This window comes from Salarias fasciatus, unplaced genomic scaffold, assembly GCF_902148845.1.
Source record: "Salarias fasciatus unplaced genomic scaffold, fSalaFa1.1, whole genome shotgun sequence".
NCBI classification, from domain to species: Eukaryota; Metazoa; Chordata; class Actinopteri; order Blenniiformes; family Blenniidae; genus Salarias; species Salarias fasciatus.
The window spans coordinates 194,987-267,075 of record NW_021941389.1 but is presented as its reverse complement, the minus strand read 5'-3'; the positions used below and the strand labels follow the sequence as shown (position 1 = coordinate 267,075).

General features: G+C 49.0%; 1 protein-coding gene across 1 annotated transcript; it reads left to right on the top strand.

Moving 5' to 3' along the window:
• Window positions 1-24,662: 24,662 nt before the first annotated feature.
• On the top strand, window positions 24,663-67,030 carry c1ql3a (complement component 1, q subcomponent-like 3a). The gene is made up of 2 exons (XM_030087573.1): window positions 24,663-25,277; window positions 66,851-67,030. The coding sequence occupies exons 1-2, from the start codon at window positions 24,687-24,689 to the stop codon at window positions 67,028-67,030; spliced, it is 771 nt and encodes a 256-aa protein (XP_029943433.1). The 5' UTR covers window positions 24,663-24,686.
• Window positions 67,031-72,089: the final 5,059 nt, after the last annotated feature.

The window sequence follows — 72,089 nt, the reverse complement described above, 5'->3', positions numbered from 1 at the left end:
CTCTGGAACTCGGTCCCTCCAGAGGGACTGGACTCTGGAACTCGGTCTCTCCAGAGGGACTGGACTCTGGAACTCGGCCCCTCCAGAGGGACTGGACTCTGGAACCCATTATTTGCTGCTCATGATGCTGTCCAGGAATCCCAGGATTCAGTCCTGCAGAGCTGGTCTTTGGCCATACGCCTTGTTGTCCACTAAAGTAGTTAAACGAAAACTTCCTTTCCTCTGAAGCCTCGTGAGGATAATGTGCTCACTTTAGTGAGCAAAGTTCCAGGAGGGGTGGCACTGTGCAAATTCGCTCGCTAAAAAGTGTCTTCTATCCCCCCAAAAGGTGCTGAAGCACCGTCATGATCGTTCTGCTGTCCCTTGCCATTTCCACATAAGTGATAAAGTTTCAGTTTTATTACCTGTTCCAGGTACTCCTCTCTCTGCTGAGTTCGCCGGTCCTTATGAGGTCCGAAACTGTCTGGGCGACGCTGATTATATTGTTGCTACACCGGAGAGAAGAAACACGTGTTAGTCATATAAACATGCTCAAGCCTTGTTTGTCCCGTGAATCAAATCCAACTGCTGCCCCTCTGTGACTTCTTCTCAGACTGATGCCGTTGCTGTAAATGCACCGGTAGTTACTGGGCCTCCTGCTACCATCGACGATTCAACAATGCATCTCGTCCCTCAGCAGACTGCTGGCCTACCAGACACTGACATGCTCAAAGCACTGCCGTCCCAGTTAAATCCCTTAACCTGCATGCAGCAAAGTGAGTTAACTGAGTTCATAGGTCACTGTCATTGTCTCATTTGTTGATGTTCCAACTCAAACCACCGTTTTAAAGCACAATATCGATGTTAAAGACGCCAAGCCTATCCGACCGCCGCCGTGCTTTCCCCACCTGGCAGGAGGCGTTAACAGCCCAGGTGAATCTGAAGCTCTGACTCTCCATTGATGGGTGGGGTGCTCCATGTGTTTGGTTCTCCTAAAATCTACAATCAGTTCCTTGGTTTTGCTGGTGTTCAGGTCCAGATTGTTATTGAGGAGCTGGACCTCCTTCCTGTAGGCCGTCTCCTCGTTGTCTGCCATGATGAGTCCTACGACGGTGGTGTTGGTGGAGTGGATGGGGATGAGGGAGTACAGGGGGGGCTGAGGACACACCCCTGTGGTGTCCCGGTGTTTAGGATGAGGGTGGAGGACGTGCGGCCCCCCATCCTGACATCCTGTGGTACCCATGCTCTCAGTGAGCTGCCCAGGCCCAGGATGCTCAGGTTGTGGACCAGTTTTTAGGGCACAGCAGTTAAAGGCTGGGCTGAAGTCCACAACCAGCAGCCTTACAGACGGGCTCCTGTGGTCCAGATACGGGTTCCTGTGGTCCAGATACGGGTTCCTGTGGTCCAGATACGGGTTCCTGTGGTCCAGGTACGGGTTCCTGTGGTCCAGATACGGGTTCCTGTGGTCCAGATACGGGTTCCTGTGGTCCAGATACGGGTTCCTGTGGTCCAGATACGAGTTCCTGTGGTCCAGGTACGGGTTCCTGTGGTCCAGGTACGGGTTCCTGTGGTCCAGATACGGGTTCCTGTGGTCCAGATACGGGTTCCTGTGGTCCAGATACGGGTTCCTGTGGTCCAGATACGAGTTCCTGTAGTCCAGGTACGGGTTCCTGTGGTCCAGATACGGGTTCCTGTGGTCCAGATACGAGTTCCTGTGGTCCAGATACGGGTTCCTGTGGTCCAGATACGAGTTCCTGTAGTCCAGGTACGGGTTCCTGTGGTCCAGGTATGGGTTCCTGTGGTCCAGGTATGGGTTCCTGTGGTCCAGGGGAGTCGGGGCTGTGTGGAGAGTTGTGATCACAGTGTCTTCTGTTGACCGGTCTGCCTGGTCCAGGTCAGCAGGGACGGCAGATCTGATGAGAGAAATGATGAGTTTCTCAAATCACTTTGTGATGATGGGAGTGAGAGCAACAAGGTCATCAAGCAGCTGACTGTCTTCTTCTGTGGTACCGGGACGATGGTGGCTGTTTTCAGGATGTGGGAATTTTGGACTGCTGGAGCGAGAGGTTGAAGATGGAGGTGAAAACCACCGCGAGCTGATCCGCACAGTCCTTGAGGATTTTTCCTGGAACGCCGTCTGGACCAGGCGCTTTCCTCGTGTTGAACTCTGGTTCTGGTGCAGCTGTATGGGGTATGGGGGGTCCCCCACCGTCACTGCAGGCTGAAGGGTGTCTCCCGGGTCGCTGGTCCTCCTCTACTCTTGCCTGAGTCTGCAGTCCTGTCCGCTCTGAAGACGGCGCATCCCACTAGCTCTGGCGTCTGGGATGTTTTTATCCAGCCAGGAATCCATGATGATCCTCACACAGTATTCCAGCGTCAAGATGGTCAAGATGGTCAAGATGGTCAAGATTGTCATCATAGTGTCAAGATTGTGTTGATACTATTGGGACCATGAAATACGCCAGAAAGTTAGGCCTCCTAAAAGGATAAAGGCAAGTTCCATTAACTAAACGTGCATCCGAAATCTCTGCTTTTCTCTGCCTGACTGTAAAGCATACTTGGGCGATTTAATCATGTACACCATGAGGTGGGAGGAGCATCTCCAAATACTGAAGCAGGTGTTCACTCGTTTAGCTCGTGCCTCTTTAACAATAAATCTTGCCAAGTGTTACTTTGGCAAAGCCACAGTCACGTACCTGGGGAAACAGGTGGGCCAAGGCCAAGTCAGACCGCTCACAGCTAAGATATCTTCCATAGCTGAATGCTCGCCGCTGTTTGCTGGGCCTGGCAGGATGCTACAGGGGCTTCTGCCATAACGTCTCTTCAGTTGTTCAGCCTCTCACTTCACTGCTGAGTCCAACAGTCGACTTTGTTTGGTCCTCTTCCTGTCAGCATGCGTTTGACAGCGCTAAGTCCCTCCTTTAGCCATGCTCCCGTCCTCACTGCTCCCGACTTCTCCCGCCCCTTTAAACTAGAGGTAGATGCCTCCGCGGTGGAGTCCGGAGCTGTTCTATTGCAGGAGGATGGTGATGGAGCTGATCAGCCGGTATGCTATTTTGACAGTATTCCACCATAGAGGAAGAAACCCTTGCTTTGTTGTGGGCGCTCCGGTACTTTGAGGTCTACATGGACTCCAGTCCTCAGCCGGTGGTGGCCTTCACTGACCACAACCCACTAGTGTTTCTTAAACGCAGGTGCAACCACAGCCGGAGACTGATGGGGTGGCCACTGATCATGCAGGACGACAACCTGGAGATACACCACAAAAGGGGTCAGAAAATGTGGCTGCCGATGTGTGTCCAGAGCGTGGGGATGACTGAAGTGACTGCTTTTTAGTTGCTGGAGCAAACCATGTTGCTGGGTTGCATTTTAAGGGGACGGGCGTTACGGGCGTCGCTGTATTGTCCTGGATTTTCCTCCTGAAGCGTGTGAGAGTGACTGCAGCTGCAGCCGGACCTGAGCATTGCTTCATCTGCAGCTGTGGAGCCTGACTGGAAAGCAGCTTTTCAGTCCCGTCAGCCAATCCCACGAAGCCACCGAAGGGAATGAAAGTGACTGGCAGATCACCGACCGGCAGCTCGCTGCAGCCAGTGACGCTCAGCGCCTCTCGCAGTCTGTAACACTCTGGAAGGTTCTGAGGAACTCCGTTCAGGTGTTCAGCCTCTCACTTCACAACGGTTTGTTGCTTTCCAACTAGTCTGAGTTACCTTTTGGCCTTTGTGTTTTGTGTTGTGATACTCCGTGTTAGAATCTGAGTTTGTTCTCGTTAGATCTTATTTCTATTATTTTTGCCAACAAATAACTTTATTTGCCACTTTACACGGTGGCTGGTCGTAACAAGCACTGTGTGGTGTTAGTGTGGGCCTGTACAGAGCTTTACTGTGGCCTGTGACTGCACTTGAAAAGTCAAAAAAAGAACAAAGTCAAAGTAACTGTGGTTAGCATCAGTGAAATGCTGTTTCAGAGTGGAGGTAAAGCAGATTTCAGTGACACAACTGTAAAATTCAAATTGCAGTTATATGAATCAGTCCGGCCAGAAAATCATGATTATTCCACAAGTAGTCAGCCAGTCAGCCATGTTCATGAAAGAGGCCGCACTGCTGCCGCATGCACGGGGAAAGTCGTGAAATATTCAGGGCGAACTTGATTTTAGAATCCTCATATTTCCGTTACAAAAACTTCACACATATCTCCGCAGAAAGGTAAGAAATGTTGTGTCTATTTCCCAGGGGAGCAGCATTTTCCCTCATTGCCTCGGAGTCATGAAGTGACGTTAGCCGGAAAGCTGGAGCCCCGAAGAAGGAGCGATGAGCCAGAAATATGAAGACAACAGAGAAAAACAGATTTAAAAATAAGTTTATATAGTTTCTAAGTTTATAAATTTAAAACATTTAAATCAGACGCTGCTGTATTCTACTCTATTGTGAACCTTCTCCTGAAACATGGAGTCTTTCATTTTGTCCTCACTTTAAACTGTTCTGGAAACGTATTTTCATCTGAGGTGGCAGCGAGCATGTGAACTGAGTGACGGAAATACAAACACACTGCTCTACTGACTGTAATTCAGCTGAAAATACTCGGCAGTGTGTTTTCAGTGAAGACTACAGAAGAACTGATGTAGTTTTAGACTGAATCCTGTCTTCATAAAGACCTTTCGGAGGAGCAGAGATGATTTTAACTGAATGAGTACTGATGAGGCGGCCCAGCCTCTGCTCATCCTGCTTCCTTTTGGAGGATGTTGTTCTGTTTTGTTCTCACTTCATCTCAATTCATCTCACACTTTTCCAAGGACACAATGAGTCCCAGGCTAACTAAAGCCCATTGATTTTCACGAGGTGATTTATAGGTGGCGTGTGTGTTCGGCCGGCCTGATTGTCTCGGGGAGGCTGCAGAGTGCCACTCTAATGAGGGGAGTGACAGAGCAGAGCCGGCGTCCTGCCCACCTCAGGAGGAGCTCCAGTTACAACAACCGCCAGAGCCAGAGGGTTAGGGCCGGCGCTGTGGAGACATGAGAGGAGCTGACTGACGCAGCCCGAACTGGGTCTCCGCAGAGGTTGCTCATTGCCCACCACTGATTCCTCCCTGGGCCAGGATGGATTCTGAACAGCAGCATCAACAGTCTGCTCCCGTAGGGCCTGTTGCTTTGTGTCTAACAGCAGTGTCAATGATCTTGATTTTCTTTTCTTAATGGATAAATCATACTAGTGAACACAGAATTCAGACCACACAACAACAGTCGGGCACTTTGGACCCGGTCTAATGAGATCCAGCATAGTCCATCTTAATCCATCCTTCTCATGGTGCTCTCAGGCAAAGAGACCATGCCTTCAGTTTCTGCTCGTTTTGGAGGTGATTTATGAAGAGTTTCGTTTTAGGGGCGATGTGGGAACAGGAGTATTCCATTAAGAGTGTGCTTCATACCCACCCACACAGGAACCATCAGAAAACAGCACGTCCTCTTGGGGGCGCTGTGCGCTGCCCTGCTCTCTGTCTCTTCTTCTCTGGGGGCTGGGAAGGCTGTGGGACCGCCTCCTCGCTGGGATGGGTGTCAGCTGTGCTTCCTTCAGGCCCGCTCTGCCGTCCCGACCCGCCGCCTCCCGCCTCGGTCCCGGCTCTGGACCGACCGGCTCAGTCTCTGCTCTGCGCACGTTTCTGGACTCACTGCAGCCAGACTCTGGACATGAATAAACCTGCTTCTCACTCCGACCTCCGTCTCCGCTTGCCGTCTGCATCTGAGCCTCAGAACTGCACTCTAACACAGTAACTGGGTTAGCAGCTGAGTTACAATATTAAAAAGTAACTAATCACGAGGAAAAGGGACTATTACTGAAAAAACCGAGGTTCAATAGGTAAAAGAACTGGGATTCCTTTTCAATTAGAACTTTAAAATGCATGTTCAGTCATTTATTACGAAGCTAAACATATGATTAATGAAATAAATGGACACTTGACAGAATAAATTCCAGACAGGAAACACTACATTCATCAAAATTATTTAAATGTGTGAGAATATGAGACAAAACAAAAAATCAAATTTGGTTTGTGACTGTAGATAATATTTTTGCATTTGTAATAATAATAATAATAATAATAATAATAATAATAATAATAATAATAAAAATAATAATAATAATAATAATAATAATAATAATAATAATTTATTCAATTTAAAAAAGCGCCTTTCAAAACACCCAAGGGCACTGTACATTAAAAGACTGAGAAAAATTGAGAATAATAGTAACAACATAACAGAAATAAAAGGCAACAACACTGTTGTGGTGGATGTGACTATGACCCGCTGGTGAAGCAGGACTGTCTGAACAGCTGAGTTTTCAATCTGGCTTTGAAGAGCGGCAGGGAGTCCAGGTGGAGGTCTGGAGGGAGAGAGTTCCAGAGCTGGAGCAGAGCCACTGGAGGCTCTGGACCCCAGGGAGACCAGGCGGCAGGGGGAACAGGAAGCTGGAGGCTGGAGGGAGAGGAGTGACGGACAGGAGTGGCCATGTGGAGGAGGGCAGATATGTAAGGGGGGGGGGCAGGTCATGGAGTGCTTTAATGTAATGACAAGAGTCTTATAGTTAATTCTCTGTTTTATTGGGAGCCAGTGGAGCTGTTGTAAGATGGGGGTGACGTGGTGAATGGGGTGATGTGGTGAATGGGGTGATGAGAATGGGGTGATGTGGTGAATGGGGTGATGTGGTGAATGGGGTGACGTGTTGAATGGGGTGATGTGGTGAATGGGGTGATGTGGTGAATGGGGTGACGTGGTGAATGGGGTGACATGGTGAATGGGGTGACGTGGTGAATGGGGTGACGTGGTGAATGGGGTGACGTGGTGAATGGGGTGATGTGGTGAATGGGGTGACGTGGTGAATGGGGTGACGTGGTGAATGGGGTGACGTGGTGAATGGGGTGACGTGGTGAATGGGGTGACATGGTGAATGGGGTGATGTGGTGAATGGGGTGACGTGGTGAATGGGGTGACATGGTGAATGGGGTGATGTGGTGACGTGGTCAATGGGGTGACGTGGTGAATGGGGTGACGTCGTGAATGGGGTGATGTGGTGAATGTGACGTGGTGAATGGGGTGATGTGATGAATGGGGTGACATGGTGAATTGGGTGACGTGGTGAATGGGGTGATGTGGTGAATGGGGTGAAGTGGTGAATGGGGTGACATGGTGAATGGGGTGATGTGGTGAATGGGGTGACGTGGTCAATGGGGTGACGTGGTGAATGGGGTGATGTGGTGAATGGGGTGACGTGGTGAATGGGGTGACGTGGTGAATGGGGTGATGTGGTGAATGGGGTGACGTGGTGAATGGGGTGATGTGGTGAATGGGGTGACGTGGTGAATGGGGTGACATGGTGAATGGGGGGATGTGGTGAATGGGGTGACGTGGTGAATGGGGTGACGTGGTGAATGGGGTGACATGGTGAATGGGGTGATGTGGTGAATGGGGTGACATGGTGAATGGGGTGATGTGGTGAATGGGGTGACGTGGTGAATGGGGTGATGTGGTGAATGGGGTGATGTGGTGAATGGGGTGACGTGGTGAATGGGGTGACATGGTGAATGGGGTGATGTGGTGAATGGGGTGACGTGGTGAATGGGGTGACGTGGTGAATGGGGTGATGTGGTGAATGGGGTGACGTGGTGAATGGGGTGACGTGGTGAATGGGGTGATGTGGTGAATGGGGTGACGTGGTGAATGGGGTGACATGGTGAATGGGGTGATGTGGTGAATGGGGTGACGTGGTGAATGGGGTGACATGGTGAATGGGGTGATGTGGTGAATGTGGTGACGTGGTCAATGGGGTGACGTGGTGAATGGGGTGACGTCGTGAATGGGGTGATGTGGTGAATGTGACGTGGTGAATGGGGTGATGTGATGAATGGGGTGACATGGTGAATTGGGTGACGTGGTGAATGGGGTGAAGTGGTGAATGGGGTGACATGGTGAATGGGGTGATGTGGTGAATGGGGTGACGTGGTCAATGGGGTGACGTGGTGAATGGGGTGATGTGGTGAATGGGGTGACGTGGTGAATGGGGTGACATGGTGAATGGGGTGATGTGGTGAATGGGGTGACGTGGTGAATGGGGTGACGTGGTGAATGGGGTGATGTGGTGAATGGGGTGACGTGGTCAATGGGGTGACGTGGTGAATGGGGTGATGTGGTGAATGGGGTGACGTGGTGAATGGGGTGACATGGTGAATGGGGTGATGTGGTGAATGGGGTGACGTGGTGAATGGGGTGACATGGTGAATGGGGTGATGTGGTGAATGTGGTGACGTGGTCAATGGGGTGACGTGGTGAATGGGGTGACGTCGTGAATGGGGTGATGTGGTGAATGTGACGTGGTGAATGGGGTGATGTGATGAATGGGGTGACATGGTGAATTGGGTGACGTGGTGAATGGGGTGAAGTGGTGAATGGGGTGACATGGTGAATGGGGTGATGTGGTGAATGGGGTGACGTGGTCAATGGGGTGACGTGGTGAATGGGGTGATGAGAATGGGGTGATGTGGTGAATGGGGTGATGTGGTGAATGGGGTGACGTGTTGAATGGGGTGATGTGGTGAATGGGGTGATGTGGTGAATGGGGTGACGTGGTGAATGGGGTGACATGGTGAATGGGGTGACGTGGTGAATGGGGTGACGTGGTGAATGGGGTGACGTGGTGAATGGGGTGATGTGGTGAATGGGGTGACGTGGTCAATGGGGTGACGTGGTGAATGGGGTGACGTGGTGAATGGGGTGACGTGGTGAATGGGGTGACATGGTGAATGGGGTGATGTGGTGAATGGGGTGACGTGGTGAATGGGGTGACATGGTGAATGGGGTGATGTGGTGACGTGGTCAATGGGGTGACGTGGTGAATGGGGTGACGTCGTGAATGGGGTGATGTGGTGAATGTGACGTGGTGAATGGGGTGATGTGATGAATGGGGTGACATGGTGAATTGGGTGACGTGGTGAATGGGGTGATGTGGTGAATGGGGTGAAGTGGTGAATGGGGTGACATGGTGAATGGGGTGATGTGGTGAATGGGGTGACGTGGTCAATGGGGTGACGTGGTGAATGGGGTGATGTGGTGAATGGGGTGACGTGGTGAATGGGGTGACGTGGTGAATGGGGTGATGTGGTGAATGGGGTGACGTGGTGAATGGGGTGATGTGGTGAATGGGGTGACGTGGTGAATGGGGTGACATGGTGAATGGGGGGATGTGGTGAATGGGGTGACGTGGTGAATGGGGTGACGTGGTGAATGGGGTGACATGGTGAATGGGGTGATGTGGTGAATGGGGTGACATGGTGAATGGGGTGATGTGGTGAATGGGGTGACGTGGTGAATGGGGTGATGTGGTGAATGGGGTGATGTGGTGAATGGGGTGACGTGGTGAATGGGGTGACATGGTGAATGGGGTGATGTGGTGAATGGGGTGACGTGGTGAATGGGGTGACGTGGTGAATGGGGTGATGTGGTGAATGGGGTGACGTGGTGAATGGGGTGACGTGGTGAATGGGGTGATGTGGTGAATGGGGTGACGTGGTGAATGGGGTGACATGGTGAATGGGGTGATGTGGTGAATGGGGTGACGTGGTGAATGGGGTGACATGGTGAATGGGGTGATGTGGTGAATGTGGTGACGTGGTCAATGGGGTGACGTGGTGAATGGGGTGACGTCGTGAATGGGGTGATGTGGTGAATGTGACGTGGTGAATGGGGTGATGTGATGAATGGGGTGACATGGTGAATTGGGTGACGTGGTGAATGGGGTGAAGTGGTGAATGGGGTGACATGGTGAATGGGGTGATGTGGTGAATGGGGTGACGTGGTCAATGGGGTGACGTGGTGAATGGGGTGATGTGGTGAATGGGGTGACGTGGTGAATGGGGTGACATGGTGAATGGGGTGATGTGGTGAATGGGGTGACGTGGTGAATGGGGTGACGTGGTGAATGGGGTGACGTGGTCAATGGGGTGACGTGGTGAATGGGGTGATGTGGTGAATGGGGTGACGTGGTGAATGGGGTGACATGGTGAATGGGGTGATGTGGTGAATGGGGTGACGTGGTGAATGGGGTGACATGGTGAATGGGGTGATGTGGTGAATGTGGTGACGTGGTCAATGGGGTGACGTGGTGAATGGGGTGACGTCGTGAATGGGGTGATGTGGTGAATGTGACGTGGTGAATGGGGTGATGTGATGAATGGGGTGACATGGTGAATTGGGTGACGTGGTGAATGGGGTGAAGTGGTGAATGGGGTGACATGGTGAATGGGGTGATGTGGTGAATGGGGTGACGTGGTCAATGGGGTGACGTGGTGAATGGGGTGATGTGGTGAATGGGGTGACGTGGTGAATGGGGTGACATGGTGAATGGGGTGATGTGGTGAATGGGGTGACGTGGTCAATGGGGTGACGTGGTGAATGGGGTGATGTGGTGAATGGGTGACGTGGTGAATGGGGTGATGTGGTGAATGGGGTGACGTGGTGAATGGGGTGACATGGTGAATGGGGTGATGTGGTGAATGGGGTGACGTGGTCAATGGGGTGACGTGGTGAATGGGGTGATGTGGTGAATGGGTGACGTGGTGAATGGGGTGACGTGGTGAATGGGGTGATGTGGTGAATGGGGTGACGTGGTGAATGGGGTGATGTGGTGAATGGGGTGACGTGGTGAATGGGGTGACATGGTGAATGGGGGGATGTGGTGAATGGGGTGACGTGGTGAATGGGGTGACGTGGTGAATGGGGTGACATGGTGAATGGGGTGATGTGGTGAATGGGGTGACATGGTGAATGGGGTGATGTGGTGAATGGGGTGACGTGGTCAATGGGGTGATGTGGTGAATGGGGTGACGTGGTCAATGGGGTGACGTGGTGAATGGGGTGACGTGGTGAATGGGGTGATGTGGTGAATGTGACGTGGTGAATGGGGTGATGTGATGAATGGGGTGACATGGTGAATGGGGTGATGTGGTGAATGGGGTGACGTGGTGAATGGGGTGACGTGGTGAATGGGGTGACGTGGCGAATGGGGTGATGTGGTCAATGGGGTGATGTGGTGAATGGGGTGACGTGGTGAATGGGGTGATGTGGTGAATGGGGTGACATGGTGAATGGGGTGATGTGGTGAATGGGGTGACGTGGTGAATGGGGTGACGTGGTCAATGGGGTGACTTGGCGAATGGGGTGATGTGGTCAATGTGACGTGGTGAATGGGGTGATGTGGTGAATGGGGTGATGTCGTGAATGAGGTGACGTGGTGAATGGGGTGATGTGGTCAATGTGACGTGGTGAATGGGGTGATGTGGTGAATGGGGTGATGTGGTGAACGGGGTGATGCGGTGAATGGGGTGATGTGGTGAATGGGGTGACGTGGTGAATGGGGTGACGTGGTGAATGGGGTGATGTGGTCAATGGGGTGATGTGGTGAATGGGGTGATGTGGTGAATGTGACGTGGTGAATGGGGTGACGTGGTGAATGGGTGATGTGATGAATGGGGTGATGTGGTGAATGGGGTGATGTGGTGAATGGGGTGACATGGTGAATGGGGTGATGTGGTGAATGGGGTGACGTGGTGAATGGGGTGATGTGGTGAACGGGTTGACATGGTGAATTGGGTGACGTGGTGAATGGGGTGATGTGGTGAATGAATAGAGAGGAAGGGTAAGTTGGAAATAGGACGAAAGTTATTAAAATTGGATGGGTCCGGGCCGGGTTTTTTCAGGATAGGGGTCACAGTAGCGGTTTTGAATGAGTGAGGGACAGTGCCAGAAATAAGAGAGGAATGAATGATGAGGTTTTTACGAGAACTGTAGGGAGGGGGGGTCAAGCTGGCAGGTGGAGGGTTTGGCTTTAAGAATGAGTTCAGAAATGGCTTGGACTGAGGGGTCCATTCTTGTAAAAGAATAAGAAAACACAACAGATGTATGCCCATAGATGTCTGTACTTCCATTTAAGAGCTGCCTTTGGATGATCAGGCTCTATGGCTGTATCTCTATCTGCTCTATGACCAGGCTCTATGGCTGTATCTCTATCTGCTCTATGACCAGGCTCTATGGCTGTATCTCTATCTGCTCTATGGCTGTATCTCTACCTGCTCTATGGTCAGGCTCTATGGCTGTATCTCTACCTGCTCTATGGCTGTATCTCTACCTGCTCTATGGTCAGGCTCTATGGCTGTATCTCTACCTGCTCTATGACCAGGCTCTATGGCTGTATCTCTACCTGCTCTATGACCAGGCTCTATGGCTGTATCTCTACCTGCTCTATGACCAGGCTCTATGGCTGTATCTCTACCTGCTCTATGGCTGTATCTCTACCTGCTCTATGACCAGGCTCTATGGCTGTATCTCTACCTGCTCTATGATCAGGCTCTATGGCTGTATCTCTACCTGCTCTATGGCTGTATCTCTACCTGCTCTATGACCAGGCTCTATGGCTGTATCTCTATCTGCTCTATGACCAGGCTCTATGGCTCGTGAGGTGAGTCGTGGCTCGGTCGTCACATGACGCACTTTGCTCCAATACGCTCCTTGGTTTTGTGAACAAACCCCCTGCTCTGCCCTCAGGACTCCAGAGGAGATAAACCCAGCTGAAAGGGGTGAATTATGGTGCCGGAATCATTATTGCCTGTAAAGGTATTGTAATGCTGGGAAAAGTAATTAGATTATTCATTAATACTGTTTTTTTGAATGGCCTCAGCTTCTCTGCACCTTATTGAATACAAATGTTTTCACAGGTTTCACTCTTCATCTTCTACATTCATCAGTTCATACAAATCTGCAGTCATTAGCACAATGCGGAGACTCTGTTCATGAGCGTCAGCGTTCATGAAGAAAACACCGAATCCACCTCGCGTTCCTGAGTGGCGTGACTCAGTGTGTGCACACTCAATCACCTTCTAAACATTACACCCTTTTTCTGTTTTAAAGAACAGCTGCTATTAATGTCAACATTTCTTCGAGGAGAGCTGGTGTTTCTGCCAGATCCAGGTTGAGGACTTCTGGGACATCAGACCTGGCTGGTCTAAAACCCTGAGTAGGAGCAGACCTCCTCCACGCGTCTTCAGAAGGGCTCATGCTGCTGCAGTTTGTTCACCAGTCGTATTGGTGAAAGAAGTTCTTCTTCAGGACTGCTGAAGCTTCTCTCTGTATGTCCAAAAGGAACAAATCTTCCTGACCTCCGACCTCTACACTGACACCGTCTTCTTCCTCACTTTCCTTGTCATATGGATTCCTCACCTCACAAGAGAGTAACTGGAAGTAACTTGTATTCTTTTGAGAACATTGGAATTGTAATATTTCAAATGATGTCCATCCGTCTTCAATACCGCTCGTTCTTTTTCAGCGTAGCACTGGAGCCCGTCCCAGCTCACTGTGGGTGAGGACAGGTCCACCTGGACAGGTGAGGACAGGTCCACCTGGACAGGTGAGGACAGGTCCATCTGGACAGGTGAGGACAGGTCCATCTGGACAGGTGAGGACAGGTGAGGACAGGCCCACCTGGACAGGTGAGGACAGGTCCATCTGGACGGGTGAGGACAGGTGAGGACAGGTCCATCTGGACAGGTGAGGACAGGCCCACCTGGACAGATGAGGACAGGCCCACCTGGACAGGTGAGGACAGGTCCATCTGGACGGGTGAGGACAGGTGAGGACAGGTCCATCTGGACAGGTGAGGACAGGCCCACCTGGACAGGTGAGGACCGGTCCACCTGGACAGGTGAGGACAGGTCCATCTGAACGGGTGAGGACAGGTGAGGACAGGTCCATCTGGACAGTGAAGACAGGTGAGGACAGGTCCATCTGGACGGGTGAGGACAGGTCCACCTGGACAGGTGAGGACAGGTCCACCTGGACAGGTGAGGACAGGTGAGGACAGGCCCACCTGGACGGGTGAGGACAGGTGAGGACAGGCCCACCTGGACGGGTGAGGACAGGCCCACCTGGACAGGTGAGGACAGGTCCACCTGGACGGGTGAGGACAGGTGAGGACAGGCCCACCTGGACGGGTGAGGACAGGCCCACCTGGACGGGTGAGGACGGGTGAGGACAGGCCCACCTGGACAGGTGAGGACAGGTCCACCTGGACAGGTGAGGACAGGTGAGGACAGGCCCACCTGGACGGGTGAGGACAGGTGAGGACAGGCCCACCTGGACAGGTGAGGACAGGTCCACCTGGACGGGTGAGGACAGGTGAGGACAGGTCCACCTGGACAGGTGAGGACAGGTGAGGACAGGCCCACCTGGACGGGTGAGGACAGGCCCACCTGGACAGGTGAGGACAGGTCCACCTGGACGGGTGAGGACAGGCCCACCTGGACGGGTGAGGACAGGCCCACCTGGACAGGTGAGGACAGGCCCACCTGGACAGGTGAGGACAGGCCCACCTGGACAGGTGAGGACAGGTCCATCTGGACGGGTGAGGACAGGTCCACCTGGACAGGTGAGGACAGGTGAGGAAAGGTCCATCTGGACAGTGAAGACAGGTGAGGACAGGTCCACCTGGACAGGTGAGGACAGGCCCACCTGGACAGGTGAGGACAGGTCCATCTGGACAGGTGAGGACAGGTGAGGAAAGGTCCATCTGGACAGTGAAGACAGGTGAGGACAGGTCCACCTGGACAGGTGAGGACAGGTCCACCTGGACAGGTGTCTTGTCTGAGCCGTTGTGGACTCGTGTTGAGCCTGCAGGGGGCCTGGGGTGTTGACGTGATGAAGGGATGCTGGAGGAATAACTTTTGTTGCCCTGTGTTGCAGTTTTTCTTACATCTTGTTGAGAAACGTCTCGTTTGCATGAATCTGACTTGTTCAGCTTCTCTTCTGCCGTTTACAGCCCCGATCAGCCTCTTCCAGCCATTCATCATTCACCGTACTGATATTGAGTGAAATGCCGATCTAATGATTGTGCGTTACCTTCAGCTCATTCTCAGGGCCGGGCCAGAAGTGGCTGTTTGAGGACTAATGAAGACGAAGAAGGCCGGCTGGCTTTGATTTTACCGGCATTCATACACAGTCATGGCCGCTCTGTGCTGAGATCCAGCCGGGAGAAGGCTTTGTTCAAAACTCATTTCTGCGATCATTTTCTAAATATCCTGTAAGTTTAGAACTCTCAACAAGCAGACAATTCTTTTTCAGCCACACAATCTTTTTATTGTCACTTAGTAAACAAAGAAAAAAACTGAACTCTTTCGGTTATCCAGCTGGACTCAGTGAGGGGGGGGTCATGTTCCTGGTGCCCCCGTCTGGAGGGGGGTCATGTTCCTGGAGCCCCCGTCTGGAGGGGGGTCATGTTCCTGGTGCCCCCGTCTGAAGGGGGGTCATGTTCCTGGTGCCTCTGGGGGGGGGGGGGGGGGGGGGGGGGGGGGTCATGTTCCTGGTGCCCCCGTCTGAAGGGGGGTCATGTTCCTGGTGCCTCTGGGGGGGGGGGGGGGGGGGGGGGTCATGTTCCTGGTGCCCCCATCTGGAGGGGGGTCATGTTCCTGGTGCCTCTGGAGAGGGGTGGGGGGAGGTCATGTTCCTGGTGCCCCCGTCTGGAGGGGGGGGGTCATGTTCCTGGTGCCCCCGTCTGGAGGGGGGGGTCATGTTCCTGGAGCCCCCGTCTGGAGGGGGGGTCATGTTCCTGGTGCCTCTGGGGGGGGGGTCATGTTCCTGGCGTTCTAGCATTCTTTTATTTTTAAACAATGTCTTTATCACACCACGTTCTCCACCTCAACCTGCAGCTCCACAAGCCTCGTGTATTTTGGAAGCCAAGTTAAAGCCTGCTCACACCTGGACTGGGATACGTCCAGAGGATGAAAGGGAGGAAAGAGACAAACTGGATTACATCTGAACCCATCATACAACATAACAACCAGTAAAAACAATCGTCATCCGACTGTTAAAGCACAGAAACATGTCAAAGAGTATTTTGAGGTTCATTCATTTGATCTGATCTGTGCTAGAGGGCCCAAAAACACGAAATACTCTACCTTCCCCTTTTATTCATATTCAAGCAAACATGAATATTTGCATTAATTTGAAGAAGTTTGAGCAATGTCTCCTCATTATGTCTTTCAGCAAACTGTCCATTGATGTCATGTTATTTCACTCCTGGCTCTGCAGAAACAGTTTCCAGCCTGGAGCTCAGAGACTCAAGGCCTCAGTATGCTTCCCCGTCGCAGTGACGTCGTTTCTTCACCGGAAACCCTACGCCGCCACTGAACATATCTTGCTTCTGCGTCAAGGGAACACCCTCCTCTGCAATTTCACCGCAAAGCCACTAGGCGGCGTGGCGGTATCTTTGTTTCGCAATCGGCAGTCACAACAACAATGCGGCTTCCGTAGCTCCGGCTTTACCTAGACATAGATCTATAGACATAGATCTATAGACATAGATCTATAGACACGCTACACTTACCGAACATATATCTGCATATATGACATATCTGGCGACACCGGGCTGTGGTGGAGGAGAGGCTGAGCGGACCAATATGAAATATTGGTGAAACTAATGAATTTTTGGACGATTAAAGCCGTTTCAGGAGCGGCTCTACACATAGCCCCGTCTGCTAACAGTATAGGGATGTGCGCTGCTCAATTTTGGATCTAAATTTCTCCCGAAGTACTGTTCGGATCAGAAAAGCATTCAGGGTGAGTTCCACTTCATTCTATGTTCTATGTTCTATTCTATTCTACAATGCGAAAGCGGACCAATCACAGCCCTCGACGTTCACGTCACCACGCGTCGCCACGACGCGAAGTCAGGATTTTTGGGAGGTGCGCGTCAAGCACTAGCGAAGCCCCGAAATAGGGCGCAGCATAGACGTCGTAGGAACGACGTCAAGGTGATGGGGAAGCAAACTGAGGCCTTAAGTCTCTGTCCTCATGTCTGACCTCTGAGGGACACGGTGCCTCTTCCTCATCACGGCAGTGTTCTTCCATCTTCATGTCACCACCACTGTGGGGTTCTCCTCCTCCTGTGGGGTTCTCCCTCCCTGATCTGTGGTCGTAGTTGAGGGGGAATCAAGATTAGTTTATGTTCAGATGCATCATCTGGACCATGAAATGCAATGGACAAAAAAAACAAAACAAAACCTGAGCTGTGGAAATTCAGCTGATTCAGTTTCATGGATGTTGCATTTGGAACTGGAGTCTTTAGAGTCATTAGAGTTTAAGGAGTCGTTGGACTCTATGGAGTCGTTGGAGTTTATGGAGTCTTTGGAGTAGGGGTGTAACAATACATGTATTTGTATTGAACCCTGTCAGTACGGGCATTTCGGTTCGGTACAGGGCTGTGCACGGGTGAGTTCACGGGCCAAAGCTTTTTTTTTTTTTTTTTTTACCCCCGGCTCACGGGCGAATGTTGCGTGTGTTTACGTTCTGCGGCTAGCATGTGCAGCTACACCTGCAGCCATGGTTGCTACTGCTAGCAGCCTCATCCACACTTCAGGTGTCTGCGTGGCGCATTGGTCCCTGGGACGTAATGTCGTCTGCATGGAACGTACACAGCTGAGCCCAAATGTAGCAGGAGAGAAGAGCGTTGGCATCGGTGGTGTGCTGCACAGCGGACACAGACACACAGACATGGGAAGCATGGACAACAACAAGAAAATTTAGGTTTAGCATTTTGTTCCCGTACTGTATCGAAACCCAACCGAACCGTGACCTCAGAACCGACGTACGTATCGAACCGAGATTTTTGTGTCTTGTTACACCCCTACTTTGAAGTCTTTGGAGTCCATGGAGTTTTTGGAGTATATGGAGTCTTTGGAGAATTTGGAGTCTTTGGAGGTTATGGAGTTGTAGCAGCAAGTGCCACCGCGGGTTGGCTAGACACAGGCGACTCCACAGCCAGTGAGTTCAGATGTCCATTATTGCGCGTTAGTGGGCCCCAATACCCACACCTCAGTCCGGCGGGCTTCCCTAGCCACCGCCACACCGTGCGGTTCTTGTCCTGGTCGGTTCTTGTCCAGCCTTTCCAGGCTTGCGTGTGCTGGCTTCCTCCAGCTTCTGCTGCCGTCAACGCAGCTCTGCTCGTCCCCGCACGCGCCGCTCCAGCCCCTACTTCTAGCAGCCAACACAGTCATCAATCAATCACCCACACCTGCTGCACTCACTCCCTGAGCCGCTTCCCCACCTCCCTCTCTCCTGCAGCCTAGAGCAAACCACGGCCCCCTCCACACACCCCCACCGCCTGACTGAGGCCGGGGAGACACCCGGCCGAGCCTACTCCACCACCCCCCCCCCCACCCCCGGAGGGCGAGAGAGGAAATTGGCCACTGCCATCTGTGTCCCCAGCCTGTGGACCACCTCGAACTTAAAGGGCTGCAAAGCCAGATACCACCGAGTGATCTGGGCGTTGGTGTCCTTCATGCGGTGGAGCCACTGGAGCGGGGCATGGTCCGAACAGAGGGTGAAGGCCTGTCCCAGCAGGTAGTAGCGAAGCGCCCCGACCACCCACCGGATGGCCAGACACTCCTTTTCTATGGTGCTGTACCGCGACTCCCTCTCAGAGAGCTTCCGGCTGATGTAAAGGATCGGGCAGTCGAAGCCCCGTACCCGCTGGGACAGCGCCGCCCCCACACCCCTGTCGGAAGCATCGGTCTGCAGGATGAAAGAGAGAGAAAAGTCAGGCATGTAGAGAAGCGGCTTCCCACAGAGGGCCTGTTTCACCGGCTCAAACGCCATCTGGCACTGCTCCGTCCACTGGACCGGATCTGAGGCACTCTTTCGGGTCAGGTCAGTCAGGGGGCTGACCAAGTCCACGAAGCCAGGGACGAATCGCCAATAGTACCCAGCCAGCCCCAAGAACTGCCTCACTTCCTTTTTGGACTTGGGCCGTGGGCAAGCTGCAATTGCGACTGTCTTGTCTATCTGTGGACGCACCTGCCCACTGCCCAAGAGGTGCCCCAGGTACCGTACCTCTCTCCGTCCAACTGCACACTTCTTCGGGTTGGCCGTAAGCCCCGCCTGTCTCAGCGACCGGAGTACTGCAGACACCTGCCGCACATGCTCCGCCCAGCTATCACTGTGGATGATGACATCATCCAAATAGGCGGCAGCATATGCGGCATGCGGGCGTAGGACCCGGTCCATGAGACGTTGGAACGTGGCTGGGGCCCCGAACAACCCGAACCAAAGTGTGACAAATTGGTACAACCCGTACGGAGTGGAGAAAGCCGATTTCTCCCGGGACTCTGGCGACAAAGGAATCTGCCAGTAGCCTTTAGTCAAGTCCAGTGTCGTGAAAAAGCGAGCAGTGCCCAGCCGGTCCAGGAGTTCGTCGACCCGGGGCATTGGGTAGGCATCAAATCGTGACACATCATTCACCTTGCGGTAGTCCACACAGAAGCGTACAGTCCCATCCTTCTTCACCACCAGAACAATGGGACTACACCAGGCACTGTTGGACTCTTCTATTACTCCCATCTCCAACATAGCCTCTAATTCTCGCCGAACAACTTTTCTTTTATGTTCAGGCAGTCGGTACAGACGTGAACGTACAGTCGCACCGGGGAGAGTCTCGATGTGGTGTTCTATGAGGTTTGTACGTCCTGGGAGGGGAGAGAACACATCAGAAAATTGCTTTTGCAATGCGGCAACGTCCGCTCTCTGGGACGGCGAGAGATGGTCATCACAAGGGAGCGAGGCCGGAACGGTGGAATTTGGAACCTCAGGCCCCAGCTCATCTCTCTCATGAACCGCTGTCACCAGAGCCACGGACTCCACCTCCCTCCATGCCTTAAGGAGGTTGAGGTGGTAAATCTGTGTTGCTCCTCCCCTATCAGTGCGCTCCACTTCATAGTCAACCTCCCCCACTCGCCGTGTGACCACAAACGATCCTTGCCACCTGGCGAGTAACTTGGAGTTGGATGAGGGGAGTAATACAAGCACTTTGTCTCCCGGTGAAAATTGTCTCAGCTTAGCCCCTCTGTTGTACAGCCGTTGTTGACGCTCCTGGGCCTTGAGCAAATTCTCCCGTGACAACCGACCAAGTGTGTGGAGTTTTGCTCTCAGGTCCAGGACGTATTGAACTTCGCTCTTGCTGGGGCTCGGACCCTCCTCCCAGTTTTCCTTAACCAGGTCCAAGACTCCCCGAGGTTTCCTGCCAAACAGCAGTTCGAAGGGGGAAAATCCCGTGGAGGCCTGGGGCACCTCCCGCACTGCAAACAACAGAGGGTCAAGCCATTTATCCCAATTACGACAATCATCGTGGATGAACTTACGGATCATGGACTTCAGAGTCCTATTCAGACGCTCGACGAGGCCGTCGGTTTGCGGGTGGTACACGCTTGTCCAAACAGACTTGATGCCCAGTAATCCATACAGTTCCCTCAGTGTCCGTGACATGAAAGAAGTGCCCTGGTCAGTTAGAATCTCTTTCGGGATTCCAACTCGGGAGATGACCTGAAACAGGGCCTGCGCCACACTCTTTGCAGAGATGGTGCGCAACGGCACTGCTTCGGGATATCGCATTGCGTAGTCCACTAGAACCAGCACAAAGCGATATCCCCGAGTACTCCGGGGAAATGGCCCGATGAGGTCCATGCCAATCCATTCGAATGGGACCTCAATTAATGGAAAAGGGCACAAAGGTGCCTTTGGAATGGCGGGATGGTTAACGAACTGACATTCAGGGCAAGAGGCACACCAACGCTGTACATCACCCCGAATACCAGGCCAGTAGAAGCGGGCCATTATCCAGTTGAGTGTTTTGTCATACCCCATGTGACCAGCCATCGGATTGTAATGCGCCGCCTGGAAAAGGCTTTCCCGACGGCTCCTCGGCACCAACAACTGGGTGGTATCCTCACCCGTCCGAGTGTCACGACTCACTCTGTACAACCTATCTCTGATCAATGAAAAATAGGGATATGTTTGTGCCGCGTCAGGGCACACCATGTGACCATCAATCTTTATCACTTGGTCGAAGGCAGAGCGTAGAGTATCATCACAAGACTGTTCCAGTGGAAAATCTTCCATGGAGTGCAGCTCGGGAACCTGCGGGGCCTCAGAGGAAGGCCCTGCTGATTCCCCCTCCCTGTGAACAGCGTCGGACGACCTCGCGTCACCACTGAACACGGCACACATATGGCACATCTTAACTCGTCGTGAGCACACCCCAATTAACCTGTGAAACCCCAGCCAATCGGTACCCAGAATCATGGGGTGTGTGAGGCGGGAGCTAACCGCGGCCTTTACTCTATGCGTTTTACCCCTGTGTCTAATTTGCACTGGCACAACGGGGTACCTGTGAACATCCCTGTGCATGCACCGAATATCCACCCATGATGCCCCCACCAAAACCCCGGGACGAACCAGGTCCTGGTGGATCATGGACTGCTGACAGCCCGAATCCACAAGCGCCTGATGTATACCCCCCTGAATCCTTACCGGAATGCTGTATGTCGCCCCTGGACCGGGGGAGGGTGTTGGAGAGCCAGCGACCCGAATCACCTGACCGACCTCCATGAGCGGACACTTGTTACGGAGGTGTCCGGGTCGTCCGCACCTCCAACACTCCTGCCCCGGCGTCTGAGCGGCCCCCTGCAGGAGGGATCCCGCGCCTGTAGCAGCCGGGACCCGTGGCGCCTCCCCAGCCGGTGTGTTAATGCGATGGGGAGCAGGCGGGGGGTTTTTCCGGGGCGCAGGGGTTGGACGGGCGGGCGCTGGGGTCTGTTACTCGGCTGCCGGGGACCCTGAGTAGACAGCCAGATGATCCTCAGCCAGGGCGACAGCTGCCTTGATGTTCCATGGGCGGTGGCACTGCACCCACTCGGACGTCCTGGCAGGGAGCCCCTCCATGAACTGCTCCACCACGACCTGCTCCAGCATGCGCTTCTCCCCGGCGGACTCTCCTGGCTGCAGCCACCGAGAAGCCGCATCCTTCAGCTGCTGGGCATACGCGAAGGGCCGATCCCCCGGGCCCAGCTTAATGCTCTGGAATCTGCGTCGGTGGTCCTCCGGTGAATGGCCCATCCTATCCAGGATGGCCCTCCGCACCTCCGGATAACCTCTTGTGGATGCCGGTAGCCTGAGTGCTGCAGTCTGGGCTTCTCCTGACAGCAGGGGGAGCAGCCGCACAGCCCACTCCACCGCCAGCCAGCCGCACGTCCCTGCCGTCTCTTCAAACATATCCAAAAAGGCTAGTGGATCGTCTTCTGGACCCATCTTGTGCTGGGAAAGGTCAGTGAGGGGGAGCGGCGCTGGACCGCGCTGGGCCAGTACCTTCTCCAGCACCCGTGTCTGTCTGTCGGCGTGGTCATGGAGGGCCCCCAGCTGCTGCTGGTTGATGACCGCCTGCTCCCGCTGCATCATCGCTAATTTCTCCACCATCTGAGCCAGGAGGGCCACTGGTTGGACCGGCTGCAGGTCGGACATCTCACCTGATTTTGTCTAGCCCCACGTTGGGCGCCAATGTAGCAGCAAGTGCCACCGCGGGTTGGCTAGACAAAGGCGACTCCACAGCCAGTGAGTTCAGATGTCCATTATTGCGCGTTAGTGGGCCCAATACCCACAGCTCAGTCCGGTGGGCTTCCCTAGCCGCCACCACACCGTGCGGTTCTTGTCCTGGTCGGTTCTTGTCCAGCCTTTCCAGGCTTGCGTGTGCTGGCTTCCTCCAGCTTCTGCTGCCGTCAACGCAGCTCTGCTCCTCCCCGCACGCGCTGCTCCAGCCCCTACTTCTATCAGCCAAGACAGTCATCAATCAACCGTCCACACCTGCTGCACTCACTCCCTGAGCCGCTTCCCCACCTCCCTCTCTCTTGCAGCCTAGAGCAAACCACGCCCCCCTCCACAGGAGTCTTTGTAGTTTATGGAATCTATGGAGTCTTTAGAGTCTTTGGAGTCTATGGAGTCTTTGGAGTTTATGGAATCTATGGAGTCTTTAGAGTCTTTGGAGTTTATGGAGTCTTTGGGGTCTTTGGAGTTTATGGAGTGCATTGAGTCTTTGGAGTTTATGGAGTCTTTTGAGTCTTTGTATTTTATTGAGTCTTTGGATTCTTTGGAGTTTATGGAGTCTTTGGAGTTTATGGAGTCTTTGAAGTCTATGGAGTCTTTGGAGTTTATGTAGTCTTTGGAGCCTATATAATTTATTGAGTCTTTGGAGTCTATGGAGTCTTTGGAGTCTATGGAGTCTTTGGAGTCTTTGTAGTTTATTGAGTCTTTGGAGTCTATGGAGTCTTTGGAGTCTATGGAGTCTTTGGAGTCTATGGAGTCTTTGGAGTTTATGGAGTCTTTGGAGTCTATGGAGTCTTTGGAGCCTATGGAGTCTTCGTAGTTTATGGAGTGTTTGGAGTCGTAGTTTATGGAGTCTTTGGAGTCGTTGTAGTTTATGGAGTCTTTGGAGTCTTTGGAGTCTATGGAGTCTTTGGAGTTTAAGGAGTCTTTGTAGTTTATGGAATTTATGGAGTCTATGGAGTCTTTGGAGTCTTTGGAGTCTATGGAGGAGCACCTGGCGGACACTGGCACTCCGTGGTTTTACATGGGACTTTTAAACAACTGAAAACAACTGAAAACTTTATTCAGAATTAGGTTTAAATTTTCAAAGCTGCAGCATCAAAGTTGATCCAGAAAAAAAGATGAGAAAAACGGTGTTTACTTCCTGGAGACGTCAGTACATCACGGCCGCCCCATCCAATCTGAACGCTGCACAGACCCGGCTTTCTGTTTTTCCCATGTAAACACCAAGATCAGGAATATAAATCTGAATTACTTCATTCAGAATAAACCAATTCCGAATTGAAGCACCCTGAAACACACTCTCTGACAGATGTCTTCACTTTTGGAGCCATGGTTCCTCTTTTCATCTTCATCTTTTATATAGTCAGTGCTTCTTGCAGTGACGAAGAAAAAAACACAGCATTTTAATTTTAGGAATTTAAAACGAAAACAAAACACTACAACTGTTTTGTTTATGAATATTCATTTCTGAACAGAAAGTCCAATGAGAAAAACACACACTGAGCTTTGTGCTTATTTATGTGATTTGAAAAAACAAGGAAAAAGATCACAAACTGCCAGTGGACTGAAGAAAGATGGAATTCTTTCCTGAAATATAAATCAAATGCTCAACTCGAAATGCAGCTAAACAAAATACTGAATGAGTCCTTGTCTATCTATCTATCTATCTATCTATCTATCTATCTATCTATCCTCTCTCTCTCTCTCTCTCTCTCCCTCCTCTCTCTGATTCTCTCTCTCTCTCTCTATCCCTGCCTCTCTCTCTCCTCTCTCTCTCTGATTTTCTCTCTCTCTCTCTCTGATTCTCTCTCTCTCTCTCTCCCCCCCCAGCCGGGATGAGTTGCTCTTCACCCTCCTCTGTCTTCACTCGTCCTGCTTTCTTCTGGGAGGTCAGGATGTGGTGAGAAGCTTCAGACATGCTGAGTCCAGAGAGTCCAGATCACCTGACGAGTCCAGATCACCTGAAGAGTCCAGATCACCTGAAGAGTCCAGATCACCTGAAGAGTCCAGATCCTGTGGAGCGCAGAGGTTTTTGCTGAACCTGATCAGAGCCCAGAGAGACAGGGGGAGGGAGGGGCTGCTTCAAAAGTTGGTGAAACCGCCTGAAGTGTAGCTCTGCTACCGGTTTTCTCTGCGCGCGCCCCCCCCAAACATCAAGATTGCTCCTAAAGGCAGACCGGCGGATCGCCCCGCGCTCACGCGGCTGGTGGGCAGGAAGCGGCTAGTGGCCGCAGGGGTCCTGGGGGTCGTGATGGTCCTGGTTCTGGTCATCCTCATCCCGGTTCTGGTGAGCTCCGCGGGAACCTCCGCGCACTACGAGATGCTGGGCACCTGCAGGATGGTCTGCGACCCGTACGGCACCAAGTCCCCCACGAGCACCGCGTCCGCGGAGCCGGTCCGGGACAACAGCCTCGTGCAGTCTCTGCCCACTTTCATCCAGGGCGCCAAAGGCGAACCGGGCCGTCCGGGGAAGGCCGGGCCGAGGGGACCTCCGGGGGAACCGGGACCTCCCGGTCCGGCCGGGCCACCCGGAGAGAAAGGCGAACCCGGCAGACCAGGTTTACCGGGACCTCCGGGACCGAGCGCAGCCGCCGGCGCCATCAGCGCAGCGACGTACAGCACCGTGCCAAAGATCGCCTTTTACGCAGGGCTGAAGAAGCAGCACGAGGGCTACGAGATGCTCAAGTTCGACGACGTAGTGACGAATCTGGGAAACCACTACGACCCCACCACCGGGAAGTTCACCTGCTCCATCCCGGGGATCTACTTCTTCACCTACCACGTCCTGATGCGCGGAGGAGACGGCACGAGCATGTGGGCCGATCTGTGCAAGAACAACCAGGTGACACACACACACACACACACACACACACACACACACACACACACACACACACACACACACACACACACACACACACACACAGCAGGTTAAATGCGTCATGAGGATGATGAGGAGAGGACGGGTTGGCTCGTTCAGCTGTCAGACGTTAACAGAGGAAAACCTTCTCAGGACTCCTGCCGCTTAGAGGAGTGAAAGAGAAACCGTTTCAAACAGCAGCATTCAGCTGAACTGATTTTATCAGTGAGGTTAAAATTCTTTCCTCAAGGTGAAAAACGTGCAAAAGGAGAGATAATCACGTTGAAAGCTCGCTGTGTGACCTCTGCCCTTTCTGCTCTTTTGCTGACATTAAATATTCTTTATTGATGATTTTCTGGTTGAAAAAGTGAGATGAAGGTAGAAACTCTGAAGTTTCTCTGCAAAAAGCTCCGTTTTCTAAAGAAGAAAGAAAACAGCGGGGACCTCAGCAGTGATGCTCGCTGGCAGTCTGAGGACGTCCAGGTCCTCTGTCCCCCCGTGTCCCCCACCGTCCCTTCTGTGCTCCTCTGTGCCCCCCCAACTCCCCTGTCCCCCTCGAGCCGTCCCCCATACCCCCGTCCCCCTCCGTTCCCCCGACTCCCCCGTCCCCCCATGTCACTGTGAAGCAGTATTCGAGCCCCCCCCCCCCCCGCTGTGGAGCAGTGTGAGCCCTGCTCAGCCGAGCACGGCCCGCTGCTGTCATCTCCAGGATTAAACCTCAGTCCTCTCAGCGTGACAAATGGAATGCAGACAGAGATCTGGATCCAGACCGAGGCCCGTCCTCCGCTCAGCCTCTCAGGGAAACATCCAGAAGACGCATCCTGACAGCGTCTTGTTATCATTCGACTGACTGGTTCATGACCTCGCTTTCATTTGTCAGAAAAACGAACGAATCGAATTCAACCGATAAAATGAAATCCGTCGAACAATTTCACTGAATCTCTCTCAGTGAATTCTTCCTCCAGATATGAGTGTGATCATTGAAAGGGTCACTCTGGGTCAGGATGTCAGCGGTGCAGCACCGATCTAAGGGTTTTATTGTTTTATATATTGATGGGCGACGGGCTTCCTTTTTCATGCAGCTTTAAGTTTTAGATGCTGTGAAGCACTTTGTGTTGTTTTCATTCATCTGAAAAGTGCTCTAGAAATAACGTTTGACTTGATTTGAAAGCTGCACATGAGCAGTGATGGATTCTTTCTGGACCTGGTCCTGAGCTGACGGTGTGCTGCTTCATGGAACTGCAGGCTCATTGCCTGTAAATATGTTGTGCCTGAATTCATAAATGTCCAAGTGAGGAAAAGACATGCCTGTCGACAAACACCACAATATCCTGTTACATTTAACTTCTTAGAAAGATTATGTCTTTCAACAGTCAGAATCAACTCAATACATTTAAAAGGAAAATGTCAAATCAATAAGATCAGTTCACCCTTGTTTCCATTTCTTTAAAGGTGCAATAAGTAAGAAACTTACGATAAAAACTCTAAAAATCATTCCCATGAAGAAACCTTCCCTTTAAACAGTCCGTCGTCTCCATCAGTAAACGTCTCGGTCAAGTCTTTCCTTTCAAAATAAGAGTTCCGGGGTGGAACAACCTTGGTGGGTGGGGCCAGACGTCACACTTCCTGGTTCCAGAGCCAATCAGATGTGAGTTCCCGAGGTCGCCACTGAAGCAGCGCAGCATTCTGGATTTGATGAGCGCCCTGTCGGCCGTGCACGTGACCAGACTCCGAAACTATTCACAAGAGAATGAAAAACAAAACAGGGTCGTACTAATAGATACAGGTGTGTGTGTGTGTGTGTGTGTGTGTGTAAATGAGTAAATGAGAGAGTGACAGTGTGTTCCAGTCCTGGTCCTCGGTCCTCCCTGTCCAGCATGCTTTACATGTTTCCTTCTTCCATCACCTGATTCAAATCATCTGCTGGTCTTCGAGCTCTGAGAGCCTGCTGAAGGAGGACACATCTAGAACATGCAGGACAGGGGGGCCGGGGACCGGGACAGGGGGGCCGGGGACTGGGACAAGGGGGGCTGGGGACCTGGACAGGGGGCCTGGGACCCGGGACAGGGGGCTGGGGACGGGGACAGGGGGGCTGGGGACCGGGACAGAGGGCCTGGGCCTGGGACAGGGGGCTGGGGACGGGGACAGGGGGGCCGGGGACTGGGACAAGGGGGGCTGGGGACCTGGACAGGGGGCCTGTGACCCGGGACAGGGGGCTGGGGACGGGGACAGGGGGGCTGGGGACCGGGACAGAGGGCCTGGGACCGGGACAGGGGGCTGGGGACGGGGACAGGGGGGCTGGGGACCGGGACAGAGGGCCTGGGACCGGGACAGGGGGCCTGGGACCCGGGACAGGGGGCTGGGGACGGGGACAGGGGGGCCGGGGACTGGGACAAGGGGGGCTGGGGACCTGGACAGGGGGCCTGGGACCCGGGACAGGGGGCTGGGGACGGGGACAGGGGGGCTGGGGACCGGGACAGAGGGCCTGGGACCGGGACAGGGGGCTGGGGACGGGGACAGGGGGGCTGGGGACCGGGACAGAGGGCCTGGGACCGGGACAGGGGGCCTGGGGACGGGGACAGGGGGGCCGGGGACCGGGACAGGGGGCCTGGGACCTGGGACAGGGGGCTGGGGACCGGGACAGGGGGGCCGGGGACCGGGACAGAGGGCCTGGGACCGGGACAGAGGGGCTGGGGACCGGGACAGGGGGGCCGGGGCCGGGGACTGGGACAAGGGGGGCTGGGGACCGGGACAGGGGGCCTGGGACCCGGGACAGGGGGCCTTTGGGGACCAGGGGCCTCGTCCCGGTGTGTGTGGACGCCTGTGGGAGCAGGAGCTGACAGCAGGGTAGATGGATCCACCTGCTGGTTCATGGTGACCAAGAAAAGCCTCCAGTTAACCAGATAAACTCTCCTCTCTATGAAGACCGGGTCTGTCCTCTCCTCTCTATGAAGACCGGGTCTGTCCTCTCCTCTCTATGAAGACTGGGTCTGTCCTCTCCTCTCTATGAAGACTGGGTCTGTCCTCTCCTCTCAGAATCATGGCAACGAGCTGAAACAGAGGAACTGCATCTCAAACACCGGCCCAGTCTACATGGTGTTTTTTCAATCCGATTGAAAACAATCATGTTAAACGTGTGAATACATGAACAGCTGACAAAGCGATCCACGATGAATCCTGGTTCTCCAGAGTCCTGGTTCTTCAGGGTCCTGGTTCTCCAGGGTCCTGGTTCTCCAGTGTCCTGGTTCTTCAGGGTCCTGGTTCTCCAGAGTCCTGGTTCTCCAGAGTCCTGGTTCTCCAGGGTCCTGGTTCTCCAGAGTCCTGGTTCTTCAGGGTCCTGGTTCTCCAGAGTCCTGGTTCTCCAGAGTCCTGGTTCTCCAGGGTCCTGGTTCTCCAGAGTCCTGGTTCTTCAGGGTCCTGGTTCTCCAGAGTCCTGGTTCTCCAGAGTCCTGGTTCTCCAGGGTCCTGGTTCTCCAGAGTCCTGGTTCTTCAGAGTCCTGGTTCTCCAGAGTCCTGGTTCTCCAGGGTCCTGGTTCTCCAGAGTCCTGGTTCTTCAGGGTCCTGGTTCTCCAGGTTCCTGGTTCTTCAGGGTCCTGGTGAAGCGGATTATACAGCGTTGTGTGACATGAGGACAGAGTCTCTGGAGGACCTCCAGGTCTTCTCTCTGCAGCGGCCGTCCTCAGAGCCCAGCAGAGAGTTTATCTGATCAATAATGTCCCAACATCTCCATGAGACGCTGCTCAGAGAGCTCCTCCCGGCCGGAGCACCGTCCCGTTCAGCGCCGTGTCTCGGTGTCGAGCACCGGGGGTCTGCTCCGCATGCCGATGTTTCAAATTAACTGGTGTCCGTGTTAACTTGTGACCAGCAGATGACTGAAACCTGTAGTCGTTATAGCGAATGTCAGTTTTCTATAGTTAGAGTAAATTTTATGGGTGTAACGAGACACAGAAATCTGGGTTCAATACGTACCTCGGTTCTGAGGTCACGGTTCGGTTCGGTTTCGATACAGTAGGGAACAAAATGCAAAACCTAAATGTTCTTGTTGTTGTCCATTCTTCCCATGTCCGCCTGTCTGTGTCTTTGCGGCACATCACCGACGCCAACGCTCTTCTCTCCTGCTACATTTGGGCTCAGCTGTGTTCGTTCCATGCAAGCACACTGATCCACGCATCCTCGAGACGCTTTTCCGGCTCTCTAGACTGTTTATCTGCTCCTTTATTTCAGATTACTTATAGGAAATGAGGCTCATACATTGTCAGTACGTTATCATTTAGTATCAGAGTTTATTTAGCCTTTTTTGTTCAGTTCCTGAATCTCGGGGCGGCGCCGAGCGATTAGACCTTCTCCTCCTCCTGACAGAGTCTGCTCTCTCCGTCCTCCAGCTTTTCTCTGAGTTTCTTCAGACAGAGTTGCAGCCTGTTCGCTTCACAGACTCACTTTTCAAAGGTCAAAGGTTTCAAAGAACGTAAACACACGCAACATTTGCCCGTGAGCTGGGAAAAAAAACAAAAAACTTTGGCCCGTGAACTCACCCGTGCACAGCCCTGTGCCGAACCGAACGGCCCGGACCCTAATGGTTCAATACAAATACATGTATTGTTGCACCCCTAGTAAATTTATGTTTAAAGTGTTCTTGTGAGTCTTACTTTAAAAGTCTAATACACGATTTTCTCGAAAAGACGAAGCCCCACGTCTGTTACTCACTTTTTGAACAACGCCATGCTCCAGACCATCGCCCGGCTCTCCTGCTTCTCCCAGAAAACGCGGAAGTGTACGAGCGCGATCTCCTCTTCTCCGGCGTGCACGGCTCTGTTTACAGTTTCTGCGATCCGCCTCGCTCATAACTAAAGCTTTTTTTTCCAAAACAGTTACAGTTTCATTATATCAGACTGGCCATCGGTCAGTACTAGCTCAGAAGCTCACGGCTACATAAACACTCTGAATGCGCAAAAGGGAGAAGCTGATTGGGCGCAAGCACGGAGAACCGCCTTACGAAAGCAGCTCGTCAGAATGATTGACAAACAGACCCACCAGTTATTTAGGTGATCCACCCGGAAATCAAAATGTTGTATTACACCTTTAACATCTGCAGTTTCCAGCATGTATTTACACAGAATTCCGCCGTCATTCATTAACACGGGAACCAGTTAATCCATAACACCGGCCGGGCGGTCACTCATAGTCTGCTATGAGCGACCGCTCATCTTAGCTCTTTGAACAACTCGCTGCTGCACGATTTGCTTCCTTCTCTCCTCTCCAGTGTTTTTTCTCTCGGGATTTTTATTTAAAAAGTGTTTTTCAGCCACCGTCGAGTTCTTCTGCTTGTTTTTGTCTGTCCTGCTTCCCGTTTACTGTGCACGTCGTCACGTCAATACGTACGAGGGAACGCATGCACGGAACAAATATTCCCCGTTTAATCCGCTCCGCTGTCAGGCGGCGTTTATATGAGATACAGAGCGGATTGTGGATCGGTGTAGACCACCTCGTACAGTCGGATCCGAAATACAATCGGCTCCAAGTGAAGTGGATCCTGTCCTGTTTACATGACACATTTACAACCCGCTCCGCCTACAATCCGATCGTACGGAGCCATGGAAACGTGCCTCCTGTCAGCAGGTGAAAGCAGAAGGTGCTCTGGTACCCTGGATGTTGGGGAAACCAGGAGAAATGGAGCCTGACCAGGGAAGCAGCAGTTAATGCTGGGTCAGGACACAGCAACGGCGGACAAGTCCCGTAGTGGACAGCAGTGGGAGGAGCTCCTGAGCTTCGTGTCCTCTTGTCTCTGGTCCCACTGCAGTTCCAACAAGTGGCAGAAATCCATAAATAATTGCTTTTGCCAAATAATGAACATAGATAGATAGATAGATAGATAAAAATAGATAGATAAAAACTTTATTAATCTCCCAAGGGAGAAATTCCGGTGTCCAGCAGCACACAGATCATACACATGCAAATAAATAACAGTACAATAAATACAAGTGCTCAGATTGTACTTGGTTTGGCTCAGGCACATCTGTTATACAGCCTGATTGCTGAGGGGATGAACGACCTCTTGAAGCCTCAGTTCTGCAGCGCAGTGACAGGAGCCTGTTGCTCCGCTCACTTTTTTGAGCTGCAACTGTGTCGTGCAGTGGATGTTTGGAGTTCCTCAAGATACTCTGCATTAGAGCCTCATCCTCCTCTCCAAGACTGCTCCAACAGAGTCCACCTTCCTCCCCATCACAGACACACACCTCCTGATCAGTCTGTCCAGCCGACTGCTGTCTCTTTTTGTCATACTGCCGCCCCAACAGACAACCCCAAAGAAAACAGCACTTGCCACAACAGACTGGTAGAAAATGTACAGCATGTCACCACACACGTCAAAGGATTTAAGTCTCCTCAGGAAAAACAGCCTGCTCTGTCCTTTCTTATACAGGGCCCGAGCTGCTCCGACCAGTCCAGTTTGTGGTCAAGGTGCACACCCAAGTATTTATAGGTGTGAACACCCAAGTATTTATATGAATATATAACATGAATATATCCCAGTTAGGAACGGAACCTCAATCTCCTCATCAATTCTGCCACTGGACTAACAATTACTATGTCCATCTGAAATTCTTATAAGGCTTTTATCCATGTTTCAGTCAAATCCTGGAACAGATCAATCAATGGATGAGCTCCTGTTGCTCCTGAGCAGCCGCTCGGTGCTCCCAGCTGACAGATCAGCTGCTCTGAAAACTCTTCCCTGCAGAGCTCAGTGTTCCTCAGAACGTCTGAGGATTTAACAAACATTTTAACCAGCTGTCACCTGCTTTCACAGCCTTCCACCACACATACTAAACATCTGTTTCTGTCCAGATGAAATTATTAATGGATCATTTTTAATTAAAGCAATCAGAGGACAGATGCTGCGTTTGACCTGCTGTGACTCCATGTTTCTGTTTGTAGTTTCACTGTTCTACCTCCACATTTTGTGTGTGCTCCAGCCTGCAGTTAAATGTTCACATGTTGCAGTGTTCAAGTCCAAGCTGATGAATCCCACAGCTTGCCTGGAAAAGCTGCTACACAATTATATGTGTGTACACATGGTTGGTGAATGATTGGAAACACTGCAGTAAAAGAAGAAAAGCTACAACATGGACTGTCAGAGGACTGTCATCTTAACAAGCATCCCACAAGAAAAAGGGGTCAAAGAAAGGTTGTAATGCCTGTCTCTGTTGTAAGCCGATCTGTGTTTGAGTCTGAGTGATCTGCAGTCATTCAGATGGTGTTTACTGTCCACGGTCTGATGGGTTAGGATTGTAAGTTACAGGCTACTAAAGTCAGTATGAGCATGCAGAAGCTTGTGTTGGGAACAGCTAACATTAGTTTGCAGACTGTCAACTATCCTCACATCATCACCAGTAAACTCAGTCATTCTCCAGCGTGGCGCGGCGTCACTTCCTGGACGGCCATCTTTCCAAACAAAACAAGGGACCATGGACACTTTAGGCTCCGATTAACATGGCAAAAACAGGTTTGCTGCATGTTTAAAGCTGGTGTCCGGAGTTTCCGTTCGTTTCCAACGTATGTATCATTTTTCAACAGAGCTTAAATGTGTCAGTCTGGTTCCATACTACAATATAATATTAGCATAAAGCAATATAAAAATTTATTTATCAATTTCAATCAATCAATGTATTTTTGTATAGCCCAGTATCACAACAACAGCTGCCTCAGAGGCTTCAAGATGTTACATTGGTCGGTAAAAGTAAAAACAGTGAATAAGCATAATGTTAATATGTCAAATTTACAGTAACGAGACAAAACGAAGCAACCACCACCTTAGACCCTCACATCCAGCAAGAAAAACTCCAAAAACCCAGTGGGAAAAGAAGAAATCTTGGGGAGAACCACAGTATGGAGGGATCCCTCTCCCAGGGACGGACAGCTTTGGCAACAGCTAGCATGAGACAACAAGAAGTAAAGCCTAGGACAATGTTGAGGACAGTCCGTTGGACGGTCCAGCACAGGAACCACGGATCCCAGCAGTAGAACCGAAGCCAGTCCACGGGCAGGACCGACAGGAGTGTCCTCCCGGTCCGGACGGAGCTTGTTCATAGGCCTTCGTAATAGTGGAGTCAGCAACTGAAACTGGAGAAGACTCCCCCTCGAAGGGGGGGACAGCAGGGGAAAAGCAATGAACGGACTAAAGGGAATAACATTCAGACATTAGAGGATAGGGCTCAGTGCACCGTACTTCCCACAGCATTCTAGCTCCTAGGGCAGCTTAGTGAATAGTTTAGTATTTAAACTAGTATTTAGTTAGTATAGTTTAGATAGTTTAGTTTAGTTTAATTTAGTTTGGTTTAGTTTAGTTTAGTTTAGTTTAGTTTAGTTTAGTTTAGTTTAGTTTGGTTTGGTTTGGTTTGGTTTAGTTTAGTTTAGTTTAGTTTAATTTAGTCTGGTTTAGTTTGGTTTGGTTAGGTTTACTGTAGTTTAGTTTGGTTTACTTTAGTTTGGTTTGGTTTGGTTTGGTTTAGTTTAGTTTAGTTTAGTTTAGAGTCCCTAGCTGACCTGATCATAGGCTGCATCGAAGAGAAACGTCTTGAGCCTAACCTTAAATGTGGAGACTGTGTCTGCCTCTTTGACACCACTTGGAAGCTGGTTCCATAAAAACGGTGCCTGATAGCTAAAGGCTCTTCCACCTAGTGTCCATTTAGAGACTCTAGGAGTCACCAGTAACCCTGCATTTTGAGAGCGGAGTGCTCTGATTGGTTGATAATGCGTTAAAGCATCTTGGAGATAGGTTGGAGCCATCCCATTTAGGATGTTGTAAGTGAGGAGAAGGATTTTAAATCTAACTCTAAACTCGACAGGAAGCCAGTGAAGAGATTTTAGAACGGGAGTAATGTGTTCACGTCTTCTAGTTCCAGTTAATAATCTGGCGGCCGCATTTTGAACCAACTGAAAGTTTTTTAATGCACTTTTTGGGCAGGCTGCAAGAAGGGAGTTGCAGTAGTCCAGTCTAGTAGAAACAAATGCATGGATGAGTTTTTCTGCATCGCTTCTAGGTAGAATGTTTCTTATTTTAGCTATGTTGCGCAAGTGGAAATATGCTGTTTTACAAGCCAGGTTGATGTGTGCTTTAAAGGAGATATCCTGATCAAATAAGACCCCGAGGTTCCTCACAGTAGAGGAGGAGGATACACTGACGTTATCTAAGGTAATAATCTGTTTGGATAGACACTCTCTCAGTTTATGGGGGCCTAGTATAATGACCTCTGTTTTGCCAGGATTCAGACGGAGATAGTTCGTAGTCATCCAGGTTTTAATTTCTCTGATACAGTCACTGAGTCTGTCTATTTGATTCGTTTGATCAGGTTTCATAGATAAATACAGTTGTGTGTCATCTGCATAGCAATGAAAATTGATATCGTGACTTCTAATTATGTTCCCTAAAGGAAGCATATATAACAGAAATAAAATTGGCCCGAGCACGGACCCTTGAGGAACCCCATAACTGACCTGGGAGCACGGTGAGGACTGTTGGTTAACGTGAACAAATTGGTACCTATTAGATAAATAGGATTTGAACCAGCAGAGGGCTTTTCCTCTGATGCCGACCTCACATTCTAACCTCTGCAGGAGAATATTGTGGTCGATTGTATCAAAAGCTGCACTGAGGTCTAGGAGAACAAGGACTGAGACTAGACCTGCGTCAGCCGCCAATAGCAAGTCATTAGTGACTTTAACTAACGCAGTCTCAGTGCTGTGATAAGCTCTATATCCTGACTGAAATTTCTCAAATAAACTATTGTCCTGTAGGTGGCGGTAAAGCTGTTTAACCACGACTTTTTCCAGGACTTTTGAAATAAAAGGCAGATTTGATATCGGTCTGTAGTTAGCTAGAATATCAGGATCGAGATTAGGTTTTTTCAGCAGTGGTTTGATTACTGCGAATTTAAATGACTGTGGCACATAGCCATTTTCTAGAGAGGTATTTATTATAGTTATGATTAGGGGTGTGCCAAAATATCGATATTACGACATATCGCGAGATTTCGCCTAACGCCACGTCATCGATACACAAGCGCCAGGTATCGATATTTAAATACTGTATTTTCACTTATGTGTAGTAAACGTGAACACATTCTAAACTGATTATTTTACAAAACCCTGCTGCTTTTTTTTCAAACTTCAAAATAATGCCGCTTGAATGAGAAGTGTTTTGTATTCTGGCGGGTGACGCTACCGGAAATCAGACTCTGAAGAGGACGAAGAAGAAGAAGGAGGAGACGATGAAAATGGCGCAAAGCGGGGGAAATTCAAGCGGCAGAGAAAAGTGCGTGAAAGATGCACCATCAAACTTCAAATCTAAAGTGTGGACCCACTTTGGCTTTTACCAAAGCGACACAGGAACAACACTTGATAAAGAGTTCGCCATCTGCAAGAACTGCTTTGCGAAAGTAAAATATACAGGCAACACAACGAACATGCAAAGCCACCTGGTTCGTCATCATCCCGATCTCGTTGTGGTGGAGAAGACGGCTAACAGTGAGAATGCTAACACTTCTACAAGCCAGCCTACGATCAGTGCCATCCTCAAAGCAAAGCTTATGTCCTCGTCACCGCGGGCTGCAAGTATTACCAAGTCCATTGCTTATTTTATTTGTAAAGACCTCAGACCATACAGCGTAGTCGAAAATGAAGGTTTCCGTCAGATGCTGCAAACACTGGAACCGAGATATGACATTCCTTCTCGGAAATACTTCACTGAGAAAGCTATTCCTGCATTATATGCTGAAACAAGAGCAAAAGTGGAAGATGCACTTCAGTCTGCTCAAAGGGTCGCACTTACGTGCGACGGCTGGACTTCCAGAGCCACAGAGTCCTTCGTGACAATCACTGCTCATTTTATTCACGAGTGGAAACTGCAGTCCTACGTTCTCCAGACCCGGGTGATGCCTGAGTCTCACACCGGTGCTAACATTGCCGAAGTCATACGGAAGGCCACGGTGGAGTGGAAGCTTACCGGGAAAGATCCAGTGGTTGTTACAGACAACGCATCCAACATGACTGTTGCTGTTGAGCTGACTGGATATCAACATGTTCGGTGCTTCGCACATGTACTGAATCTCGCCTCACAGCATGCCTTGAAAGTCACGGCTGTTTCTCGACTTGTTGCGAGGGTCCGCAGGATTTCTACATTCTTCCATAGAAGCACCACAGCTGCCGACGCACTGAAGAAAAACCAAAGGTTGCTTGAACTACCGCAACATAAACTGATTACAGATGTTGCGGTGCGGTGGAACAGCGCCTACGAGATGCTGGTCAGGTTTCTGGAGCAGCAGCCGGCACCGCCCTCTTATCTCCTGAGGTAAGTTGCTTTTCCAAATATACATATATATACAACTGATGAAGCCAAAACTGTTTTAAAATATTTGTGTGTTCATCTGTTTTGTGTGTATGCCAGATTATATCAAAGGATAAGTTCGGTTTAAATAGTTTTCACGTTGTTTATGGAATGAAGAACAACAATATACTCACTCAGAAGGCTTTTCTGATCCAAACAGTGCTTCGGAAGAAAGTTAGATCCAAAATCGAGCGGCGCACATCCATATACTGTGAGCAGACTGGCTATGCTAGCACCGCTAGCAAAACGGCTTTAATCGTCCAAAAACTCATTAGTTTCACCAATATTTCATCATGGTCCGCTCAGCCTCTCCTCCATGACAGCTACGGAAGCCGAAGTGTTTCTGCTTCTGCGAGTCGCGTTGGTAAACATCAAAAACTAGCTGATTTAATCCAAAATGGTTCGTGTTCTATCCTCAAAACGATTTAGGCCCAATCCCAATTCTCTGCTTAATCCTCACTCCTCAACCTTGATCCTCAATCTCAAATTAAGTGCCTCCTAAAAACAAGTGTTAAGGAATGTAATGTCACTTGGAAATGGGACAACCCTTAAAGACAGTTACGTCCTTGGACCACAGGGGGCAGCACTGCGCAAGAGGGTAGAAGAAAGCTGGAAGTGCAGTGTTTCCTGCAGGAAAAAAGCTTTGGGGGGGGGGGGTTCGGACCGTCGGGAGGGTGCTAGGGGCTAGCGCGACGCTTCTTTGGACCGTCCGAAGGAGAGAGAGAGCGCACACGCGTGGAGCGTTGTTTTTTTTTTTTTCTCTCTCTCCGCAATAATTTTGTAATAATTAGGTCAATGATCCATAACAACGTCCTTTATAACTGTAAGTAATGCGCCCTGCATTAGAAATGTTTAACATTTTGCATGTGTGACCTTGTTAATAAATGCATTCAAATGAATTTTCTTGATTTCTTTCTAACAGCCTTTGTAAATATTATCTGTGATAGAAACTTAATACAATTACTCCCAAAGTAATATACAAGATTTTTTATTAACAAAATAACAGCAAAACGAACTATTTAACAAGCATTCTGGATTATCCTTAACTCCAAGGTAGGTCTGGTAGAATCTCAAAATTAAGGGAGATAACGCTCCTTAGTCTCGCTCCTTTCCTCAACTTGTTTAGGAATGGGACAACACTTAACTTCACGGGAGCGCGCATTTTGAGGAATGAGGAGTAAGATTGAGGATTAAGCAGAGAATTGGGATTCGCCCTTACTGTCCAAACGGTGGCACTGCGGTGCTTCTGTTTAATGAAGCAGCCACGAACAACATGCTTCATCATTCTGGGAGATTCCATTCATACACATTGTTTTTCCACTTTCTTCACACTGCACTATACATCTAACAGTAACACTGCGCCCTCTGCTGGACTGAAGGAGGTACTGCTGGACTTATGCGCTGCTGTGAACTCCATATAAACAACAAATACTTGAAGAACATAAGAATATTATTAACTGTAAGCAATCTAATAATTTTTCAGTAATGTTTCTTTAGTTTTTCATTCAAAAAGTATACGAGGTCACACAGTCCAACCTCTTCAGCCTCTGAGTGCCCTGTGTTTACACCTTGATCGTGTTTGCACTTTTTTTTTTATTTCTGTTAATTTATTTTACCTTTTAATGTGAACAGCAAAGGCTTGTTTTAAGATTCACTAGGATTTAACTTAATTGAAAACATTGATATTTATTTTAATTTTATTTTTTGTGTTTGTTAAAACTTTATTTTAAGATTGTGGCTTTCTGTAAGACTCTGCATTTAAGTAATGTTAATAAATGCTGACAATAACACAAAGTAGTCATAATTTCAAAATTTCTGTCAACTTGTAACTTTTTTTTTTTTTTTCATAAACACGGTGGGCTTCTCAGTCCAACCACCAGGCTTAGCAAGTTTTCTGGGGGAAACCCTGCTAAAGAGAAAATCATTCAAAGTTCTCGTACACAAAATCTTCATCCGACAGATATTTGTCCATTTTACACTACACTGGCAAAAAAAAGCACCGTATAGCCTCAGGTTGCCCCGGAAACAATGAGCCGTATTGTGCATGCGCGCGGCAGCCGTGAACAAAGCTTTCAGTCCAGAGGCGTCTGGCAGTGTGAGGATGTTTATTCCAAGAGCAGATATCAGAAACATGCGTTAGGATCGGCAGTCGAAAAAACACACACACAAAACAACACTGCGGCTTCCGTAGCTCTCGTCACACTACCGCCTAGACATATAGACATAGATATCCAGATGTAGGTGTCTAGATACGCGTAGATGCCAGAACTTATCCTTTAAATGAAATTTAGATTAGGTTGTAGAATAACAAATGTGATTGTGAATAAATGACATTTTGAAATTTGATCATTGTCTATTATTTCAAGCTTTATGATCTGTTTTTGTAGAGAAGGTGAGTTTTAGTAGATTTAGGTTACAATCAAATTGTATAATGTCTAATAAAGATTCAAAGTGTACGTCAAATTCATGTTTTTTAATGAAAATTCCACTCTGTCTTGTGTTCTTTTATCAAGGTAAGAAAGGGCACAACTGACGTCTGCACCCTGAATGAAACCGACATCTCAAATGCTGAACAGATTGTGCAAGCCCTCAAGTCAATGCTGGTGGCAACGAAGATAATGTGTGAAGAAAAGAGCCCAACAATTTCCATCATTGCTCCGCTCCATGCCCAGCTTTTGAGCGACACAACCAGCATCACAGAAGACTCCCCACTCATCAGAGAGATTAAGACCACCATCCACCAAGACCTGCTGAAGCATTATGACTCCACAGAGGAGAAACACATTTTGCACATCTCATCAGGTTTAAGTCTCTGCAGTTCCTGTCGCCAGAAGATGTTCATGCCACACATGCCAAACTGATGACAATGGCTGCTGCTCTGAAGGTATTGTTAAAAAGATTTTAATGGAAACAGTTTATTTTCTCTTAGCTTCATTCTATTCTTTTGTAATATAAGTACTGCCACATTGCCATTATCTAATCAATAAATGCACAATAAGGCTTGCATAAAAATGTAAACTTAATCATAATAGTTTATTTGATATGACCTAAAACATGTTTTGAAATTATAATAGTCATTGTTCATTTTCTTACAGAAAGATGCAACAATGGATGAATCTCAGGCGAGCTCTCTTTCTACCCATGACGAGGAGGGAAGCACTGAGCAGCAGCAGACTCAAGACACCAATGCACACACATCAAAGAGGAGGAAGTCTGCACTTGAAGATCTCCTTGGGCAGACGTTCAAGACCACCCACCATCAACTTTCAGCTACTTCCATAGCTGAAACAGAGGTCAAGCAATACCTAGACGCCCCACCTCTACCACTGACTGATGACCCATTGGACTGGTGGAAACATCATGCTCAGGCCTACCCACTCCTTGCCAAGCTGGCCCAAAGACATCTGTGTGTCCCAGGGACCAGCGTACCCGCAGAGCGGGTCTTTTCGACTGCTGGTGACAGAATCAGCTCTCAGAGAAGCTGTCTCAGCTCTGAGCATGCTGACCAGTTGCTCTTCCTGAAAAAGAACATGCAGTTTTGAAATATATGTGCAGTACATGATTAGGTTAAACTCAAAACAAGTTCAAGCACAAGTTCAATGTTTTCAGGTTTTGAAGTTTACATAGAACAAATTGATATCAGTGTTAGCACTGAAATTTATGTGCAGTCTGCAGAGCAGCTTTAGGTTAAACTTACAGTGATAAGTACAAGTTGAAATGTGTGTCCAGATTTTCATAGACCACCCAGCTGATTGAAGTTCTAATGCACTGACAGTGACCACAATGTTTATTTTTCACATGCATGGATATACGCTTTTGCAAGCTCCTAAGAAGAGCTACTGTGCACTTTGTTTTACTGTTTTCACTCATTTCACATGTATTTTTTTTATGTGAAATTGACAGCATTTTGTAATTCATTTGAAATGTTTTCTGGTCAATAAATTCTAAATATCTTCAGTGACATATTGTGGTGTATCGTGAATGACATCTATTGCAATGTATCGATTATCGCAGAATCGCTGTACCGTGATATTATCATTATCGTGGGCAAAATATCATGATAGTATCGTATCGTGAGGTACCTGGTGATTCCCAGCCCTAGTATCTAGATATAGATCGTATTTAAGATAACTGGAAGAATATCTTCGAAAAGCTTAGTTGGAATTGGATCTAGGAGACAGGTCGAAGTTTTAGAAGACATTACAATCGAAGTAATCTCAGCCCCATTTACTGATGAGAAACTATCTAGTATTTCAGGTATTTCAGGTGGAGGCAGTGGCTGGTTTCCCTGAGCTTGATCTGAGGAAAGCGCTTCACTGATTTTACCTCTGATGGTTATGATTTTATCATTAAAGAATTTAAGAAAGTCATGGCAGTTTAAAGATTCTGGGATTACTGGTTCCACTACAGTATGACTGCTTGTCAGTCTGGCTACAGTGTTGAACAGAAACCGAGGGTTATTTTTGTTTATTTCTATTAAACGAGAGTAATATAATGTCTTGGCTTTAAGAAGAGTTTGTTTATAGCTTAGCAAGCTACATTTCCAGGCCTTCAGAGATTGTTCCGATTTAGATTTACGCCACAGTCTTTCTAATTGCAGAGTTTTTTGTTTGAGAACACGGGTTTCAGAATTAAACCATGGAGCAACGCGCCTGGGTCGATTGGTTTTCAGCTGCAACGGGGCCACTACGTCAAGGGCAGATTTTAGTGAGTGCATAGCACTGTCAACAAACTGATCACTATTATCACCACTGGTCAATAAGCTCATTTCTGTGAGTTCACAAGATAATGCAGCAAATGCAGGCTGGATCAATTCTTTGTACCGAGCCACAGATTTTTCAGATAATGTCCGTATCAGCTGAATTTTATCTTTTTGAGCAGAGTAGTCTTCAATCAAAACCTGAAAAGTAATTAAAAAATGGTCTGAGAGTATGGGGTTCTGAGGGAGAACATTTAGGTCACTGACCTCTATCCCATATGTTAAGACCAGATCCAGGGTGTGCTTGTGACTATGAGTGGATTCATCAACATTCAACATTTTGAGAGAAACCGATACTATCTAATACTGCAATAAACGCATTACTCAAACTATCACCAGAATCATCCACATGGATGTTAAAGTCACCTATTATAAGGATCTTGTTATGGTTGTTATTGTTATTTATGAGCCCCGCCTTCGTCTCATAGACCCCCATGTTATCCGAAAAAGCGCCGGTCAGCGTCAGCCAATAGATTTCGAGCTTCCGCATTCTCGCGCTGTCAATCAAAATGTGCACGCAGCCAGAGAGCACGGCCGCCCGCCCAGCAGAGGAGAGTTAGCTCTGCAGCAGCCGCCGCGCTCACCTCGGATATATCCACTGTCTGCTGAACATCCACCGGAAACAGCTCAACATGGAGGATGCTGTAGGACTCAGAGGCTCTCATTTTCACCCGACGGATAACAGCGTGCACAATTAAAGGGGCGTGGCTTGGTCGCTCATGAAAGCAGAGGGAGGTGGAACCTCCAGACAATGGATTAAAAAAAACCTCTCTCTTTCAAAACTCCGGACACGAGCTTTAAGCCACAGAAATACGAGGAACACAGCAAAAGAAATGAACTCTGTGATTTCTTTGCCCTCCGGTGCAGCTCCCAGACAGTCCCAGATGTCTGTTCTCCAGAATGTCACTGACTCAACACATCCTGAAAATCTAATTATTTATTTATTATTTATTAAATTATTATTTATTATTTATTAAATTATTATTTATTATTTATTATTTATTATTTATTATTTATTATTTATTAGACGTATCGTGTATTGTTATGTATGAGTCACATTTACCAGTTCATGCCGCTCTGTTACATCGTGCAGGTTATGGGAATTCCTTCTCCAAGATGGCGGCCGTCTGTACTCGTGTTTGGGTGGGTTTGGCTGATGACGATGTCCGCTCTGCTGTTAACTATCTTCACATAAGGTCATTAAAGCCGTTGTGCTAAGTACAGAACAGTAACATTATCCATTATGCATTTTACATAGCGCTTAGCATCTCCGTGCTAACTCTGGTTGTGGTTCCTCCGTTAGCTGTTAGCATCTCCGTGCTAACTCTGGTTGTGGTTCCTCCGTTAGCTGTTAGCATCTCCGTGCTAACTCTGGTTGTGGTTCCTCCATTAGCTGTTAGCATCTCCGTGCTAACTCTGGTTGTGGTTCCTCCATTAGCTCAATCAATCAATCAATCAATGTATTTTTGTATCGCCCAGTATCACAACAACAGCTGCCTCAGAGGCTTCAAAGTGTTACATTGGTTGGTAAAAATAGAAACAGTGAATAAGCATAATATTAATATGTCAAATTCACAGAAACGAGATAAAATGAAGCAACCACCACCTTAGACCCTCACATCCGGCAAGAAAAAACTCCAGAAACCCAGTGGGAAAAGAAGAGATCTTGGGGAGAACCACAGTATGGAGGGATCCCTCTCCCAGGGACGGACAGCTTTGGCAACAGCTAGCATGAGACAATGAGAAGTAAAGCCTAGGACTATGTTGAGGACAGTCCGTTGGTCGGTCCAGCACAGGAACTACAGATCCCAGAGGTAGAACTGAAGCCAGTCCGTGGGCAGGACCGACAGTAGACAGGAGTGTCCTCCCGGTCCGGCCGGAGCTTGTTCGTAGGCCCTCGTAATAGTGGAGTCAGCAACTGAAACTGGAGAAGACTCCCCCTCGAAGGGGGGGACAGCAGGTGAAAAGCAATGAACGGACTAAAGGGAATAACATTCAGACATTAGAGGACAGGGCTCAGTGCACCGTACTTCCCACAGCATTCTAGCTCCTAGGGCAGCTTTGTGGATAGTTTAGTATTTAAACTAGTATTTAGTTAGTATAGTTTAGATAGTTTAGTTTAATTTAGTTTAATTTAGTTTGGTTTAGTTTAGTTTAGTTTAGTTTAATTTAATTTAGTTTGGTTTAGTTTGGTTAGCTGTTAGCATCTCCGTGCTAACTCTGGTTGTGGTTCCTCCATTAGCTGTTAGCATCTCCGTGCTAACTCTGGTTGTGGTTCCTCCATTAGCTGTTAGCAGCTCTGTGCTAACGCTGGTTATGTTGTTTGTGCAGGAGAAACTGAATAAATTGTGGATCAGGAACGTTCTTGCTGGTTCTCCAGTGCAGTGTCTGTTCTGTCCGTCTGCGTGGAGAACGCTGATCCCGGATTCAGACGCAGGGTGCTGACTCTCTGGGGAAGCTGTGGCTGGTCTGGCTGGTGGATGTTAGCTGTAAGCAGCTCAGTGCTAACATGCTAACAGTCCATTGATTGGAGCCGATAGCATCCTGCAGGGGGCTGTCGCTGTCCAGGCTGACCAATGAGCTTTTACAACCACATGCGCATGCACATGCGCGTGCACACACACACACACACACACACACAAAGTAATCAGATCAGAATGTGATTTAACTGAGGAAAGACAGATCTCACTGCAGCACCTACATGTCAACTCACTGCACGTTTTTATCATGACATAAATGAGCTGGAGTATTTTTTGCAAAGCAAATGTTTTTTTTTCTTGTGATCACAGTTTAAATCGGTAGGTTAAGTCGATACAGATTGGCGCTTGTTGAAAGTTGCGTAGTCTTGCTGACAGTTTGCTCTCTGCTCATTAGCTCCTCCAGAAATCCTCTGGATCTTCCTGAGCTTCTTGCTACAGAGAGGTTTGCCTTGAACAAACACCATCCTGGTCTCCTGGCAGAGTAGCGGTACCAGAGTTGACATCTCACATCGTATTTCGTATCTGCCTCTCTGTAAGTGAGCAATGCAACAACCATCAACCGAAAACATGCACAACCTGTTTTTGCCACTTTATATAACAAGTAGTTGCTGGAGCTACTTAGGCGTGCTCAAAATCACTTCTAAAGGACAATTTGCTTTAGTGCTCCCCCTCCTGTTTTTCCGCTCGTCAGACGAAGGTTTTTTTCTGTCTTTTTGGTTCTGCCATCCGTGATCACCTCAGGGTGGCGTTGCTAATGCTAGCGAGGGTTTCGTGTTTGTTTTACGCGCTTTTATCCTTGTCCTCCCGTCTGAGCGCCGTAAAGCAGGTTTGTTCTCTCAGATGTAGTCGGGTCGCTCCTCTGAAAGTTGCAAGCGCTGTTTTCAGGACAGATGCCGGGGGAGTGGAGGGACCGGCCAGTCACCGTGACAACTCTTTGTTAACCCCCGCAGGGATTCTGAAACACATTTATTGAGGTAAAAAAGTTGCATAGTTCTGCTTTAATCGATGTATTTTCGTAAATCTACGTGTTATACATTTTGTGGTCATTTATAAAAACTATTTAGCTAATTTTAATTACTTGAATCTTGAGAAGTTTAGTCAAAGACGACAATGAGATCACATAAATTTAACACTCGTTTTTTTCCCAACTTTATTGATCGAGCATTTTAAACATTTTTGACATGTAGTGTGATGGAGTGCACAATGCGTAAAAGTATAGAACAAACAACGATTATCATAACCAAGTGTCAGTCCCTTCCTCCCCACCCAGAACCAGGCCAATCACTGTTGTCCACAAAAAAAAAAAAAAAAAAGTAGACAAATAAAGGAAAAAATAATGAGTAAAACAATATTAATTCTAAATGACATGTTTCAATCCTCCAGGACAGAAGGAAAGTCTCAGGAATGTAAATACTTCAAAAAAGGGTCCCGATCACAATGTAATGATTAGTTGTGCTCTTAAAGCTAACCTTCGTGGCTCCAGCCTCGGGTCATAGAGAACCTCACGGACCCTGGGGGATGTGGAGGGGAACTGGGGAGCTTCCACCTGAGGAGAATCAGCCAATGGGCCAGTGGAGTGGAGAACAACATGAACGCTTCAGTTCTTTAGGGGCACCTGTGAGGGGAGTAATTCCAAAAACTGCAGATAAACTATTTGGTGTAACAGCCCATGTTGATATGTAGTTGATCAAATGCGTACGACCAAAATGACACCGGTTTCACTCAGGACAAAAACATGTGCGCATGATTTGCATGATAGGTTGAATCTGCCACAGGCGTCGTTATTGGGTGGATGTATTTTTAACTTGCATTTGTATAGTGAGTTCCTAATAAGATCAGCCTGAATCAGGACAGATGAGAAATGAACAAGAGACAAAGAGGATTTGTCTCTGAAACTGCTGTCATGCTTATGGTGGTTCCTCACTTATAGCTTCATTGAGTGACCTGTTTTATCTTGCAGGGCAGATCATGGCTTCCTGATGTGTTGTGAAAGCAGCAACAGTCCAACCTAGGGTGACCAGATGTCCCGCTTTGTGTGGGACAGTCCCGCATATTAAATACTTTTCACGCATCCCGCAAATTGAGGTAATGTCCCGCATTGACAGCAGCCCTTGATTTTTTTTTTTAAACGCAGTCTCACCGAGGCTGCATTTCATCTGGCGCTGATCAAACAGCTGTGTGTCTGTGGTCGGGACAGAGCCGTCCTCAGGGGGCGGGGCTAGCTCTGGGATGATCTGTCAGTCAAGCCAGACGCGGGTGTGCGCCCGCTGTCCGACCCCGCCCCGCTGTCCGACCCCGCCCCGCTGCCTGACCCCGCCCCGCTGCCTGACCACGCCCCGCTGTCCGACCCTGCCCCACTGCCTGACCCCGCCCCGCTGTCCGACCCCGCCCCGCTGCCTGACCCCGCCTCGCTGCCTGACCCCGCCCCGCTGCCTGACCACGCCCCGCTGCCTGACCCCGCCCCACTGCCTGACCCCGCCCCGCTGTCCGACCCCGCCCCGCTGCCTGACCCCTCCCCGCTGTCTGACCCCTCCCCGCTGTCTGACCCCGCCTCGCTGCCTGACCCCGCCCCGCTGCCTGACCCCGCCTCGCTGCCTGACCCCGCCCCGCTGTCTGACCCCTCCCCGCTGTCTGACCCCGCCTCGCTGCCTGACCCCGCCCCGCTGCCTGACCCCGCCTCGCTGCCTGACCCCGCCCCACTGCCTGACCCCGCCTCGCTGCCTGACCCCGCCCTGCTGCCTGACCCCGCCTCGCTGCCTGACCCCGCCCTGCTGCCTGACCCCGCCTCGCTGCCTGACCCCGCCCTGCTGCCTGACCCCACCCCGCTGCCTGACCCCGCCTCGCTGCTTGACCCCGCCTCGCTGCCTGACCCCGCCCTGCTGCCTGACCCCGCCCTGCTGCCTGACCCCGCCTCGCTGCCTGACCCCGCCTCGCTGCCTGACCCCGCCCTGCTGCCTGACCCCGCCTCGCTGTCTGACCCCGCCCTGCTGCCTGACCCCGCCCCGCTGCCTGACCCCGCCCTGCTGCCTGACCCCGCCCCGCTGCCTGACCCCGCCCTGCTGCCTGACCCCGCCTCGCTGCCTGACCCCGCCTCGCTGCCTGACCCCGCCCCGCTGCCTGACCCCGCTACGCTGCCTGACCCCACCCTGCTGCCTGACCCCACCCCGCTGCCTGACCCCGCCCTGCTGCCTGACCCCGCCTCGCTGCCTGACCCCGCCCTGCTGCCTGACCTCGCCCCGCTGCCTGACCCCGCCTCGCTGCCTGACCCCGCCTCGCTGTCTGACCCCGCCCCACTGCCTGACCCCGCCTCGCTGCCTGACCCCGCCCTGCTGCCTGACCCCGCCTCGCTGCCTGACCCCACCCTGCTGCCTGACCCCGCCCCGCCTCAAACAACAACAGCGTTGCTTCGGCTGCAGCAGCAGACATGGAGGAAAAAGATAGAGACACGACTCGCGAAAAAAAACAAAAAAAAAACAAAAGAAAAAGCAGCAGAGTGGGACGCCGTTTCCTCCTCCTGGTCAGACCGGTGCAGGGCCACTGCACCAGAGTGTTCTGTGATGTTCGTCGGAGCAGTTTTTGCGTTTCACATGGAGGTGAATATGATGTGAGTCACCAACAGTCCCAGACTCTCAGAAAACGTGTGTCTCAAAAGAGCAGTTCCCGTTCCACGAAGACGTTCCTGCTGAAACCCAAACTACTGAACACAGATAAAGTGACAGCAGCTGAACTAAGGAGCGTCTGACAGGATGTCCAACACTCCGTCCATACAGGGCAGAACACTGGCAGTGAGCTGCAGGACGTCTTATCTGAATATGAGCTTCAGGATTGTTCTGTCAGAGCAAAGACTCTAATAGTGTGGTGTTTGTGTTTTATATCTTTTTGTGCCTTCAGTACCACAATATTTATTTATTTAACATTTTATTTATAGAGGAGTAGCCTCTTGACTTGCACCATCTTGTTTTCAAGGGGTTCCTCTGAAATAAATGACAATTATCATAAAGAACATGGCATAAAATGTGACGATGCACCGTAAATAACAGGTTAATACATCATTTAAAATCCATTTGGTTGAGGTGTAATTACTCTGCTATTTTGAACTGCATGAGTGAGGTCCTTGCAACATTTTTTAATTCAGATTGTTGGGTTTGATTTGTTGAGCCTAGAGGTGAATGGAGCTTCTTCAGGAGCCTCATCTTGGACTTGAATATGTGGTTCATTACTGTTCAGAACAAACTCTTTAATGTTGTGGTGTTTGGAGATGAGCGAAGGTTTCTTTGTTATCTTACATGAACCTGGGAAAGTTGCATTAAAATGAAATATCATATACTTGAGCAGAATACCGGTAAATTTTTTGAAATTAATTATTGAAGACAACCACAACATCTTGGTGTCCCACGTTGTCCCACTCAGATATAGTCTCTGTCCCACATGTGGTAAACTGGGATCTGGTCACCCTAGTTTTGACTGTTTCGCCTGTGATTTCGGAGTGACCGTGCAGAGATGCCGTGTATTTTGGTCTCCCGCTGCATATGGCGGTTCGTTCCCAGATTGTCCACGTTTAATCCCGCACCATCCACGCCGCCACAGTCCGCAACAAAATATCATACATGCTTCAAAATTTGAAACATGGCTTCAGACGGCTTCGGAGTGTGGCGTTTTGATTTTCCGTCATCTTGCAGTGCATTTCATGAAGCCACAATTAGCCTTCTCCGTTGTACTGAATGGGGCAAAGGTAAAAGTACGCGCCTCGGTGGAACGACTTCATCAGAAAGGGGTTTTCGTGAAGGGGAAGCTGTCCAGTTGTATTTGCCACAGGCGCAACACAGGTTGCTAACCGTCTGCTGCACTTGCACCAAGATGGGTGTGGCCATGCACCAGGGGGAGGGGTCAACAGATTCAGCCGGGCGCGGTGCTAATTTTGTGTGCACGGTGTGCACGGGCTGGAACCGTGTCTATTCTCTGCAGGGAGCGACCGGTCGGTGATAATTTGTCTGAGAAAAACTCACAGGCTGGTTTCCAGCATGTCAGTTCCATCAAAGATGCACAAAATCACTCATGAAATAAATACTTTTTATTCAAATTATTATTTGTAATAATTACGGAGGATGTTTATGTTTTAATTCCTCTCCGGTGCGTCATGTTAGTCCAGTCTGAATCTGCCCCTCAGTGATTAGGGGTGTGTAGTAGGATTTGTTTAAAATGAATGAATACCTCTTTTTCCCAGTTGAATTGATGGCCACACACCGAACCATTTTAACAAAGTGAGTGAATGTGAAGCCGGGCAGGGCGGAGGACATGGAGCTGGGAGCAGGGTTCTGAGCGGGGTGGGGGGTGAGGGGCGGGGGAGCGGAACGACCAAGATACCAACACCATTCTTTCATAATTGTTTTTCTTTTTTCTGGGAGGCTGGATTGTGATGTGTTTGATAGGAATGCTTTCAGAGGATATTGATCTGGGTGAAACCAGCAGGTTCAGCTGCTCCGCTGTGCAGCTGTACTCAGTGACCGGCCCGCAGACAGCGGTGACCAGTTCCTATCTGGGATTCTTTGTGCTTTAGCATATTTCTGTTCATCAGTTATGATGCATATAAATCGAAACCACTCTGTCCTGCGCCTTGGAAGTTTTTATTTAGCCCCTAAATTAAATGCAGGGTGTCTGCAGTTGTGTCATTTTTTTTAAGCCGTTTGTCTGCTCCTTTGTTGTTGATTATTTATATAGAAAAAAGCACATATATTGATTGTTTGTGGCAGAGCAGCCAGGAAATAAAATGTCTTTAATCATATTAATTTAGCAGTATGCTTCGCTGCAGTGCATTTGTAAATGAGAAGAGGCATTCATTTGGTTGGTCAAGACTACGTTCAGCTGGGTTAAACCCACTTTCTCTCCTCCCTCTTTGACACTTGCTCCGGCGGCGGGATGGAGGCACCGTTCACGAAATTGCAAAGTTGTCTGGACACGCCCCGCTGATGGGCCGCGCTCGCCGTCTGCTTGCACTGTGCTTAGACGAGGCACAGTTTACCAAAATAGAGGCCCCTGTGTTGGATGAGGCAAGGCTAACGGTTTACAAACTGTCCTCAGTCCTCAGTCCGTCAGTCAGGAAAACAACCATGTAACGAACTCGACGCATCATGAGAATCAAACAGGTCTGTGCTGAACGTGGCTGGGGAGTGGGTCCTGGGGCTTATGCATGCAGCTCTGTTGTGACGTTCAATGAATGAATCGTTCATTGGAAGAGCTCTTAAGTGAACAACGAGAGCTGCTTCACAGCTGTCTGAGAGCCGTTCCTGTCTGCAACCTGCCTGATGAGTCCAGCTGTCCCCGCCGCCTTCATGTGAACGACTGACCGCATCTCCGAGTTTCAGTTTCCCGCAGCAGCTCCAGTCACCTGAATGCAGCAGCTAGCTAGCGGAGGAGGAGTGTCTGGAAACCGGAGCGGAGCCGGTGTTCTGGAGTGACTGGTTTCCCTGTTCACGCAGCGGTTAACCAATACAATCGTTCAATTTGTGATACAAGCATGAAAATTTGTACACATACAGCCAAATGCATTCCAAAAAGAACTGGATATGGAGGCATCATACATTTTCAACATGGCGCCCATGGCAGCCATTTTTCAAAATGGCCGGTAGCAGCAACAGTTTTCTTATGAGTAATGGATATAATGTGATATTTACCATTCATAGTACTTGGTAAATGTCTTATGGATAATTGAAAAGTTGTCATGAATATTCAAGATGGCTGCCATTTTCAAGAGGGCAGTCACTTGTATGATTGTCTGATATAGGTGATATCGGTGTCAAATCAGTCATTTTTTATGATGCAGAATTCAAATTCCCTTCAAATGCCCTTCTGGACCTGCCTACCAGATGCAGGCCAGTCCAGTTATGAACTCATCACCTGCAGATGTAAGAAGGGCTGCGTCAGGGTGCAAAAAATGTCAGTTCCAGTGCACTGCCCTCTGTTTCTGTGAAGGCGAGTGTGAAGAGTCTTCCTTGTGATGGACCTAAAGCTGGGTTCAAACCTCTATTGTCTTCTATTCTAGTGGCTTCTATTGCTTCACTTTGGTCACGCCGGTCTGTGTTGGTAATCAAGGCGAAACACCCAGAAAAAAGGCAGTTCCAACTCCAAACACCAGAATCCTGACTGTGTCTCCAGACAACATCAACGCTGATTGGCTGTCAGGACACCATGGGTGGAGTTCACGTCGATTGGCCACCCCGGACCCCTTTCGGATCGTTTGCGCCGCCCCCGTTCGCGCTGCGCTCAGTCATGTGTTGTCTCTCCTTTGAATTCACTTTGAATGTAATGACGTCGCTCGAACCATCCAGGTTTGGACGCGGCTTTAGGTTTGGCCTCACTTAAAGGTGCTGTAGGCAGGATTCGGCATCTCCGCCATCTTGCTTAGGGTTACCTAAGCAAGATGGCGATTTGACCCATCTAAGATGGCGATTTGAAACCCAGCACAGCCAATCCTGTCCTGTTTCTCTGACATCACACCCTTACGCAAGCCCTCCCACAAAGCCCCTCCCACAAGAACGTGCGACTAACGCCCCTCGACCAATCACGGTTAGAGCCTCAGGGGCTCTTCTGATTGGTCAAAGATACCTGGAGCTGTCGAGATTCCTTTTCAGCTCAGAACAGAGACAGATGGAAACGCTGCGCCTTTGCGGTAGAGCAGTGATGCTACACTCCTAAAGGATTATCAATGGATACTATAACATGTAATCCAAAGAAAACGCAGAAACATTAGCACTGACTAGCAAAATCCTGCCTACAGCAGCTTTGAGACTTGTGAACTAAAATGTTTGTAATTCAAATTCTGCATTTAGAAGTAAAAAAAAAGAAAAAGCAAAAAAAAAAAAACCTAAAAAAAAACTTACAAAAAACTAAAAAAAAAAAACAATTTAAAAAATCTGCATCAAGAAAAATGTATAATTCGACAAAGAGATCATCCATATGTAACCCGTCTGAAGAAATGGTGGCCATTTTGAATTTTCAATGAAATGTTCAATTATCAAAAAAAAAAAAACATTACCAAGTAAATATGCTAAATAAATTAAACAATCGCCTTGTCTGCAATAACATTTCGTACCCATCACTCTAGAAAACAGTTGTTGCTGGCGGCCATTTTGAAAAACAGCTGCCATGGGCGTCATGCTGAACATCCATGATGCCTCCATATCTAAATCTTTTTGGAATGCCTTTGGCCAGGGGTTTTCAAAGTGTGCAATAGCGAGCCTCCCCAAAGAGAAGTTAAAAGCACGGTGGCCCCCGTTTAATGTTTAATCGGGGGGGTCACCAAGAAGCGGTGCTCGCTCGTACCGTCAGAACGGTGGGTGGTACAATTCCTTATCAATTCTCTTATCAATTCTCATTGAGTGAGAAATGAAACAATACAAATGGGGTGTTTGCATGAACTCTTTCATATCTTCATCCTGAACAGAAGAAAAAAATATCCATATCATGAAAACTAAAAAAACCAGATTTGCATTTAAAAAAACACGTCACAAACACATAGCCATGCCATCAACCCACCTCGGGTTCAAAAGAAGCTTGATTGTGCAGAAACCCGTCCAATCTGGCAACACAGCCGCTCCGGTCATCAGAGCCAGATTCAGACCCCGACGTGCCCCTGGGCAAGTTCTTTCAAAGCTAAAATTCTGACGCCTACAAAATCCTAAAGCACTTATTGCCCCCCAAAGCACACATTTAGTGTCAGAACAGGAGCAAGTACCCTGGTCTCAGCTGGTCTATGAGCCTCCGGCTGCAGAGAAAGTAACACACTTTATGACTCAAAGAAAGCAGCCACTCTGAAAACTTCAAATACCGTACTTGTAAAAATCTTGAATTTGGGTAAACATATAAAGGAGGCTGAATAACAGGGACAGTGATACTGAAAGCACTTCAAAACTTTTTGCTTTAATTATTTCATTGCAGTCACAGTTCATGGACAAAAAAAAAAGATAAAATCTGAAATAATCAGCAGTTTGCCTGAAAATGCTCAAAGCATTTTCATGACACAACATAAAGTCATCCTCACAACAAGAAAAAGGACGAGTTCAGAATTCTAAGAGCGACAATTATTTTTACATGTCCATGTTTCTTAAGTGCAATTTTGCAGTACATAATAAAAAAAAAAAAAAAAAAAAAAGAAAATCTAATCACGAGTTAACAAATTTATGGGAAACGCTCATAAGTGCAAACATAAAGCCCGTGCCATGTGGACCATTATTGTTTACAACCACTTTTTATCGGTTCAACCCGGTTACAAGAGGAACAAGTTCACTTCTTCTCTTTTACTGAAAAAACGGTGCATCGCATCATTGAACATATCACCACGTCCTGCCGGCTTTTTCTCACAACATGCAGAGAGAGGCTGCACTTCAGGCGCCCTTCTTCTTCTGTGGTGTCTGTGTAAAATAAGGTTGAACATGCAAACAGCACACCTAGTGGCATGAACTGCAAATGCAGTCATGGCGTCGTACTATTGAATGTCGGATATTGACTGCATGTAAAGCATCACGTTGATGCAAGCCGGGTAGTCGTGGGGCCCCTTTAGGTAGGTTCCAGACCTGTCTGTGGTGTCGGTCACATGGTGGTGACGTCAGCACGGGTCAGGTATTTGTAGGCGCTGTTCGCGCCCTGGGATCATGGGAAATGTATGCAAGAATAAAGCCTCATTAATTTGAAGTCATGCCGCTGTCTGGACCATCTTTTGGGATATAATATTGGCGACGAGGATGGAGCTTCCACTTACCCCTCTTTCTCAGGGTTAGTCTGGTGGCCAGGCATCGACAGAGACATTGAGGATCCAGTCCGGGACTGTGCAGCGGTAAAACCGGCCCACCTCCCTCCCCACCTCTGCAGCCTGTGCCGTGGCCTCAGACACCGTGGACCCACATTCAGGTAGACATCTGTGGCGAACTCCACGGCACCCCACATCATCAGCGCTTCCTGCTGGTGGCCTATGATCTCCACTCCAAATGGCCAGAAGTGCTGCCTGCTGGGTCTGTTACCACTACGGTAGTCATCGGTTTCCTCTCCTCCCTGTTTGCCCGCTGGGGCGTCCCGGACGCCATCACCACGGATAACGGGCCCCAGTTCATCTCGACTGACTTTGCGGCTTTCATGGAGGGGAGGGGGATTAAGCACATCGGGACTGCCCTGTACCACCCGCAGGCCAATGGCGGCGTGGAGAGGTTCAATCAAACCCTAAAGAACGGACTCAGGGCGCACATGGCGGACGGCCTCCCATTTTCAGACTCTCTGCAGAGCACGCTAATGCATTACAGAGCAACACCGCATTCCACGACTGGCAGCTCACCGGCGCTCCTGATGCTGGGGCGTGAGCTGCAGCTCCCTCTGGATCGCTTGTGTCGCCCTGTTAGCAACGTCCCGGCAGTGCCAACTTCCACCGTGGACAGAGTGGCAGAGCAGCAACGGCGCATGAAACAGCGGTTTGACAAGGAGCATCGGGCTAGGCATCCAGCGCTGGCCGTGTCGGACTGGGTTTGAGTCCGGAGACCCACTCGCTCCTACAAGCTGCCCTCTTTCTGGTCCACGCCGCTGCAGGTCGCAGCACAGCTGGGACCGCCCACTTTCCGCCTGGCAGACGGTTCGGGCTGGCATGCCAGCGCCTCCGACGGGTGGCGCCACCGTCACTGACTGATCACCTGACTCCCTCAGATCTCGTCACAACAGATGGGGTCTGGGACCCCCTTCATGAGCAGATGGAGACTCCAGTACAGGTGGAGGCTCCGGCAGGGCAACCCGGTGAATTGGCTGGGCCATCTGAGCTAGCGCAGCCAGAAGCTCGTCCGGTTAGGGCCCGCCAGAGGCCCGCATACCTCAGGGACTACGTCACGGACTTTTGAGTTGAAGTTTAGGTACATAGCCTGTGCTGTGGCAGAATAATCCACTGGGCTATGGGGGTAAACTGGTAGCCCACCCGGTTTACCTAGGGAGGTTAAGTAATAAGTCATTTTGTTATGTCACGCTTGAACTCGGTTGTTTGTTGCGTTTTTCAGGGGGGGTGGTAAATGTGGTGTCGGTCACATGGTGGTGACGTCAGCACGTGTCAGGTATTTGTAGGCGCTGTTCACGCCCTGGGATCATGGGAAATGTATGCAAGAATAAAGCCTCATTCATTTGAAGTCACGCCGTTGTCTGGACCATCTTTTGGGATATAATAGTGTCATTGTAAATTATCCGGGGATTTCAAGTTGTGTCGCTGCCGTCTGTCGGGGCCCTCCTACCAGCAACTAACCGCTGAGCACTCAGAAAGGGCCCCATGAGGGGGGATTTTCGACACGCTGTCGTTGCAGCGTCTAGTGTAGCGTCTTAAATTTGTCATTGAAATTGAGTGATGTCAGCCGTCCCTCGGGGCCCCCTTCAGCTGGGGCCCGAGCCAGCAGCGGCGCCTCTGGCTGGAGAGAAGCAGCTGCTGCTCATTCTGCCTCGGATTTAAACAAACAAACAAACAAACAAACAAAAATCCTCGGCAGTGGATTTCACCGCAAGAGGGCCCGAGGGTTTTCATAACCCACCAACCTTCTGTAAGTTACGCCTCTGCTCTGGTTATGCGGCTCCTGCCGTGTGCCCCTGTAGGTCTCGGGCCCCTGGGCAATTGCCCAGTTGCCCTAATGGTTAATCCGGCCTTGCCGCTCATACTGCTTTGATTTGTGCGATTTTCATTTGACTTTCCTACAATGAGTACAACACTGTCCATTCTTCTAATGCATATAATGATTAGATTGCATTGTTTGTCATATATTCTACTAGAAGAATTACAAAAAAACAATGTGAAGGCAAAAACACGACAGATTTTATTTTGAAATCACTCATTCAGGAACACGTATCTGCTTTCCATCTGGCACCGACTTGTTTCTGTTTAGATTGAAGCAGCGGCTCTGGAGTGAGGAAACAGGATCCTTGCTGAAAGTTTCCGGTCTGCGGCTCTGTAGCGGCGCCGGAGCGGACCGCAGCCGCCGGGGCTGCTGGGAGTCCATGCGCGGAGCGCATGGTACGTCGTCACGCACACAGCAGAACCGATAAGCAGAATCGTTAAGGACTCAGCCAAATAATTCCTTGGAATCGAGACACGAGGAACCGGTTCTACAAAAGAACCGGTTCTCGATTCCCATCCCTAGCGGGGGGTGGGGGTGAGGAATCTCGAAGGACACACTGCGCGGCTGCTTCGGAAGCCCACACGGGTTTTTTTTTTCTTCTCTGTCGTGCCGCGCCTCCCCTGAAACCCTCTGGCGCCCCCCAGGGGAGGCGCGCCTCACACTTTGAAAACCGCTGCCTTTGGCTATACGTGTACCCAATTTCATGCTTGTATCACAAACTGAACAATTCCTGTATATTTCGGAGCCAAGCTTTTGGACTGTGTTAACTGGCGAATGGGTTTCTTTCACGTCCCTTCTTGCCGGTAGATGTCAAAAACCAGACAACAAGCTGTCAGAGCTTTTATGAGTCTGATTTCAACAACTGCTGCTAGTAGCAACAGCAATGCTAAATGAAGTCGGTCACCAGTTAACAAGGAAACCAGATAATTTGAAACACCATTGACCACTTTAACAGAGCCTTTTGCAATGGAAAACACACACACACATACACATACACACACACACACTCACACACTCACTCACTCACACACACACACACACACACACACACACACACACACACACACACACACACACACTCACTCACTCACTCACTCACTCACTCACTCACTCACTCACACACACACACACACACACACACACTCACTCACTCACTCACTCACTCACTCACTCACTCACTCACTCACTCACTCACTCACACACACACACACACACACATACACATACACACACACACTCACTCACTCACTCAAACACACACACACACACATGTGTGTATTTATATCCTCGTTGGGACCTTCCATTGACTCCCATTCATTTGTAGCCCCTAACCCTAACCCTTACGCCAGGAACGCACTGGACGCGGAAGCGTAGCGGAGGCGCCGCGCGCGCTGCGCGCGTCTCCGCACCGGCGCTTGGCTGTTCGCACTGGAGGCGTATCTGCTGCCTGCGCTCTCCGCGCTGGTCACACATCGGCTGCACTCGGCTGGATTCGTCAGCTCTCGGTTTTCACATTTGTTCCCTCTGTCTCGCTCTGCCAGTATGGATGTGTGTGTTTTGGTGACCTGTGGAGAGACTTTTTCTCCTCCTGTCCTCTTTTTTTCTGCATCGCGTGAATCTCTGTCGCTGTGTGTGTGTGTGTGCGTGTGTGTGTGTGTGTGTGTGTGTGTGTGTGTGTGTGTGTGTGTGTGTGTGTTTGATTGGGTGCGTATGTCTGTTTGTGTGTCCATCTCTCTTGCGATTAGACCCAAGTGACAAATTATAGACGGACGGGCAGCCCCGTCCGCAACTAATCGTCATTTAATTTATTTTATTTTGAAAATTGACCGGATCCTCTTGCCTTTTCTGTTTCCGACTTCCTGTTTGGTCCGATCTGCTTGATCCAGCTTGACATATGGCGCTCCCGGCGCTCGCGGCTCGCGTGAAAAACAGAATGAAGCGGAGCGGGCGCACTGCAGAGCGCGAGCCGCTCCACTGCGCGTTGTGTGCGGCCGGTCAGATAGGTTAACATGGGAGGCGATCAGAAGCGCCATGCGCGGCGCTACCGCGCGCTGCGCTTCCGCGTTCAGTGCGTTCGGGCCGTCACCCTAACCCTAACCCACACCAAAACAAAGCGTAGCCCTAAAGAAATGTTTTTGCATTTTTACTTTTTTCAGTAACAACAACATGGTCAAGAAAACACTGTTTCCCCCCATGGGGACCCAAAAAATGTCCCCACGAGGTAGGTCGTGCCAGGTTTTCCTATACCCGTACACACACACACACACACACACTCACTGACTGAATCAGCCCCCAGCCACTATGGCTGGACCCGGGGGGATGAGCCTTGGGTGTCCTGAGGGTGGGGGGGGTCAATTTCCACCATGAAATTTGGGACCCCTCGTGGACCGCAAAAAAAAACCGCACACATACCTCTGGGGACTGTGACTGTCTGTTTTGGGTGTTTTTGGGCTGATCCGAACACTTTAAAGTTTCAGTGAGGCTTTCTGGAATGCAATTCCAGTTCCCTCCAATCTGGAATCATCTGTAACTCTGGAAGGGGAGGGGCTAGGAGGATGGGGCTTTAACATGTGACTCCCGGGGGGTCCCTGACAGGTGTGTTGTGATGTCATCTCTCTACCACCTGCAGAGAAATTTCACCTCATGAATCAGCCCCCAGCCGCTATGGCTGGATCCGGGGGGATGAGCCTTGGGTGTCCTGAGGGTGTGGGGGGGTGTCAATTTCAACCATGAAATTTGGGACCCCTCGTGGACCGCAAAAAAAACCGCACACATACCTCTGGGGACTGTGACTGTCTGTTTTGGGTGTTTTTGGGCTGATCCAAACACTTTAAGTTTCATTGTAGCTTTCTGGAATGCAATTCCAGGTTGCTGCATTCTGAAAACAGCTCTAACTCTGCTCCGGAAGGACCTAGAGGTGTGGGATTTGCTTCAAATGAGAGCTTAGGGCCTTAGCAGTGCAATGGTGGGAGTTTCAGGTGTCTACCTACAACACTATGTTTCAATGTTGCTTTCTGGAATGCAATTCCAGTTTGCTGCATTCTGAAAACAAGCTGCAACTCCACCCAGGAAGGGCTGAGAGGTCTGGGCTTGGCTTCAAATCAAAGCTTTGGAGGTCCCTGACAGGTGTGTTGTGATGTCATCTCTCTACCACCTGCAGAAAAATTTCACCTCATGAATCAGCCCCCAGTCACTATGGCTGGACCCGGGGGGATGAGCCTTGGGTGTCCTGAGGGTCGGGGGGGTCAATTTCCACCATGAAATTTGGGACCCCTCGGGGACCGGCAACACCCCTGCACACATATCTCTTGGGTGGGTGACTGTCTGTTTTGGGTGTTTTTGGGCTCATCCGAACACTTTTTGCAAGCAGTGACATTTCGGTCGAAAAACCCATATAGCCATGTTCTCTGATTTTTTTAGAGTCATTTTGGTGAAAGAAATCAGTTCCCCACTTAAAAAGGGATTTTTAAAAAGCATTTATAAATTTTCATGGCTCTCTAGCGCCAAAAAACATAGTGGCCAAACGCCGGAATTGAAGCCAGAATGTTGCAAATTGAAATTCCAGAACTGTAGATTCGGGTTTCAGAATCTTCAGTTCTGGAATTCCAGGATCCTATCAAATTGACGGTGGACCCTAACCCTCACCCAAACCTAACACCAACCCTCACCTGAACCTGACACCAACCCTAACCCAACCCTCACCCAAACCTAACACCAACCCTCACCTGAACCTGACACCAACCCTAACCCAAACCTGACACCAAACCTAACACCAACCCTAACCCAAACCTGACACCAACCCTCACCTGAACCTGACACCAACCCTCACCCAAACCTAACACCAACTCTAACTGTAACCCAAACTGTATTTCAGACTCACATTGTTTTTTATCTGTTTGTCTGGTTCTGAAACTGAAGTCTAAGACTCAAGGCACACACGCATAGAATTTCAAAATGTTTGTGAATTTTAGTCAGTGATTCACAATATTTTTATTTATTTTTTTTTATTGAAGGAAAATACTCATTTTTTTGCCACTTGCTGCAGTGTGTCTTTTTGTCTTTCTGCTTTTTCTCACTGTGTTGTAGTGTGACTCTTGTGCTCTACACTGTCGATGCTATTCTTTTTTCTGTTCGGCACACGAAAACCGCCTTTTGAAGGTTCTTCTCTAAACCTCTTCTTTAGTTTCTCCTGTATTTGCTGTTCCTGCAGGCAGCCACATGTCCAGCAGGACGCCTACGTACTGCCTGGTCTATGAGACGTCCTGCAGTCGGCGGACTTCCTCTGGGAGTCGGACAGTGTCTTCCTGCCTTCTTCTTTGCATCCTCCATCACTGGGTCGCAGTCTTCCTGCAGCAGCACTTCCCACTCCGCCTGCAGTCCCTCACATTCCTGCTGACTGTCCACAGCTGTGTGTCCCTCTGCAACTGGACACACAGCATCTCCATGTTGTCCTCCTGCAGGCGGTGAAGCTCGCCTTGCAGCCGGACATACTCCTGCAGTGGGACATAGTCGTCCAGCAGTCCGCCGTCCTCCAGCTGCTCCTCTTTGTCTCTCCTGCAGTGGGCGGAGCTCCCCCACTCCTGCTGCAGCAGCGTCTTCTCGTCCTCCAGCTGCTGCCGTTGTCTCCCCAGTCTCTGCTTGTCCTGCCTGAGCTGGGAGTTCTCTCTCCAGTTGAGACTTTTCTTTCTTCACTTTGCAAAACTCCCTCCATTCTTCCTCATCTTTCTGCTGCTGGGTTTGACGAGGATTGGCAAATCCTTTGTTGCCCCTCCCTGGTTGCCTCTGAGTCATTGTAAACTCCGTTGCTAATTTGTAGCAAGTCTGTTGAACATCGTGGCCTCTGCAACAAGGAGCTTGCTGTTTGTGACAGATGTCAAGTGTCCTGGTTTGACTGGGAGCTGCAAACACGTCTGAACGTCTCTCAAACTGAAAATGAACGTGACCATCACTGATCACCACGACGACGTGTAAACAATCTGTGTCTCCTTGAAAAACTCATGAAGCAACTGGAATGAATACAAAAGTTAGAGAGTGTGTGTGTGTGTCAGAAAAGTTACCACAGGGATAACTGGCTTGTGGCGGCCCAGCGTTCATAGCGACGTGGCTTTTTGATCCTTGGATGTCGGCTCTTCCTGTCATTGTGAAGCAGAATCCACAAAGCGGTGGATTGTTCTCCACTAATAGGGAACGTGAGCTGGTCAGACCGTCGTGAGACAGGCTAGTTTTACCCTGCTGGTGATGTGTTGTTGCAGTAGCAATCCTGCTTGTGTGTGTGTGTGTGTGTGTGTGTGTGTGTGTGTGTGTGTGTGTGTGTGTGTGTGTGTGTGTGTGTGTGTGTGCGTAGGACTATCTAACCTTTGAGCCCTTTGCATAAGTGATGTAATGATGTTTCAAGAATTGGTTTATAATTAGTTCAAACTGGTTTAAATGTCAGTTGATACAGATCGGGCTGCAGCTATCAAATATTTTAGTAATCAAGTATTCTATGGAAAATTTCATTGATTAATCGAGTAATAGAATAAAACATATTTTTTAGTTAAAGAGCAAATAGAAATATACACAAAAAAATAAGACATTTCAAATCATAATGAATGAAGGAATGCTTTCCTTTTTTAGACAATGTTTTTATTATTAAATGCACTTTATGCAAAGCAGCAAACAGCAACTGCATCTTATGTACTGTGGCTTGAAAATATAAATATAAATTGAACATAGATAAAACAGTCAAAAAAGTCTACTTAGTGTTTTCTTTTAAGTTTTAAGGAATTAATAAAAACAGATAAAGTGCAAACTGTGCCTGTGTCTTGTGCAATTTCACTTTAGCAGTCTTCCCCTTTGGCGTATTGGAGGCAGAAACATTTGAACCAGAACGAGTCTGTGCATAAATAGTTCCACACATTTCTGTTGTGAATGCAATATAAGCAAAGAATTACGGCAAGGGCCACACTTCACCTTTAAAGGAGCTTCTTTGCAGTGCAGAAAGGTGACTCCACCATGCTCAGTGGGTGCATGTCTGTGACTGTCATGTTTAAAACACTGTTTGTGGCCCAGCTGCTTGCTCGGGCTGCATGATGACACTTTGTAGGTGAATTTGTCCATGTGAGACTGAGGCGATGTACTGAAAAAGAGAAGAAACATTAATTAGATCATTGACATAAGACGAAATGAGGTTGATGGCTATGCATTTGTGCACCAAATTCACTGCCTTCATAAATTCAGAATCCCACCAAGAAATATTCTTATTTCTTGGCAAAAATATACCATTACACTTGATATCACACATCACTTAAAGCAGTACTATGCAAGATTTGCTTTAGCGCTCCCCCTACTGGTCTCCTGTGAATGCTCACTGTCGTAAACGTCCTCCTCACCCCCCCCCCCCACCCCCCCACCCATGCAGAGAGCGTTCCACTTCTGTTTCCTTTTTTTCCGCTCGTTAGACAAAGTTTTTTCTGTCTTTTTGGTTCTGCCAACCGTGAGCACCTATGGGTGGCGTTGCTAACGCTAGCGAGGGTTTCATGTTTGTTTTACGTGCTTTTGTTAAATCTTCTGCAGCAGCAGTTCCTCGCGCTGCCTCCTCCGGTCGCTCCCTCTGTCTGCCCGCCTCGCACGCTCAAACTTATTGGAACAAACACACTCGGAGATGCTTTCAGCTCAGTGCAGAGAACTCACTCGCGCTCACTTCTACCAGAGGAGGTGCCACTCCTCTTTATTTTTCAGGTACCAAACGGAAATTAGAACCAATCAACACATCATGCAAAGATCATCTATTGCAACACAACGACAGATATCGCACTCCAACAGCTTTTATCCTTGTCCTCCCGTATGAGCGCCGTAAAGCAGGTTTGTTCTCTCAGATGTAGTCGGGTCGCTCCTCTGAAACTGCAAGCGCTGTTTTCAGGACCCAGACCCCGGGGGGAGTGGAGGGACCGGAGAATCACCGGGACAAGTCTTTGTTTACCCCCACAGGGATTCTGAAACACATTTATTGAGGTAAAAAAGTTGCAAATTCTGCTTTAATACAGCAGACATGAGGCATTAAAAGGTCTGCTGATCCTCTTGACTCAATATTTTGTTTATCTTAATTTCTAATATACTGGATTACAGAAAAACGCTCCTGCGCAAAAACACTGCAAAATGTATGACGGTCTGGCTGACCGTTGCAGCCTTTGGAGGGGGGTAAGAATATTTCTTGACACAACCAGTGGGCCACATCTATTTACTGACTCCACTGCTTCAGCTGCCTGCTCAGTAATGAGTGATCTTCTTGGAGGCTGCTGCCTTTCCTTCTCCAGCCTTCCTCTTCTTTTGTCCATGTCGCATGATGAACTTCAGCTATCCACTTCTATCAAAAATCGACCAGAACTTGTATCAAAACGGTCCGTTCAGCTCCGTAGTCACAGAACGCCGCTATACCGACGCTCTCTGCCGCTCTCTACCGCAAAACCAACACTAAAGCAACGCCGGCTTCAGCGGTGCACCGCTAAGCCAACGTTTTCGATTTTTTTCCCATTTTGTGCGCGTTGATGAGCATTCGGCCCTCCTCCCTGCCGTTCACGGAACGCTCCGGCAAAGTTGGGGCGGTGTGACCGGGCCCTTAGCAATGTTCTCAATTTGACAACTGCCCAGTTTCCATATTTCATCATCTTCATTTTGCAGTGCTGTTTTCACAGATCAAGCAAACCCTGCATGACAACCCACGAGCAGTTTTAGCATTACCAGCTAGCCACCCATCCACTGCAGTCAGAAATCTAGCCCTCAGCAGGCCAATGTTATGCTACAGCAGTACGTGTATCTCCATAATTTGTGCTACCTTGACTTACAGTTTTTCACAATTGCTAAAACACATTTCTTGAAACCTCCATCCATTTTCTCAAAACCTTAAACACAAATCCAAAAATCCACACTACATTCACACAACCTCAGACATTTCTGTCAAAACCGAATTATCACCTCAAAACCAGTTCTCTCGTGATCAAAACCACACTATGCGTTCAGATCTCACACACAGCAGGTAAAAACATGTTCACCTCAGCTCATTCATTAGACACTACATGAAATAACTGAGGACACAGCAGCAGTCCACACTTTTAAACCTGCTGGGTTATTTTCCCAACCCATTTCCTGTGTAGCCCTAGATTTTGTGCAGATTGGGTCACTTTTACCCAAAATTAGATGAATTGTGTCGACCCAGCAGAGTGAGTTGATTTGAACAAAATCACCATTTTGAACACTCCTGCAACTCCTTCTCCTTCTTGCATCTGGAGACTTCTGGCAACAAACGCAACAGAAAACTGGAGTCCTGTGTTCTCACAGAAGATTACAGTTTTTCACAATTGCTAAAACACTAAACCCCATTGCATGAACCAAACTCTCAGGGGCCTAAACTCATTTTTCGAATCAAACACTCTTTTGGCAAAAACTTAAACACTGTTCAGGTCCTATGCTCAATTTGCAAAACCCATCTGCTCTTTTTTGCAAAACCTGAGACACATTCTCAGTCACTAAACACATTTCACAACATTTTTGCAAAATTGTACTCACTGGCAGCAAAATGTGAACACAACTCCAACACAACTGTCATCTTTTACACACAACAACTCAAAAATGAACACACATATTTCTAATGATGTGATCAGACCAAGAGCGCACAAAGACAAGATGCTGGAGACTGAATCTCCATGACCATGACCATGCAGTAGTGTGCTTTTGTTATGTATTTATTTTTTGTTATGACTGTGAATTTAGATATCACTTTGACTTAGATGCTTTTTTTTTTCCTAAATGCATTTTCAATATGTAAAATAAAAATTTTCTGTGCACTACACACTCTGAAAACTGCTGGTTACTGTAAAAATAACCCACATTGGGTGGAATTGCTGACCCAGCGCTGGGCCCAAAAGGGACCGAGCCAAAGCTGGGTTATTTCTACCCAGCAGCCGTTTGGGTTGAAGAGTTGACCCTGATGCTGGGTCAAGATTTACTTTAGATTTACTTTACTGTGAAAATGTAAACTCTTAGAATTCAGAAACACGTGCCCTCTGCCATCCAAGGCTGTCAAACCCTCCACTGGAAGCCAGCTGGGGTTCAGGGCAGTTCATTGACATGTAGAGGAAAAGATTTGAACTAACAACCTCATAACTCCTAGACAACCACTCTACCAACTAAGCCACAGCCAAACATCCATGGGGAGAGGGATGTCTCATATGTCTTTTCCTTCTTAGCCATTTCAATAATCCTCAGTGAGAACTCAGGACTCCAGTTTTCTGTTGCGTTTGTTGCCAGAAGTCTCCAGATGCAAGAAGGAGAAGGAGTTGCAGGAGTGTTCAAAATGGTGATTTTGTTCAAATCATCAACTCACTCTGCTGGGTCGACACAATTCATCTAATTTTGGGTAAAAGTGACCAAATTTGCACAAAATCTAGGGCTACCCAGGAAATGTGTTGGGAAAATAACCCAACAGGTTTAAAGGTGTGGACTGCTTGCTGTGTCCTCAGTTATTTCATGTAGTGTCTAATGAACGATCTGAGGTGAAGATGTTTTTACCTGCTGTGTGTGAGATCTGAACGCAGAGTGTGGTTTTAATCACAAGAGAACTGGTTTTGAGGTGATAATTCGGTTTTGACAGAAATGTCTGAGGTTTTTGTGAATGCAGTGTGGATTTTTGGATTTGTGTTTAAGGTTTTGAGAAAATGGATGGAGGTTTCAAGAAATGTGTTTTAGCAATTGTGAAAAACTGTATTGCAATGGCTAAGAAGGAAAAGACATATGACCTCCCTCTCCTTATACTCATGTGTGGCTGTGGCTCAGTTGGTAGAGTGGTTGGCTAGCAATTGTAAGGTTGTTAGTTCAAATCTTTTCCTCTACATGTCAATGAACTGCACTGAACCCCAGCTGGCTTCCAGTGGAGGGTTTGACAGCCTTGCATGGCAGAGGGCACGTGTATCTGAATTCTAAGGGTTTACATTTTTACAGTAAAGTAACTTTCCCAGACCCGGTGATAAATCTTGACCCAGCATCAGGGTCAAATCTTCAGCCCAAACAGCTGGGTAGAAATAACCCTGCATCGGCTCGGTCCCTTTTGGGCCCAGCGCTGGGTCAGCAATTTCACCCAATGTGGGTTATTTTTACAGTAACCAGCAGTTTTCAGAGTGTGTAGTGCACAGAAAATGTTTATTTTACGTATTTGAAATGCATTTAGAAAAAAAAAAAGCATCTAAGTCAAAGTGATATCTAAATTGACCGTCATAACAAAAAATAAATACAAAACAAACAAAACCAAAGCAGACTACTGCATGGTCACGGTCCTGGAGGTTCAGTCTCCAGCATCTTGTCTTTGTGCACACTTGGTCTGATCACATCATTAGAAATATGTGTGTTCAGTTTTGAGTTGTTGTGTGTAAAAGATGACAGCTGTGTTGGAGTTGTGTTCACATTTTGCTGCCAGTGAGTACAATTTTGCAAAAATGTTGTGAAATGTGTTTAGTGACTGAGAATGTGTCTCAGGTTTTGCAAAAAAGAGCAGATCGGTTTTGAAAATTGAGCATAGGACCTGAACAGTGTTTAAGTTTTTGCCAAAAGAGTGTTTGATTCGAAAAACGAGTTTAGGCCACTGAGAGTTTGGTTCAGGCAGCGGGGTTTAGTGTTTTAGCAATTGTGAAAAACTGTAATTTTACCTTGTCAGGCCTCTGAGTTTGGATCCAGAGTAAACCTTCGGTGGAGATGCTGTGGCACTGAAGATGTGCTGCTGTGGAATGCATGGCTGCCTTACAATGAATACACTCAGTGACGTTCGCCTTGGATCTGAGCTTGAAATGCTCCCACACTTTTCACATTTTCTGTCCTTTCTTAGTGTTGTTTTCTTCTTTACTTTGGTCGTCTTCACCGTCATGTCCTCTCTACATTTTCCTGTTTTTAAAATCACACACGTCCGGCCCCTTCTTCTGTGTGTGTGTGTGTGTGTGTGTGTGTGTGTGTGTGTGTGTGTGTGTGATTCCTCGAGGCGGAGAAAATTCCTCCAGCATTTTTTGTAATCGAGGTATTTGAATTATTCCAGGCATCGTTTCAGCTCTAGATACAGAAATAAAGAAAATCAATTGACAACGGCCTGTAAGCAAACTTGTCAATGCATCGTGTGGAAAGCTGGCACGGACTGGCTGCTTCACCTGGTCGTCTCCTCCAGGAGGAGCTCACCTGCACCCAGTGGATGAATGATGTGAAGCGACTTTGAGTGCCCGGTAAAAAGGTTGTACATAAAACCCATGCATTATTGTGTGTGTGTGTGTGTGTGTGTGTGTGTGTGTGTGTGTCCACAGGTGCGTGCCAGTGCCATAGCCCAGGATGCGGACCAGAACTATGACTATGCCAGTAACAGCGCTGTGCTGCACCTGGAGCCGGGAGACGAGGTCTACATTAAGTTAGACGGAGGAAAAGCTCACGGAGGCAACAACAACAAGTACAGCACCTTCTCCGGATTCATCATCTACGCCGACTAGAGCAGCCGTCACATCTCCCTCTGCACTCGCACACTGTGGCACAGCTCTCCTTCACTAATCCCCAATTCAATGAAAAACTGAACTTCACCAGAGGGGAGAAACAATATCACTATTTACTACTACTACTACTACTACTACTACTACTACTACTACTACTACTACTGTTACTATTATTATTATTATTTTTCTCAGTACCTTTTTGATAGGAGGTGAAGTGAAGAGGACAGAGATGTCAGATACAAAGTGCGACAGGCGACAGTGAGTTGACCGCAGAACGAGCTGGCAGAGAACCAGGAGAAGAGAAGGACGTGTTGCTGGTTCTTCTTTCACTCTGAGGGGTTTTTGCTTCCTTCTTGAATTGTGTTGAATCCCTGGGTTTGAAGTGGTTTGTGGACATTTTAATACATGTCATGTGAAAGGAGCTGCTCTAACTACATGTACATGCAATAAAACATTAAATGGAGAATGTTCAGCAGTGTTTTCCCCTAAATATGGCTGTGAGCATTCCATCTAACGTGATGTTTGGAAGCAGAAGTGGGTCTGAATCTGCTTTGCTGGTTGTGACTATTAACACAGTGTTTGTGTTGTTTTATTTCTATTAAATGTGTAACAGGATGTACCAACGCTTTTCAGTAGAGAGCTGTGAGAACAACAACACAAGAAGACACACAGCAGCAGCAGAGCCCACTCCACCCGAACCACACCCCTCTTCCTGACCGTCCTGACGGTCAGTCTGTCCAAACCTCTGTCTTCTTTGGGCTCTGGATGGTCTGAGAACCAAGCACAAGCGTCAGAGACTCTCCAACATGATGAAGTTAGCAGCTGGAGCACTCAGCATCTCTGATTTCATTTCAGATATTTCATTTTGTTCAGTACACATTTTGCAAATTCTGCAAAACCCCTTAGTCAGCACAACATTAGCCTGTTTGTCTTGAATGAACAGACGCAGCTGACCACTACGGAGTGAATGAATAACGTCATTGTAAGTGACTTTGAGTTCCCTGAAATGAGGTGCTCTATAAAACCAGTGCATTGTTATTATTGTCATTGATATATGTGAAATGAAACCACTATGCAGAGCTAGAGGAACACACGAGAGAACATCTGAAGATATCATGTGGATCATTATTTTTGAAAACTTGTGGAAACTGTGTTGAAGATGTAATTTTCCGGAGTATCACAGAATGCTAGAGAAATGCAGATAAAACGATTTTCTATATCGGTCATCTTGTTGATTCAGTAGCCACTGAATGTATTGAAGTGACAGCCTTACCAGTGTATTAGAGCAGAGGCCCTGTGTGTGGTAGATACAGCGTGCAATATTATGACAACCTGGCACTTTCCACCTGTGTGACAACAGTGTGCTGTGTACCGTTACCTCAGCAATCCTCCATTAAATGGACTGAAACTACAGTGTGTGTGTGTGTGTGTGAGTGGAAGTCTGTGATCGATCAGCTCAGGATCACAACCTGACGGCACCTACCACCCCTCTGCCGTGGACATAAGGCTCACAGTGCTGACCGTCACTGTCAGTGAAATCATCATTTTCTAATGTCGACATACAAGTATGAAGGCTGTTCTTCCTCAGGATAACAGATGACCTCTGACCTCTCCTGTCACCAGTCACAGACCTGCTGGAAGCTGGACTGGTGTGCTTGGTGTGTTCACCCTGAAGAGATCCAGAGCGCCGAGGCGGCCATGCTGCTGCAGAACATTATTACAGGAGGTAGGCTGCAGGTGACTCTGCCAAGAACACACTTATGATAGAAGAAAATGTACCTGGTGTGAGGACGAGAGGACGAGAGAGAACGAGAGGACGAGAGAGAACGAGAGGAGGAGAGAGAGCGAGAGGACGAGAGAGAACGAGAGGACGAGAGAGAACGAGAGGATGAGACAGAACGAGAGGATGAGAGAGAACGAGAGGACGAGAGAGAACGAGAGGACGAGAGAGAACGAGAGGATGAGACAGAACGAGAGGACGAGAGAGAACGAGAGGACGAGAGAGAACGAGAGGACGAGAGAGAACGAGAGGATTAGAGAGAACGAGAGAGAACGAGAGGACGAGAGAGAACGAGAGGATGAGACAGAACGAGAGGATGAGAGAGAACGAGAGGATGAGAGAGGACGAGAGGATGAGAGAGAACGAGAGGATGAGAGAGAACGAGAGGATGAGACAGAACGAGAGGATGAGAGAGAACAAGAGGATGAGAGAGAACGAGAGGACGAGAGAGAACGAGAGGATGAGAGAGGATGAGAGAGAACAAGAGGATGAGAGAGAACAAGAGGATTAGAGAGAACGAGAGGACAAGAGAGAACGAGAGGATGAGAGAGAACAAGAGGATTAGAGAGAACGAGAGGATGAGAGAAAACGAGAGGATGAGAGAGGACGAGAGAGAACGAGAGGATGAGAGAGAACGAGAGGACAAGAGAGAACAAGAGGACGAGAGAGAACAAGAGGATGAGAGAGGACGAGAGAGAACGAGAGGATGAGAGAGAACAAGAGGATGAGAGAGAACAAGAGGATTAGAGAGAACGAGAGGATGAGAGAAAACGAGAGGATGAGAGAGGACGAGAGAGAACGAGAGGATGAGAGAGAACAAGAGGATTAGAGAGAACGAGAGGATGAGAGAAAACGAGAGGATGAGAGAGGACGAGAGAGAACGAGAGGATGAGAGAGAACGAGAGGATGAGAGAGAACAAGAGGACGAGAGAGAACAAGAGGATGAGAGAGAACGAGAGGATGAGAGAGAACGAGAGGATGAGAGAGAACAAGAGGACGAGAGAGAACAAGAGGATGAGAGAGAACGAGAGGATGAGAGAGAACAAGAGGATGAGAGAGAACGAAAGGACGAGAGAGAACAAGAGGATGAGAAAGAGAGGATGACAGAGAACGAGAGGATGAGGGAGAACGAGAGGATGAGAGAGAGAGGATGACAGAGAATGAGAGGTGAGAAAGAGCGGATGACGAACGAAAGGAGGACAGAGAACAAGAGGACGAGAGAACAAGAGGATGAGAGAGGATGACAGAGAACGAGGATGAGGGGAGAAGACGAGGATGAGAGAGAACGAGGGATTAGAGAGAGAGAGGAGGGACGAGAGAGAAGAGAGGACGAGAGAGAACGAGAGGATGAGACAGAACGAGAGGATGAGAGAGAAAGACGAAAGGCGAGGACGAGAGAGAGAGACGAGCCGAGGAGAGAGAGAGAACGAGAGGATGAGACAGAACGAGAGGACGAGAGGAACGAGAGGACGAGAGAGAACGAGAGGACGAGAGAGAACGAGAGGAGTAGAGAGAACGAGGACGAGAGAGAACGAAGAGCGAGAGAGAGACGAGAGGATTAGAGAAGCGAGGATGAGAGAGAACGAGAGGACGAGCGAGAACGAGAGGATGAGGAGAGACGAGAGGATGAGAGGAGAAAGAGAGGATGAGAGAGAACGAGAGGATGCAGAACGAGAGGATGAGAGAACCGGAGGACGAGAGAGGAACGGAGAGGAGAGGATGAGAGAGAACGAGAGGATGAGAGAGAACGAGAGGATGAGAGGAGAACGAGAGGAGGAGAGACGGCGAGAGGACGAGAGGAGACCGAGAGGACGAGAGAGAACGAGAGGATGAGAGAGGACGAGAGGATGAGAGAGAACGAGAGGACGAGAGAGAGACGAAGAGGACGAGAGAGAACGAGAGGATGAGACAGAACGAGAGGAAGGAGAGCGAGAGGACGAGAGAGAACGAGAGGACGAGAGAGAACGAGAGGATTAGAGAGAACGAGAGAGAACGAGAGGACGAGAGAGAACGAGAGGATGAGACAGAACGAGAGGATGAGAGAGAACGAGGACGAGAGAACAAGAGGATGAGAGAGAACGAGAGGATGAGAGAGAACGAGAGGATGAGACAGAACGAGAGGATGAGAGAGAACAAGAGGATGAGAGAGAACGAGAGGACGAGAGAGAACGAGAGGATGAGAGAGGATGAGAGAGAACAAGAGGATGAGAGAGAACAAGAGGATTAGAGAGAACGAGAGGACAAGAGAGAACGAGAGGATGAGAGAGAACAAGAGGATTAGAGAGAACGAGAGGATGAGAGAAAACGAGAGGATGAGAGAGGACGAGAGAGAACGAGAGGATGAGAGAGAGAACAAGAGGATGAGAGAGGACGAGAGAGAACGAGAGGATGAGAGAGAACAAGAGGATGAGAGAGAACAAGAGGATGAGAGAGAACAAGAGGATTAGAGAGAACGAGAGGATGAGAGAAAACGAGAGGATGAGAGAGGACGAGAGAGAACGAGAGGATGAGAGAGAACAAGAGGATTAGAGGAACGAGAGGATGAGGAAAACGAGAGGATGAGAGAGGCGAGAGAGGAGAACGAGAGGATGAGAGGAGAACGAGAGGATGAGAGAGAACAATGAGGACGAGAGAGAACAAGAGGATGAGAGAGAACGAGAGGATGAGAGAGAACGAGAGGATGAGAGAGAACAAGAGGACGAGAGAGAACAAGAGGATGAGAGAGAACGAGAGGATGAGAGAGAACAAGAGGATGAGAGAGAACAAGAGGACGAGAGAACAAGAGGATGAGAGAGAGGATGACAGAGAACGAGAGGATGAGGGAGAACGAGAGGATGAGAGAGAGAGGATGACAGAGAATGAGAGGATGAGAAAGAGAGGATGACAGAACGAAAGGATGACAGAGAACAAGAGGACGAGAGAACAAGAGGATGAGAGAGAGGATGACAGAGAACGAGAGGATGAGGGAGAACGAGAGGATGAGAGAGAACGAGAGGATTAGAGAGAACGAGAGGACGAGAGAGAACGAGAGGACGAGAGAGAACGAGAGGATGAGACAGAACGAGAGGATGAGAGAGAGACAGGGACGAGAGAGAGAACGACGAGGACGAGAGAGAACGAGAGGATGAGACAGAACGAGAGGACGAGAGAGAACGAGAGGACGAGAGAGAACGAGAGGACGAGAGAGAACGAGAGGATTAGAGAGAACGAGAGGACGAGAGAGAACGAGAGGACGAGAGAGAACGAGAGGATTAGACAGAACGAGAGGATGAGAGAGAA

Coding starts and splice junctions, on each gene's coding strand:
- c1ql3a (XM_030087573.1), top strand. CDS start 24,687: ATGGTCCTGGTTCTGGTCATCCTCATCCCGGTTCTGGTGAGCTCCGCG. Junction 25,278..66,850: donor ATCTGTGCAAGAACAACCAG/GTGACACACACA, acceptor GTGTGTCCACAG/GTGCGTGCCAGTGCCATAGC.